Source organism: Nicotiana tomentosiformis, chromosome 8 (assembly GCF_000390325.3).
Source record: "Nicotiana tomentosiformis chromosome 8, ASM39032v3, whole genome shotgun sequence".
Lineage (NCBI taxonomy): Eukaryota > Viridiplantae > Streptophyta > Magnoliopsida > Solanales > Solanaceae > Nicotiana > Nicotiana tomentosiformis.
In genome coordinates, this window is record NC_090819.1 from 73,231,850 (window position 1) to 73,303,938 (window position 72,089).

At 38.0% G+C, this 72,089-nt stretch overlaps 1 long non-coding RNA gene across 1 annotated transcript; it reads left to right on the forward strand.

Annotated features, from left to right (window-relative positions):
* Positions 1-37,438: 37,438 nt before the first annotated feature.
* LOC108945187 (uncharacterized) lies at positions 37,439-40,152 on the forward strand. The gene is made up of 2 exons (XR_001969316.2): positions 37,439-37,527; positions 39,951-40,152. It is a non-coding gene; the product is annotated as an uncharacterized lncRNA (long non-coding RNA).
* The last annotated feature ends 31,937 nt before the right edge of the window (positions 40,153-72,089 follow it).

Here is a 72,089-nt window from a genome sequence, read left to right on the forward strand (position 1 = left end):
GGCTATTATATATTTAATGTCATATATACAAATAATAATAAATATCAATGTGTCCCAGAACCTATATGCTTTAAAGTATTGGTTGTCCTGAGGCACATCCCGTCCTGCATGGCTATGCAATCAGGATCATCCTCATCACGTTGCCTCTTTATCGGAGGATGCGCTGCAGCATGATCGTCTGTAAGGCTCGCAGACTCGGTAGAAGCGGCCGACGGGCCGACAGTAACTTACAGAATAATAAGATATTTTACTATATGAAATAATAATTACTAACGTACGTGTTAGGAAAATGTCTTTTAATGGTCATACCATGGCCTCAACGAGCTTCTGAATAAGATCATCCGTCTCCGGCATCTCAGTATCGCACAATGCGGCCTCCGCGACGGGCGATGCCGATGTCTTTAAAAAAAATAAAAACGCTTTAGATATTACTGACTAATCAATGAGATATGAACAAATAGAAATAATAGTAATACAAACAAACCTGTGCATGAGTAGCGCTGTAGGGCTCTGTCGGAACATCGAGGTGCACTAGAGAATGCTAAAGGGCACTACATTAATTTCAATAACTACAAAGATAGTATGCTAAAGGGCACTATATTTTACTACGCTAAAGGGCACTAGATTACAATTACGGGCACTACATTACAATTACGGACACAACATAATACTAAAGGGCACTAAACGACAATCAAGTCACATATTAATATATGTGCAACAATAAAATCTAAATAACATTAATTATTCATAAAATAACAATTTATCAATTTTACTAATCTTTTAGCACATAAATAATGTAATCCGGAAAAAAACAATAAATTAATTTAATCACAAAATAATCATGAAAATACATATACCACAGTAAAAAATAAGAAATAAACATTTTTTATAACAACTAATATCATTAATTATTCATAAGATAATAATTTATCTATTTTGCTAATTTTTTATTACAACAATAATCTAATCCGGATAAAAAATAACAAATTAATTAAATCACAAAATAATCACGAAAAAACATAGATCACAATAAAAAAACAACTAATACTCATTTTTTATACATGAGTTTTAACAAAAAGTAAATCGGAATATCTCGATTTATAATTTTTTGAAAGGTGAGGATTTGATGATTTGGGGGCTGAAACGAGCAATCCACTAAGCGATAACGCCTTAGATCTGGTATAAGCTTGCTACAATACCGAGAAGTTACACTTTTTGTGGGACGGGTGGGATCCATTGAGTCTATTTGGGGGGGGGGGGGGAGGGGCAGAGGTTTTTGGTTTGGGAAGGGTCTGCTGGTTCGCGTCTTGTGGGGTAAGGAGATGTCACGATTGTTTATATAGGTATAGTGCGCATATATAAGGCGCTATAGTATACCGGTTTATATATGCGCGCTATACCTCCCACACATTTTAAGTTCAAATATAGCACGGTTATTCACCGCGCTATACCTTAACGGACAAAACTGCCATTAAGGTATAACACGGTGAATAACCGCGCTATATATAAAATGGTGCCCAGTTTGTTTTTAACCTATTTGTATTGCTTGAGTCCAAAAGAACCACACTTTGGTTCCGCACTCCAAAATTGTTCGGGTGATGAGCTTCAATCACTGAAAAGTTAGTGGACCCCAGTATAAAGAGGACATATGATCAATGTCTAGAGGACATGTGTATTCAATCGTATGAGCTGCCAAAAGTTGGTTTTATTGTTTTGTAAGGATTGCTCTACAGTTTAAAGTTATCTAGGGGTATATATGGATCAGGTTGGTAATTTATTTTTTATCAAAACCAAACCAAACCTGCTATATCTGTTTGGTTTGGTTCGATTTTGTTGGGTTTTCCGGATTTTTTTGTTACATGAGTATTATTTTATTTTACTTTTTTAAAGTTAATAGATAAAATTTTGATAAGTGAATATATGTTTAGTAAAAATTTAAAAAATTGACAAACATATGATCTAAAAAATATTCTTATGGAAGAATATTTTTAGTAACACATGATAATTATTTTCTTAATTATCTAGCAATAAATTTTCGTTGATTTACACTTTTAAGATTAATCGAATTTATTAATTAAACATAAAAATTAATATGATACCTAAATAATGATATTTTCTATTTAATTTTAAATTATCGAAATACCATTTCAAATTCGAAAAAGATATAAGAAATCTTGACATATGAATATAGAAGAATAAAGAGATGATTGACGCATTTCAATAACACTCGATAAGAAATTGACATTGTTTATCCGTAAAACAATGCAGTTAAATTTATAGCGTGTTTTAAAGACAAACAAATTGATTTGATCCATAAATAATAAAGAAATGAGAAGAGAAATAAGATTAATTATTGAAATTGAAGAAAATAAAGAGCCTGATTATGAGCTCAACCCTTCCTAGAGCGAAAGTAGAAACAGTGATAAAGCAATGAAGAAATACTTTAAATTGAGCGAAAGACAATATGCTATAGCTTCATTGTGCAAAAAATTTCATGTCCCACAATTGCTGTTAATCTTGCTATTTATAGCTCTATCTAGGGATACAAGATCCGAGACTCAAGTTCCTCTTGAATGAGAATAGAAATGCCATTGATGAGCGTAAAAGGGCTGGATTTAAATGCAAATATTCTTTGTAATAGTTGCTCATTAAATGCTTAATCGATGTCAAGCCTTTGAATCTCTATTTTTGGTCATTCTTCCTTCGATATCCACCTGGTACAAGTTATGAACTTTGCACCTGATGCTAGTTATTTGTTGATTTATCATTTGTCTGTCCTCGGTTCCATGTGTCATTTTATCATTCGACCACATGTTATCAACCAATTTCACCCCATACCGATATTCCCCCTACTTTTCGGTGACGCAATCCAGCATTACCAGAAAGTAAATAAAGATTCCTTTCTTGGCGGGAAAGTTCCTGGACAGTCTCTGACACTTGAAAAGACGTACGTCTTCTCACATTTAATACCCTAAACGCGTGTTGTCCCGTGATTCAACAAATATTTTCTCCGATTTTTGAGGTAATAATGACCATGATTTTTTCCATCTATAACTTTTCTGCTACTCATCATTTTTACCTCTTCACCTTCACTACTTCTACAACTCTTTCGCTTTCTCTAATTTTCTTAAAGCTTCTACTACTACATTCAACTTTCTCAGTAAGAAAATCTTCACTAATCTTATACCATCATGTCTTCCTACACTACTACCCTCAGAAAAACTGGCCTCCTCTTCGTTGGAGGCCAAAAGAAAAACAAATCCAAGGAGGTTGACGTCGAGTCTGAGCCTCCAACTGTAAGTACCATCATACCTCTTCAACTCAACACCGCATCCGATCTCCAAGAATAAACCGCATATGAAAACTCCCAAAGTAGCAGGTTTTGGCCAGTTCGCAGGTACCCCTCTTCCATTTGTACTTCTAATATCCCTACTGTAAAGGAGGACAACAAATACACCAATGTCGAAATCTTCGCCCTAGATGGGGTAGAGTGAGTTACCTACTCCAGAGAAGGGCTTTTGTACATTTATACACATTCCTTTACTTTGTGTCCCTTCACTTTTGGGTCGAGTGAGGACTTGAACCAATAATTCTAGAATTCTGCCACGGATACCAGGTCTGCTCGGCAAAAGTAGACCCATCGATATGGCACACGATGGCCTGCCTTCGTCTGTTGTGCAGCGAGACCGGGGAAACCCTGACTCTCGCACATATGATGAACCTCTACTCCCATAAAATTTTCCGTTAGGGAGTGTTAAACTTCAGTAAGTGTGGCCACCATGCCATTCTCACCAGCGTAGATGATGACAACGACCATAGATGGATGGAGCGGTTCGTTGTTATTGCCACCAGGGACATCATAACTCTTTTCAATAAGTCTTTGAGTATTCATTCCTTTCCCTCATAGAAAGATTATTTTGTTCTATGTTGATTTCTCTTTTTTGACTTCCTTCGTTTCAGCTACTTGCCGGAAACCGCCACGGGTTAATGGTTTGGACCGATAGGTCCAAACAATTATGGATATTATAACTCCGGAATACCGTCGGTCGAAAGATATGGCTCCCAAATACGGGTGGAGAGGTAAGAGCCACGGTGAGAAAAAATCCTTTTTCCTTCAATCTTCATAGTTAAAGAACATTTTATTAACTATTTTTTGCTTATATAGAGCTTCCAATGGGTTCCGTCGTGTTCCCTGATGTCGACATCCTCGATGATCCGATAGAGGCCCAACAGGTACTGCAAGGTGCCCTTAACCAGAGGAGGGCTCGTGAAACCACTCATGCCTCCGGTGAAGGGGCTTCCTCCCAAAGTCCACAGTATAAGAAACCGAAAAGGAGAAATATTTCCTCAATTGGGACTCAGGGGAAAAAGTCTACCGAGCTGACCACAGTTACAGTGGTCCTTGATGAAGAAGGGGAAGCCAGTGATAAGGGGGCTTCCCTCCAAAGAATAATAAGATCTTCATCAGCTAAACATGATGCTTAGCCGGGAGAGCTTCAAAACCCATCGTCAGACGGTGTTTAGGCGCTTTGGAGCAAAATGGGCTTGGTTGAGAATGATGATTCTCGCTTACCGGCCCCAATTGCTGTCTCCGATCCAAGGAATTCAGATCCTAAGCTCCTTCTTCCCTCAATCATTGAGAAAGCAATAATCACTACCCCTTCTTCCACAACTTCTACTTCTCATTCTATACCGACAACTCCATACCCACTGACGCTAGCTACTCCTTCGCCATCGGCACCTACTGTATGTCCTCCACCGCCATCAGCTGAACAAGAAGTGGATACTTCTCCTCCTCGGTCTCTTGAACACGGGAACTTGAGGAACACTTATACCATTCTCAAGATCCCCAAGGAAGGTGAAGCTCCACTCTTTCGGTTTTGAAGGAGTGCCATATCCTCTCCAAGCCGGTGAAGCATGGCAATTATATGAAGCCGCTGTCTTCGGCAAGGGATTGAAAAAAGATGAGCTCCCTTTCTGGGGAGTGCTTGATAAATAATAGCATGCATTGTTCGGTGCAGGTTTTATACTAGCTTCCTTCTATCTTCTTTTCCGTTTACATGTTGCAATGATAACCATAACTCTAACCTTTTCTTTTTAGGCCAACCTCCATACTTCCAAGGGCCTGCAAAGGTTGATACTAGATAAATAAGGACTTGCTTCCGAGCGGGATCAACTTTTGGCTGAAATAGATCAGCTTGCCTCATGCCTCCCGGTGTTGTAGGCAAAAGTTGCACTGATGGACAAGCTTGAGGCTCGGTTTTAACAAACCGAGCAAGATAAAATGGCCCACAGCCAAGAGGCTGCCCAGTTGCACAAAGACCTTAGAGAGGCTAAGGAAAAATGGGTTGAGCTTCAGGATGCTGTAAACAATGTTGGCGAGCACGAGTTTTCCTTCAAGGAACAAATTAATAATTTCAAAGCCAAATTACACTCCAAAACCGAGGAGGCCAATGACGCATAGGAGAAGAGGGTCAAAATGGAAGAGAGGATAAAAGAAATCTCGAAGCAAAACTTCATACACTCAACCACCAATGTTTAGCTTGATTACCGACTCAACACAATGAATGCTGAAAGAGAAGAGCTCCAGGCCACCATAGACCAACTCCGAGCAAAACTCCAGGATCAAGAAGATTCCCTTGTCTTTGAAAAGACTTATTCTATGTATCATATAAAGAGGAAGACATTGGAAGAAGCCAAAGTGGGCATTGCAACCATTAATGAGTGCATTGCCAAGGCCCAGGAACTGGAATTAACTGCTCCGAGTATTTAGAAACCGAAGGGGCGACTAAAGAGGATGAGGGCCCCGAACCGGTATCGGATCTGCCTCCTTCTACTGGGGGGAAATATAGACCCTTCTCTCCCTTCGGGTTTTGGAAGCAAAGAATAATGTATAATATTTCCTTTTACAATAATTATGCTGATTACTTTTACTATGTTTGGCACTATTGATAAATAAAAGATTTTTTTTCTTAAGTGTTGTGCAAAAACATCATTTATGCATTTAGTTTATAAAGCTTCAGGTATATTGTTTCATCCGATAGCTTTTGATTTTAGGCATAAACACTTCCAAAATCTACAGTTTACTGTGAGGGTTTCATAAGAGATGGTCGTTATGTTTATGGTGCTCTTAAAGAGGACATCTCCTGTTCATTCCGGCACAAGCATTTGAAGTTTTTATTAAATTTTGAATGATAAAATTAACTCATCATTTGGACAAGAAACAAGATAAAAATAAAAGGACTCTGCTTTATTCCCTTTATCTTTAAAAGTACATAGGAATTCATTTGCTTAGGTAAATAAAGTTGTCAATACATATGGCTAACTTGTACAACTTATTTCTAGCGGGTTGGTCATGCAGTCCCTGGTCCTAATGAGACATTGATCCCGGTTCTGACAGTCCCTGGTTTCTGTGGCACTCTTGGTGTTGTATCATGTATTACTTCCCCTCAGTGTTCTAATGCTAAGTATGGGAATTTAAATATTGGAAGTTTTGCATTTAGTGAAGGTCTCCTTCTTTGTTTTATACTACTTCTTCATCGACGGAGACAACTTATGGACAATTAAATAATCTGTTTCGGGAGGCGAGACTTGCTATCAAACCAAAGATTATTTAACCATACACAAGCTGTTTGCATGCAAGTTTTAGTGCCTTGATATTGCAGGTCTTGGCTTTGCTAATGATCCTCCCTTCATTGTAAGCTTTACGTTGATGCCTCAGTAAAAATCTTGTCAGATCGACTGGGACAAAAGATGGTTGAAGGAAAAAAGAGTGCAACACATATTTTCAGTGCTAGTAAGGACCTTCAGCAGTAGTATCTTTTGAGGTGAGTCATATTTCAGTTGCTTGGTAGTTTGACTCCATCTTGAGTTTTTAATTCATATGATCCTTTATCGGTGATAGCTGAAATTTGGTACATACTGAAACTGTATGTTGCGCTCTTCATGGAGCTGAGAAGAAAAGTTTCAGTCAATATCAAAGAGACATATTCTAATTTTGGAAGGCAAAGAGAAGGGAATTCGAGACTGAGATGATATAATAATACATACTTTGGCATCCTAATTCTAGGAATGTAAGAGCTCATGCTCCATTTCTTCGGCAGAGAAGTAGTTGGGCTCTTTATCCAATGTCTTTGGTGTTTAATGGATTCGACTCCACAGTCTACTTGCACGGTAATATTTTAATAGCTGAAGAATAGAACATAATATGCTAAAATTGGATAGAACTCATTGCGTATTTTCAATCATTCAAGAAATGAAACGACAGGACGATATGTTCTATTTTGTTATTAAAGTTTATTGTGTTCTCATTATATTAGGGTGTTGAATGGTTGATTGTACCTTTGTTGTGTTCTTTATGGGCTATGGTATAAAGTGTTATTCGCTTCTCCATGATTATAGTCATGCACTTGTGTACTTCCACCTAACCAAGAGAGTTTCCAGTTGATCCATTCTCCTTTCAGATTGGTCAGTGTTTCCCTCTATTCTTCTTCCCCATGGGAGGAGATCCAGTGTGTCATTCTTTCATTGTGGTTACAGATCATACTGCTAACACCCACAAAGTAGTCGATGGTGGCCTCTCGCTGGAAGAAGTGTTCAGTAGACCAGATCTGAAGCAGCAAGTTACAACCCTTAAAGAAATCATACCCTCATACACACGCGGACAAAGCTCTCAACATCTCTGCTAACACCATCAGCACCGAAGTAGCTTGAAGATTGTCGCAGAAGGTTGCCAGGCCCACTAGTAGCAGGTTAATATTGATACGGCCCCGTCGCTGTGGGAAGACCAATAATCCCAATAGTGCTATTATAAAAGTGATAGACCTGAGACTCTCCCACATCGCCTGGTCATATTAAAACTCTCCTGAATACCATTCGTAGCTTTCACGATGCCCAACTTGTCGAACATCTGGTCGAGGCTCACCCATCTGTCCTCGATACTTCTAAGGATCCTGCTATTGGTAAGACCTAGAGCATCCAAGACTGGTAGCACGCTGAATTGGGCGTGCTTGCGTGTGGATATGGATCTATCCCCCTAGGGTCACACTCTCATGTTTCTCTCTTGATGGTGCACTCGTGGATATTGAGGAAAACAGAGCAGTGGTTTGGAATGGAATTTGAAAAAATTAGGAAATCTGGCTACTGTTTGTTTGGATTTTGCATTTCATTTTTACTTGCAATTTCTGTGATTAATTACCTGATTTAACGGCATATCATTATGTTGAACATTGACTGAGCAGAGTATTTGAGAAATTGTATATACACACACACAGATGCTTCTTCGTGTGCTTTATGACTTGATTTCTTTTTTGTTCTGTACTCGTTAAAAGGATAAAATTATACAGGTTATAACTCGCATCATTTATAATTCGTGATACTTTTACCTCATCAAGGTTAGTTATGATACTTATTATTGAGTACATTGAGTCGGTTGTACTCATACCACACTCTACATTTCATGTGCAAATCCCAGTACATCTGGTCGCGGTGATTGCTAGATTGGTGCTAGTACCTACTCGGAGACTTTGGGGTAGCTGCTTTGACGCCCGCAAACCTTGATTTTCTTTCCTTTTTTTTTCTTTAGTATTGTTCTACTATTCAGACAGTTTTATTAGAGTTTGTTTTATGTTGAGATGTTGTAGTGTTGTCACAACCCCAAATCCCTTTCGTAGGAAGTCGTGACGGAACCTAGTCTCTGAGATTAGGTAAGCCTAATAATATGCGGAAACATCAAATAAAAACTTAAAATTTCAAAACTTTAACAATTTTATTAATAGACTATAAGCTCAATATGTATAATTTCCCAAAACCTGGTGAGATATAAGCCACAAGCTCTAGATACAATGCTGAACAATCATATACATCACTGTCTATCAAAACGTAAAGAAATAAGGAAACCAGGGTAGAAGGGGACTCTGAGGCCTGCGGACGCGGGCATGTGTACTTTTAAGTCTCCAAAGCAGCAACACAATGCACTAATATCGAGGCTAATAGTAAGCATGATTTTCCAGAACACAAATAACCACAGTGTTGCACAGATAATCAAAATAAAAGATAACATGCTCACATAACGGAGCTGGGGCTCCCAACTAGCATATAAGGATGTCAAGTAACAATTAACAGTTAAACAAATATCTCTAAATGAGTCATTAGTAATGTTGCACTCTATTTTGCACTGGTCAACACAAGATTCAACTTGTGGTTTCTCTGTTGTTGATGAAAGAGAGTCGCCACCTGATATTTAAAGGTATACTAGGGTACCTATTTTATTACAAAAGTCATATTCTTTATTGGTATGCTAACTGGTGAGATTATGGGTAAGGGTTCTTATTCTTCTAAGGGGAAGGTGTTAGGCACCTCTTAAAATCTACCTGAGGTAGCTCCATAGGAAATAGACTAGATTCAAAAGATTAGTTGTTTGTATTGTGCTTAATTAGTGTTTAAAGAGGTACGATAACAACAACAACAACCCAGTATAATCTCACTAGTAGGGTCTGGGGAGGGTAGTGTGTACGCAGACCTTACCACTAACCTGAGGAAAAGAAGTTATTTCCGATAGACCCTTGGCTCCCTCCCTCCAAGAACTCTCCACCTTGCTCTTGGGATGACTCGAACTCACAACTTCTTGGTTGGAAGTGGAGGGTGCTTACCACTAGAGCAACCCACTCTTGTTTAAAAAGGTACGACATACATAATTTTTGGACAAAATATTATAAAGAGGGTGTGTAGTTTTAGTATGAATTTATAGAGGAGTCTTAGAAAATAACGTTAGTATATATATGCTTGAAAGACCTTTAAACATGTGTATGGTGTTTGTATTTATGAAAACATGTGACAAGAGAAGCTAAGTTATAAAACACTTTTGTTTTTAAAGAATGGATGTTCATGTTACTTTAGTAAGATGAAGATGTTACAAAAATGATCCTAAGATATACCTTGGCATCTTAAATCTTAGACTTGAGGAAATTGTTTGAAAATCTTTGTTTGAGTGGCATCACCTTGGTTTTTCGAAAAGAATTGATTTTCTTTTAGAACGCCAATCTTGCGATTCATTTATGATTTTTTCTTTTGAAAGAGGGATTGCCGTCTCTTGCTAAGATATTTTTGGGCTTCAAAATCTTCAAGAAAGGGTTAGCAAAACATAGCAGATTAATGATGTGAACAGGTTATGATTAGCGAATGGAGGATTAGCTATTAGCTATTTTTTTAATCCTATATTCTTTAAAGCTTGCCTGGGTTGTCTACATGATTTATGATATAAAGTAAAAGCATTCAATCTAATATGATAATTGTTGCATATAGGTCAGCGTTAAAACATCATGAATGCAGTAAAAAGCCACGAGGCAGTAAAGCTAAGGTATTGAGGCAGTAAATAGTAAAGGAGGAAAAGGGAGAGGATGGACTCTGATTTTTGGGCCTCAAAGAGGTAGGCCCAGCAACAACAAAGATGGACAATGACTGACTTCGAACTTCCCAGAATGCAGCGACGCTGGACTTGGGCCTGAGTTAAAGAACTCAACAGGCCTAACAATTGTACATGTAAAGAAAATGAGAAGGTCATTAGAAAGCAGTACTCTATACATGTCCATACATGAAACTTACGAACATAAATAAAAGAAGGCAATTAACAATATTTAAACACTATTCCGCCGCATGCGCGTCAATATCATATCACAATAACAATTCGCACCACAAGTACCCATATACCATAACTTGCCAAAAATCACAATATTAATGTTTCCACAATAATAGCCCACGGCTCCACCACAACGTATACAAGAATATCAACAACAACAACATTCAAAGTAAAATGCTCAAAAGGAAGATGTTTCAACAATAACATTTTTGCCTCAACGTGATAACAACTTTCACAACTTCAACACCAAATAATTCAACAATGAGAGAAATAATGTATAACCATAATATTGGATAAGACTAACTCACAATAAAAGGGATAATATTTAACAATGAGTCTCAAATAATTAAAATCAACAAGTAAGGGATAACATGAACAATTACTTTAAGTAATGAAAATCAAATAAGGAAAGAGACAACACGGACAATAATTATCGATGAAGAAATAACACGTAACACTTAAAAGAGATAACAAATTCAATTAAAGCATGGGAGCAATTTAGCAAGTAGGTTGTAGAACAAGTACTAAGCAAGTCAATTAAGGCATGTAAGGATAGCCTATTACAATTAAGGATAAATTGACTATGAGAATTTAGAACATGATATGGAATTCAATGAAAGCATGAAAATAGTCTAAGTAGCCTAAAACAGTCAATTACCACGTACAACCCGTGTACCCACTCGCCACCTTGCGTACACGGATTTCATTTAGCATAATTGAATCAAACAATATCAATCCTAAGGGGTAGTTCCCCCACACGAAGTTAGGCAAGACACTTACCTCGACTAGGCCAACTCAACCCTCGAAAATTACTTTTCCCTTAAAACTCGACGCCACGTGGCTCAAATCTACCCAAAATAAACTCAATATCATCAACAAATGCAAGAGAAAAGAATTACAAAAAATAAAGCTTTAATCTTTACACCTTTCTCAAAAGTCAACCTGGGCTCGCCCGATCAAAACATAGGTCCAATGGTAGATTCAGTCTACCCATGACACCACGAGTTCATATATATGGTTAGTTTCAAAATCTGAGTCCATATCGACTCTTAAACCTCAATTTCTTATTTTTCAAAAACTTGACAAAGTTTCACAATTTTCTACTTTGATTCACATGATTTTTATATTAAAATCTAAGATGTGTTGATGGAATATGATTAGAAATAGATTATAATCACTTACCCAAGGATTGTAGGTAAAAATCACCTCTCTAACTGGTCTCCGAACGAGTCTAGGGTTCAAAGATGAGAGGACGAGTGATAAATCCCGACTTCCAACCCTTTTGATCAGTTGCAGATGTCACAATTGCGACATGATTTCGCAATTACGAACCCTCGTAATTGCGAATAAAGCATCACAAAAGATTTATTGGAATCTGCGACCCCTGCTACCTTCGCAATTGCATCAAGATCATCGGAAATGCGAACCTAGCCCATCACAGAAGACCTCGCAAATGTGACCAAGGCATCGCATTTGCGATACTTTGATTCCTGCTATAGTCACAAACGCGACCCGGGTGTTCGCAATTGCGACACCAGACACCAGCTTCCATTTTTCAGTCCAAAACACTCTCGGAACGTGTCCAAAGCTCGTCTGAGCCCTCGGAGCTCCAAACCAAACTTTCACACAAGTCTAAAAATATCATACAAACTTTCTCGCGCGATCAAAACACAAAAATAATATCTAAAACCACGATTTGAACTCAGAAATGCATGAAATTCAAAGAAATTTAAAGAACTTCTAGAATTACAGCTAAGCTTCTGAATCCTATCAAATCAACTTCGAACGACGCCAAATTTTGCAAATAAGTTCTAAATACCATAACGAACCTATTCCAAGTACCAAAAGAAAATTTCAAGCTCGATATCTAAAGGTCAACCTACGGTCAAATGTTTTAATTCTAAATTGCCAAATTTGGGCAAATCAATCCACGGATTTCCAAAATCACGATACGAGGCTATCAGAGCCATAAAACATAGATCCGGGGTCATTTTCACAAAAGTCAATGTTTAGTCAATATTTTGAAATTTAAACTTCTAAGTCAACCCGAAAGCTTTCCGAAACGAAAATAATCAACCTCGCAAGTCATAAGAGTATAAATACACATGTTTGAAGATGAAAAGGGGAAACATGTTATAATTACACAAAACAACTGATCGGGTCGTTATAATTGGGATGTAATTGATTTAAGTGGTAGCCAACCCATGTTTACATAGAAATTTCAATTATAGACTTTTAGTCTTTTAACCCTTTTGAAATTAATCTTGGAGTATAGAGATATTTGTATTTTTGTGAGACTACGCAAGCAGCTCCCAATGGGACCCACTCAGGTGGCGGTCGACCTACTTTACTTTAAAAACGATTTGGACGACCTTTATTTCTTATTTTTCGACCCCAACCTCATCCCTACAATCCTTTTAACCCTCTTAAACAGATACCATAAGGGTTTTAGGTGATTACACCATATTTCAACATCAAAAGTTAGTTCTAGTGAAGAACAACACCTCTTTGTGGTTGTGTATCATTAAGGATAGTTGTGGGCTGTGTTTGGATGAAATTTCAAGTTTTTACTAATGGCTAAGGTGCGAATAACATCTTACTAATTTTGCTTAAGCTTTCTTGTATGTTAGTTAAGTTGTTAGGATGATAAACAACAAGATAATACTTGGATTATCTTAAGTCACTTCTATGGTGTTGTATTGCCATTCAGGGTTGTTGTAAGCTAAATATAAGTTAGATATCGACTTGAAGCTACTTTAAGAGGTATGTGTATTGTGTTCTTGCATGTGCGTAAGGTTATCTTGATGTTTATTAAGTTAAATGGATGGACTAGACAATAACTAGTGAATAAAGTTGCTAATTGAGGGTAAATAGAGTTGTGGATTGTTTTCTTTATTATAAATATATAGTATAAGGATGGAATCATTGATGAATGAATTCATTATCATGTTAATGATACTTTTAAGTTAATTTAAGAAGTCTATAAGGGGTGATATGGGTTATACGAATTCCAATCGGAGCGTGTCGCTCGTCGTGAAGTAGTTGTGACTTGTTGTTGTTATATGGTGTCTTGTTATTGATATTTACATGTTGCTGGATTTCTCTATTTGTTGTTGTTGTTGTTGTGGTAGGTATATGGAATTGGAAGAGGCCCAAATTTACATAAACGAGCTACTAGTTTAAGTTGCTGACTTAGCCTTTACTCAGCACTAATTTTGAATCTTCTTATGTTATGGTAGATTGAGTTGAGTTGTTTGAAAAATTTCTTGGAAGGTATTAAGGACTCAACAGAGTTAAGGCATGTTAAGTCTATCCTTTCTTTACATTTGGCATGATCCATATGATTTAATGAAACGAGTAAACAAGCAACTTTCACAAATTATTATATTCTTAGAATTACTAGGGTTGCCTATGTTCTTGATTATCCATATGTCCTATTATTATATCGTATGTTCATGGGTCTCAAAAAATACGTAAGTTGATAAAGTTTATTTCGTTATAGTAACCGAAGGCATATTGATATTATGACATCCCAAAAGATCTTATTGACTTACTTCATTATGCATTGCATTCATTTATATATGTACGTTGACCAATGATCAGATGGCATTATATACACATATATTATATGTATATGGGATACGGGGAAAAGGTATGGCATTATATACTATAATGACCCAGCCGGTCGTTTCGAGAGTTATAGCCCCGTTCTATCATTTACTACTAGTTTTATACCTTATAGCTATTATGTGACTTTTTAGGGTAGTCGGTTTGGGTCCAGAGTGATTTCAGAATGAAATAAGACACTTAGCCTCAAGGTTGAAAGTTTAAGTTGAGATGATTTACCAGATGTTGATATATGAGTAAACGACTCCGGAATGGAGTTCTGATGGTTCTGTTAGCTCCGTTGGGTGATTTTGGACTTAGGACGGTGTCCGGGTTATCATTTGGAGGTCCCTATTGGAATTAGGCTTATAATGGCGAAGGTTGAATTTTTTGGAAAGTTTGACTGGGAGTGGACTTTATGATATCGGGGTCGAATTCCTATTTCGGAAGTTGGAGTAGGCCCGTAATGTCATTTGTGACTTGTGTAAAAAATTTGGAGTCAATCAGACGTGATTTGATAGGTTTTGACGTCATTTGTTGAAGTTGAATTTCTTGGTTTCAATAGGCTTGAATTGGGGTGCGATTCATATTTTTGATGTAGTTTGAGGTGAGTTGAGGGCTCGACTAAGTGCATATGAGGTTTTAGGACTTGTTGGTATGTTTAGTTGAGGTCTTGGGGGCCTCGGGTTGATTCTGGAAGGTTAACAAATCAAAAGTTGAAGTTGAGTGATTGATGAAGTTTGACCTCTGCTGGTGTAACCGCACCTGCGGAGCTTTGATCGCAGGTGCGAGCTCGCAGGTGTGGGCTGTGATGCACAGATACAGTTTGGAGGGGAGTGTACAGGTGGTCACAGGTGCAAAGAGTTTTCCTTACCTGCATGACCGCAGATGTGGCGAGAGGTGCGTAGAAGCGGAAGGCGCGCATGTGTGATAGGGAGTTTTGCATCTGCTTGACCACAGATGCGACAGGCTGACCGCAAAAGCGGAAGTTGGAAGATGAGTTGGGACCACAGAAACGGCTTGGATGCTCACAAAAGCGAGTCCGCAAAAGCAGAGTGAGGGACCGTAGGAGCCGTATGGACTCAGATGTGTGGTTGATGTCACTTATGCAACGCCGAAGAAGGGGTTAAATGTATGCAGAAGCGGAAAGCCTGGGCAGATTATTAAAATAAGAGTTCACAATTTTGGCTTCATTTCAAGCACGGTTTAGGCGATTCTTGAGAGGGTTTTCTAGGAGACTCTTGAGGGAATCCCTTGTGCTCATTTTTGATCAATAATCTTATTTTCCCATTGATTTTCACACCTAGTTGGTGTGTATTTACCATGTAAATTGGGAATTTGAGGCTAGGGATTTGAAGAGTTTGATTTCGGGATTTGGGTGACGATTTGGTATCGGATTTTGATAAATTTGGTATGGTTAGACTCGTGGTTGAATGGGCTTTCGGGTTTTGTGACTTTTATCAAATTTCGAGATGTGGGCCTGGTTGGCGGTTTTTGAGCCGATTTTAGACTTTTGATTAATAACTTAGCATTTTTCTTATGGAGTTGATTCCTTTAGCCCGTATTGATTATGACGCATTATTTATGGCTAGATTCGAGGCATTTGGAGGCCGTTTTGCGAGGCAAGGGTGTGTTGGAGTAGATATTTGCTCATTTTGACGTATATAACAGTTCTAAATTTGGTTGTGTGCATACGAAACCCCGTATTACGTGTAATGTATTTTGTTTTGAGGTGACGCACAAACTTGGTGACGGGCGTGTGGGCGTGCACCGTAGGAATTGTGACTTGGTCAAATTTCGTGGAATCATGTAGTTGAATAATATGTTGTTATCTATAGATTCTCCATGTAGTAGAGAAATTGAACCACAAATCATATTAGAAATCATGTTTAGACTATTTGTTGGCACTGTAAGGACCCACATAGGTCGTGTACATGTTGTATTATCTGCTAAATTATTATTTTGTACTCAGTCACAATTTTAATTTTTTATTATATCTCAGTATCTATTGTTCCTTATTGATACATTATATCATTTATGCAGGGCTGATTTTCATGATTACTAAGAGCCCGAGAGACTGGAGAGATTGTTGACTGAGTGAGGCCGAGGGCGCGATTGTGAGATATTGATACTATAGCACATGAGTTGTTCGCGCACTAGGTGAGTTGTCCATGCGGAACTAGATATTATACTATAGCACGTGTGTTGTCTGTGCGGATTATAGCTCTTGGGCTGAAGGAACCCCTCCGGAGTCTGTACACACCCTCATTGAGCACAAATACCTACTCAATGCGATTGCCGAGTGAATGGGAGGGCTGAGTGACTGTGCCATTGATAGGATGCATTTGATTTCATTAATGTTGCACTTAGCTACCATGTATAACTGTCTTGAAATTTCTAAAAGATAGTACACTCTGTTTCTGTTTAACTTGACATGAAGTTATTGTTTTTGCCTTAATCGTCGAACTTGGAAGCATGCCTACCTTTATATGTTAAAATCACTGTAATTGGACTAAAACTATGAAGCTCATCACTACTTCCAGTTTTTATTTAGTTTTGTTACTTACTGAGTTGGTTGTACTCATGCCACACCCTGCACTTCGTGTGCAGATTAAGGTATTTCCGGACACGGTGGGTGTTGATTTCCGCGCACAATTGATCTTTCGGAGATTTTGAGGTAGTTAACGACGTTTAGCAGACCTTGCCTCTCCTTCCCTATCTTTCCGATTATTGTATTTAGTTTTATACTATATTACACAGGTGTTTCCAGACTTGTGGTGTATAGATGCTCATGTACTCACTGACATCCCGATGTTGGGGGTTTCCGTTATGTGTTTTGGATTATTCATCCTGTTTATAAGGAGTTTTATTATATCCATTTTCTATTAAAGTGTTGGAGTTATTTGGTAAGTGTCATCTTGCCTAGTACCACGATAGGCGCCATCATGACAGGTTAGGATTTTGGGTCGTGACATATACGCACCACCACCTGATCAGCTCGTATACGTTGATGATTTTGTCCACATAGCCCGAAATGATATGATGGGATGCCCTCAGAGGCTTGATGATGTTATGTACGCATATAACTATGCATGATGTGACATTTATATGCATATGTATGACATTATAAGTGTTTCATGATTCACAGAGCTATTCAGACTTACAGGTTTAGTTCTTTATTCCATGTTTCTTTCATGTCTTTTATATACTGCTTCATGCCTTACATATTCTGTAATTTATTTGTACCGACGTTCCTTTTCCCTGGGGACATTGCGTTTCATGTCTGTAGGTTCCGATAGATAGGTTGAGAGTCCTTCTAGTAGGCTATCAGCTCAGCGGAAGGTGTTGGTGCACTCTACTTGCTCCGAAGTTGCCTATTTGGTCAGTATGATTTGGACATATATTGTTTGGTATGACGGGGCCCTGTCCCAACCTTTATGCTGTTTATGTACTCTTAGAGGCATATAGACGGATGTCATGTATATGGATACGTGTATGGCCTTGCCAGCCTATGTTTCGAGTGTACAAATGATCATGTCGGCCTTATAGTTTCTTATGTTTCATGTATCGGTTTCTATATCATGTTGGGTTGTCCTATGTCTCGTATTCCATTATGTTTTATTCTAGTTATCTCATGATGGCCTATTTACCCATTATGGTGTGATAAGAAAGATACGTTACATTGATACTCGGTTGAGTAAGGCACCGGGTGCCCATCGCGGCCCTCCGATTTGGGCCGTCACAAAAGTGATATCAGAGAAGTTTCGTCCTAGGGAGTCTACAAGCCGTGTCTAGTAGAGTCCTATTTATGGGTGTGTTATGCACTACACTTATAAGCAGGAGGCTACATGGCATTTAGGACTGTCACTCTTTCTTCTTACTCTAGGTCATATGGTAGAGCTCAGTTTTAAGAATTCAAACTCCTAAATTCTATTGTATTTGTAATACAACGATACAGCTGGGGTTAGAGTAACCCAAAATGGTTGATGGATTGTTAATATTAGTTGACATTTTTGAAAGATATTGAAAATATGATAGTAGTTCTCCTTGTGAGACACCCAGGTAGTGCACTATAGAATAAGTACAGTTAGATATGAATACTAGAATGTTCAGAAATTTTAGAAAATAGGCAGTGGAATCCTAGAAGGGATAAATACTTACCTTAGTATGGCTCTCGTCCCTAGTCAAGAGAGAATGTTAGGCAACCCAAAGAGCCAGTAGATGGAACAAGGGGCGGTAAAAGTGAAAGAATGTTTTATTGAGGTTTTCAGAATAAAGTGATAGAAAGTAATATTAGCAGGAGAATAAAAAGAGAGTAAATAAAGCATTATGAGTAAGATGTGATAAATGAATGATAACGGTAAATCAAAATATGACAGGATTACATAGTCTATAGCCAAGTGAAGGAAAAGACAAGAGGTTACAAGCATTGAGACAATAAAAGAGTATAAGCCATAAAGTCATACCCTCATTTCGATAAATGTGTTGGTGACTCGAACATGATTACCAGAAGGCTAAGTTAGACCCCCAGAGTAATAAAAATCAGTATGGACTAATGAACAAGATAAACTGAACATGAACTAGGGATCGGAAGATTTGATAATAATCGACATCGTGTAAATTTTAGAGATATCATTCTGACAACAATATAATGGACAACAAAAGATTAACCTTTAAAGTTTATTTAGGAAGACGCTTCCCTAAAGCAAGCCATGTGAGAATAGTTAAGCTTAAGGGACAAATTGTGCCAGTTACAATAGGAGTCACCCTCGTGCGTAAGAAATTCAGTTATCCTTGGTACAAAAGGGTTACCCTAAGGCGAGTAAGAGTTTGTGAAGATGTGAAAAGACACCAATGATGAAGATGTAAAACATTTTTAGGTAAATCTTCATAGCCTTAAATGTTAGTACTCCTCTAAAGGGAGGAAGATGGTTTGATTTGGTATTAAGTCAGAGTTAAGTGGTTCAGGTAAATATAGAATGGTAAATGAAGAATGTGGTATAAAGTCAAAAGGAATGAGATTGAATTTACTCATGTTCTAAAGATATGTTATGGCTCCAAAACATTATGCAACAGGACGCCGGGGAGAGGCAGTAAGGGTTCCCGCACCAGATGTTATTGAAAAATAATAACAAATGAACACTTGATACATAATGAGCCAGTGCGAGAGGTAAGTTAAGACAAAGGACATATCCCAAGAGAGATTACGCGGAATATAGATGCGAGAATGGAATAACGAGTAGTTAGTAGTTGATTTAGGAAGATCCTAGTTATGGCTAGACAAGAGGATATAGATAAATCAACAGATCGTACAAGATAAATGTAGTGAACCCCAACATAGGGAATTCAGTCTCGCAGATATGACATTGTAATCCTTGAGAAATATTCAGATAGGAGTCGGGGTATTTAAAGGTACCGTATAAGTGTTACATAAATAAAATAGAGTCCCACTAGGGAGACAGTCAAAATTTTATTTTAGAAGCAACACTATGAGCACAAGGGCGTTAAGGTAAGTAACTAGGGATAATTATAGGCGAGTAAGTACATCAAAAATTCCGTCAGGTGTCACGTAATAAGCTCACAGCTCTACAAGAGTCAGAGGGTCTCCCCTAAGTATTACAACGAAAGACTAGCTGAAAAAATAAGGAAGAAGGCTTCAACCTAAGCATAATAACTTGAAGAATAAATGGTCTTGTAACAACAGTCTCACTACAATATTGTATGCACTCCATAAGAAAGTGGCACCTATCCGGGATAATGAACGGGAAGTAAAAAAGAAAAATCAAAGGTGATAATTGAGATAATATGAGTTACAGGAAATTCCAGTATTCCTGGGCAATAAGATAAGCCAAGTATTCATACAACAAGTGACAGAACGACCAGGAAAAGTAGTTGCTTACATTTAAAGACAACTGAGAAGGCACGAAAGGAAATCTATGGTGCTAGCAAGTTAAAGGAATGTTGCGAGTAGTATAAATAGATATATGTAGGTCGCAAGATAAAGTATCATATAGTGACAAGGTTTTAGGTAGATACGAGTAAGGATAAGAAAATGAGAGTTAAAAGGTGACAATAATAGGTAAGGCTTCAGATATAAGCCCATCAAAACAAGAGAGCTCATGGTTTCCATAAGTTATAGAAAGCTCGGTAGAGCCTGAATGTACCTAGAGGAGTCGAAGACTAAGAGAATTTAGAAGAGATGGAATGATGCCCTGGTATTAGAATAAGGGTGTAATTGTGATAGATAAAAGGATGACGTTTGGGCCTTTGATTGAGTAATGATTTAAAGAAAAAGGGATTTCATGGGTGGCACGGGATTAGAATGCCCCCATAAGATGAATCACGTTGGTATGTTATAAAATACAACTATTAAAGTATAGTATCGTCCCTAGGTGGATAAGCCAAGTCACTTTAAATGTTCCCCGATGCAATGCGAGCCCAAGTGAAATTGTATTACATAAGAGGTTTCAAGTTATTAGTGGTAGATTATAGATCAACAATAAGGTGAATCAACAATGGATGGATAAAAGATACAAAGTGTGAGATGAGATTAGGCCGCCATTATTAAGATGAACTATAATGAGAAAGTATTAAAGGACTTAGATTTATACATATAGATAAGCAGCGAGAGAGCAACCTAGAGTTGGGTAGCAGACCTCGATAATAATAAACCGTAGTTAGAGTTATGGTGTAGTATGACCTACCATGTTGTAGTAAAGCCATGAGAATATATAGTCGAGGCTATGAAACAAGATATATCTATTGTTGTAAGTTCGACAAAGTACCAAGCGAGGAACTGCAGTATACCTATAGATGCCCAGGGGGACAGCTTGTCATAATTTTATATATGTTCACAAGGTGAGGCTTAGATATCGGCTAAAATATTGAGCAAAAAGAAGAGAAGAGTCTCATAGGAATACACACAAGTACAGAGTCATATAGTCTGCACGACAGACGGTAGCAACATTTACGATATTGGAAGAATTCCGACCACAGGTCGCGGTGTGAGAAAGAGGCCTAAAGGGGGGAATGCCCTAGCCTTTGAATTTATTCACATAATAGTTGCCTAGATGGAAAAGACAATATTAATATATTCGTAAGAGCATTAAGCTATGAGATTGATAAGCGCATCAATCCGCATTCGAGGACGAATGTTCGAAAGGAGGAATGATGTTACACCCCATATTTTCGTACGTGAGAGTACGTCGTAAGTCAATTGATGTAAGCTCAGAGATGAAATCATCTTTGGAAGTACATAAAGTAAGTTAATCATGTTACCGTGGAGGTTACAAATATATAAGATCATGAACTGCAACTACCAAGAGGGTTGGAAGGCTTAGAAGCTAAACGACTTGAAGAAAATAAGTTCATCGAAAGTCGACAAGTTGAGAATTTTATAACAAGTACTTTTGGGGTGAGACGAGGGTGCCTAACATGATAATGAGGTTATGTTATGAGTTATTTTAGTCGTGTATTGCGTTTTTATGTCAAGCGAGTTATGGAACAAAAGTTGGCAAAGGTCATCACAAGTTACATTCATAAATGTGCACGGTATGATACACCTACCAAATTTAATATATATGGGTCTAGTTTTCAACGCATTAAACCATTCGTCGATACGACATTGGAGTAGAGTGATATTCGCGTTTTTGCGAGACTGCGCAAGCAACTCCCAATGGGACCCACTTAGGCGGTGGTCGACCTACTTCACTTTAAAAACGATTTGGACGACCTTTATTTCTTATTTTTCGACCCAACCACATCCCTACACTCCTCCTAACACTCTTAAACAGATACCATAAGGGTTGTAGGTGATTCCAAAGTGATTACACCATATTTCAACATCTAAAGTTAGTTCTAGTGAAGAACAACACCTCTTTGAGGTTGTGTTGTCATTAAGGATAGTTGTGGGCTGTGTTTGGATGAAATTTCAAGTTTTTACTAATGGCTAAGGGGATTATAACATCCTACTAATTGTGATTAAGCTTGCTTGTATTTTGGTTAAGTTGTTAGCATGATAAACTACAAGATAATACTTGGACTAGCTAAAGTCACTTCTATGGTGTTGTATTGCCATTGGGGGCTGTTGTAAGCTAAATATAAGTTGGATTTAGAATTGAAGCTACTTTAGGAAGTATTTGTATTGTGTTCTTTCTTTTGCTTAAGGTTATCTTGATGTTGATTAAGTTTAATGGATGGACTAGACATTAACTAGTGAATAAAATTGATAATTGAGGATAGTTGGAGTTGTGAATTATTTAATTGTTATAAATATATGGTATGAGGATGGAATAATTGATGAATGAATTCATTATCATGTTAATGATACTTTTAAGTTAATGTAAGAAGTCTATAAGGGGTGATATGGGTTATATGGATTCCAATCGGAGCTTGCCTCTCGTCGTGAAGTAGTTGTGATTTGTTGTTGTTATATGGTGTCTTGTTATTGATATTTATATGTTGCTGGATTTATCTGGTTGTTGTTGTTGGTTTATGGTATTGGGGGAATCCCTTGTTACAGGGTAGATGCTGCCCAAGTTTACATAAACGAGCTACTAGTTTAAGTTGCGGACTTAGCCTTTACTCATCACTAATTTTTAATCTCCTTAGGCTATGGTAGATTGAGTTGAGTTATTTGAAGAATTGCTTGTAAGGTGTTAAGGACTCAATGGAGTTAAGGTATGTTAAGCCTATCCCTTCTTTCCTTTTGGCATGATCCATATGATACAACGAAACGAGCAAACACGCAACTTTCACAAATGACTATATTCTTAGAAGTACTAGGGTTGCCTATGTTCTTGATTCCCCTTATGTCCTATTATTATATAATTTGTTCATGGGTCTCAGAAAATACGTAAGTTGATAAAGTTTATTTTGTGAAAGTAAGTGAAGGCATATTGATATTATGACATCCCAAGAGATCTTATTGACTTACTTCATTATGCATTGCATTCATTTATACATGTACATTGACCCATGACCAGATGGCATTATATACGAATATATTATATGGATATAGGGTACAGGGAAAGGTTAAGGTGTTATATACGCACCACCACTTGATCAGCTGGTATACGTTGATGATTTCACCCACAATTGCCAAAATGATACGAAGGGATGCCCTCAGAGGCTTGATAATGTTATATACACATATACCTATGCATGATGTGATATTTTTGTGCATATGCATGACATTATAAATTCTCCATGATTCACATAGCTATTCAGACTTATAGGCTGTGTTCGTTACTCCATGTTTCTTTCATGTCTTTTATATACTGCTTCATGCTTTACATACTAGGTACTTTATTTATACTGATGTCCCTTTTTCCTGGGGACGTTATGTTTCATGACCGTAGGCCCCGATAGATTGGTTGAGAGTCCTCCTAGTAGGCTATCAGCTCAGCGGAAGGTGTTGGTACAGTCTACTTGCTCCGGAGGTACCAATTTGGTCATTATGATTTGGACATGTATTGATTGGTATGGCAGGGCCCTGTCCCAGCCTTTATGATGTTTATGTACTTTTAGAGGCATGTAGACAGATGTCATGTATATAGATACTTGTATGGCCTTGTCGGCCTACGGTTTGAGTATACAAATGATCATGTCAGCCTTATAGGCACATGTATAAGTTTCTATATCATGTTGGGTCGTCCAATGTCTAGTATTCCCTTATGTTTTATTCATGTTATCTCATGAAGGCCATTCTGGCCCATTTACCCATGATGGTGTAATAAGAAAGATACATTACGTTGGTAGTCAGTTGAGTAAGGCATCAGGTGCCCATTGTGACCCTCCGATTTGGGTCGTGACACTGGCACAAAAGCCTTTTTTCCGGAGCCACCGGTACGAGTTTTCCCCATCGGAGGCTGATATTCTATGCGGGCCATTTCTTTCTGCCCATTTGTCTCAATTGGTTCTTCAATGAGCGGGATTGCGTGCTCCAAATAAGTTGATTTCCCTATTCACCATTGACCACGATCTCTTGACAACCCTACTCAAATTTCATGCACATGCGTAGGGTGGATGGGATGGCCCCTGCAATGTGTATCCAGGGTCTTCCTAGCAATATATTATGTGTAGAGGAAATATCCATCACTTGGAACAGTATAGTAAATTCAACTGGTCCTATCTGCAAAGCAAAATAAATTTCTCTAATGAGATCCTTATGCGAACCATCAAAAGACCTAACCCTCACATGGCTTGCCTTAACTTCCCTCAGGTGGATTCCCAACTCTCGCATAGTAGAGAGAGAGGAATATGTTAACTCCTGACCCTCCATCAACTAGTGCTCGGGACACCACCTTGTCCCCACATTTGATAGTGATATTTAGAGCTTTGTCGTGACTCATGCCTTTGACAGGAAACTCCTCTCTTCGGAAAGTGATCATATTTGCTTTGATCATTTTCCCAATGGTTGCATCAAGTGCCTAACTGGTGGTGTTGCTTGGCACACTTACCCCACTTAGTACTCTCATCAGGGCATCCTTATGACTGTCGGAGCTCATCAGTAAGTCCATGATTGATATTTGCGCCGAAGGTTTCTTCAGTTGTTCCTCCACGGAGTATTCTTTGGTCGACAATCTCTTCTAGAATTCTGCGGCCTCCGGGTTTGTTATATTTCTTCTTTGAATTTGCTCTCTTCCAAAATTCCCTAGATTTGCATCTTCAAGAGTGTAGCATCTCCCTCACCTGGTCATACTGTGGGCTGCCACGGAGTCTGTCATCTTGGCTTTCCCCTTTTGCTCATATGTCCATGGGACAGTTTTGTATTCTCGACCCTCTTCGTCCCCGATATCAATGACAAGTTGTCGCTGATAAGTCTGAATCGTCACCGTAGGCCTTAATTGTACTGTGATCATCTGCATTTCCTATCATAGCAATAGTTCCTTTCAAATCATATTCTTCATCCAAGTTTATCATGTTGACCCCCTGATTCCGTTGATTGAGCTGCGGATTGCGATTCACATTGGCCAGAGTCGGAGTGTACTGAATGGCTCCACTTTTGATCAATGTTTCAATTTCATTTTTAGCTTAAAACAATCTTCAGTATCATGCCTAGACCGTTTGAATATTACACGTACCTTTTAGTTGCATCAAAATAATTTGAGGGACACTCTGGAACCCTTCCTTCCACTGGATGTATCAACCCTGCTCTCCTCATTCTTTCAAACAATTGGGCCAGAGGCTCAGCAATCGAGGTATAGGTTTTGGACCTCTCTCTTCAAAATTTTGGCGAGGTCGGGTTGCATAAGTGGTTCGATTGTGATGAGTGGTGGTTTGGACAGGAGCATATGATCGTTGTGGATTCGGGTTGTTATGGAATCGAGGCGGGTTATAATGATGTTGTGGGTGATAATATGGGTGTGTGTTGTAAACTAGATCATAGGCGGGTGGTGGTGAATGGTTGTTCGGGGAATAAGAAGTGTTTCCATGATGTGGGTTGGGTTGATAGTAAGGGACAACTGCTAAGACATCTTCCTTTTTCTTATTTTCGCTACCAATTGACCCTGATTGGATTGCCTTGCTAGCTGCTTGCAGGGCAGGAATGGATTGTACTTTGCTAGATTTTATGCCTTCTTCTAAGAAACCTCCCATTTTAACCAGTTGGGGAATTTCTATCCCATCATACCCATCATTGTTTCGAAGTATATCCCTTCCTGGGCACTGATGAAATACTTGGTCAATTCACTGTCGTCCAAATAGAGGTTGTGCCCTAGTGGCTTCTAAACTCCATCAACGTGCATATTCTTGAAATGACTCAAACGGCTTCTTCTGCACCAGTGCAAACCTGCTGGGAGTGATATCCGTGTTGAATCGGAAGCGATTTATAAATTCATCCGCCATATCCAACCATGTCCTCCAGTTTCGCGGATCTTGTCGAGTATACCAGGTAAGTGCTTCTCCTGTCAGGATTCTTATGAACAACTTCATCCTCAACTTCTCGTTTCTTCCCACTCCAACTAACTTATCAAAATATGCCCTCAAATGTGCGTGGGGATCACCCATCCCATCAAAGATATCGAACTTTGGAGGCTTATACTCTACTGGCATATCCACATCCGGATGGATACACAGATCCTCATAGTACAAACTTTCACTTCCTCGAGCGATTTGGAGGTTTTTTATTTGTTTTCTCAAGATTTGTAAGTGCTCAGACACTAACTACTCTTCCTTATGCCTAGATTCCCTTTCCATCTCGGTTTATTGGTCAATCTCATAAGGCACCCTGACCGTGACACGCATTGTAAATATAGGTTCAGAAATATCATATTCAGGATGAACATATTGCCCATGCGCAATAGTATGTTCCACGGGTATGTGCTAATTTTGGTGAGTGGTAAATGTGATTCTGTCACGAGGAGGGGCATGAATTGAGTTTGTGGTAACGAGCAGGTTTTGTGGTGTTTTAATATAATACGGTGCGTACGGAGCGTGGATAGGAGGATTTAGTGGGTTTGCAAGGGTTTCTGGAGGTATGATTTGAGTGGTGGGTACTGAAGTTGGGTGTTGTTGGCCTGGCGTGATGTAGAAGGAAAGTAGTCGGGAATTAAATCTAGAGAGGGGAAATGAGGTGGATGCGGAAGCGTTGTCACGGCCATATGTACTAGTTCTTTGATATGTTGTACTTCCTCCCTTAAATACTCCATCTCCTATGCCATCCTGGCAACATGTTCATCATTCCTTGTATCGTCCTTCACTCCCGATCGCCTAGGGCGATCTGTAGCAGACATCTTCCCCTTTGATCTTAATTTGTACGGTGGTAATAATAAAGTAATAAATGAAAAAACCAAAAACAAAAGTTAGTTTTTTAATTTATACAAACAAAGGATCACATAGAGCAGTTAATTCATGTATTCAGGCAAGCTTGTTTTCCTAGAATTCGTGGGACCTCTCATTGCCAGAGGTAGGCCTAAATCGTGAATGTTTGACAAATAATTAAATTTGACACATTTAGATCCAAAGCATGTTTTGTTTTCATTGATAATGTTTGGATTGAGATATGCGGGAACAAAGGTTACATCATTGTTTCTAACATTCACACAACCGCATGGGCTTGAACAAATCGCCCTAAGGAAACATAAGGAAATTGGGAATAAAGATACAAAGTGGGAAAGAAGGGAAAATCAACCAACTCCTGGTAACCATCCCCAGAATCATTCCTTATCTCTTCTTCCTTTTCCGGCTCTTCCTCTGAATCTTCTTCAAATTCCTCTCTATCATCATTGAACTCAGATTCTTCTTCTGGATCTTCCTATGGGTCTATCTTAGATTCTATCTAGACACATTCCACTACTTGGTCGTCATCTTCAGTGGGTGGCAGCGGGTGATCAATGGATCCTGGGACCACTTGATGGTGCATCGAGGTCGTCACAAGGTAATGTGGTAGAATCTCATGGTAGATTTGTGAAGCAGCCATTGTGTCCCCCCGCCAGATATAATACTCTGGACTGCACCATTAATTTCGACTCATTGGCATTGTCACCAGATCATTCCACTCCTCTTCGAGCCTTCTTATCCTTGGTATTGCAATATGTCCGTTGTACTCATCCTCATATAGTGTTGTCCACGTCCGAACTGTCTAAGAACCCGTGGTGAGAGTATGGCTAGATGCCCTCAAGTTCTATCAGCTCAATGACGTATTTCTGAGGAGTCCTTAGGGTTGCCCTCTCACCTAACCATGACAGCTTCCAATTGACCCATTCTCCACTTAGATTAGTTAGCATTTCTTTCCACTCTTCTTGTCCATGTGGGGAGACCCAATGTCTCATCCTCTCTTTGTGGCTGCAGATCATGTTGCTGACTCCCACAAAGTAGTCGATTGTGGCCTCTCGCTGGAAAAAATGTTATGTGGCCTATATCTGAAGCAGCAAGTTACAGCCCTTAAAAAAATCATACCCTCATGCGTACGCAGACAAAGCCCTTAGAATCTCATCTAACACTATCAGTACCAGAGTAGCTTGGAGGTCACCACGGAATGTCGCCAGAACCACTGGTAACAAGTTGTTATTGATCTGACCACTTTTTTGTGGGAAAACCAATAGTCCCAATAACGCCAATGAGAAAGTGAAGGGCCCAAGACTCTCCCACGTTGCTTGATCACACAGAAATTTTCCCAAGTTCCATTCATAGCTTTCACGATGTTCGAACTTATTGAACTGTTGATCTAGGCTCGCCCTCCCGTCCATGATATTTCTCAAACACTGACTGTTTGCTAGTCCCAGAGAATATATAAACACGTAACTGGGCATGATGACTGGTAGTATTGGTTTCCTTCTTGCAATAGGGAGCTCCGTGAAACTGCTAACTTCTTCCAATGTTGGTACTAACTCACAATCAGCAAACTTGAACACCACCTTAGCCGGTTCCCAGAACTCTACCAGCAGGCGAGTAAGCACCATGTCTACTCGGATGCTTAGCAAAGAAATCGGAGGACCCAGGTGTGTCCGAATTTTATCTTTGTGCTCACGGCATATATTCTTCCACCACTGCTTCAGCTTGTGGAGTGCTACCATCACCATATTAATCCCAGGGATGTTTTGGTTGATTTTCATTTATGAATTGGGTAAAGAAAGGTTTTGGTATGTGTTTGCTTCGCATCTTTAGGTATCTCGTCAGGTTGGTTCGTCTTTCCAACGAAGTCATGTCGTTGGGTGCATGACCCATTGACATTAGGTTGACTTTCCTAATTTGTGCATCAATGCCAAGGACCGACTCACCTAAGGTTTATGCAGTACGACCTAATCTTTCTAAAGTAGAGTGTTTCCTACTTTTGAATTGGACTTAAGACTGCAAGAAGTTATGTCAGTTGACCTGGCAAAGCGATTCTCTGAAACTAAGGAATTTTGAAAAGAAGGTTCGGAGTGGTGTAAAAGACAACTCCCGCGTACCATTGTGTGTGATAGTGTACGACCAAGACTCGATAGGAAGAAGTGTGATGACAGTATATATAAAGCGGTAACAGATAAGGGTGTCATAATAACAGGAATAAAAATAAGAAAGTATAAGGAGTAAGTAAGACAGGTAAGCACGTAATTGCACATTAAATAGAATTAAAGCAATATACAAACAAATCTAAGTGCCGAACTCTGTCTAAGTCTGCTAAGGTCAGAACCTAAGTGTGAATTCCCCAGCAGAGTCGCCATATTGTTGCACCCTATTTTGCAATGGTCAAAATAAGATTCAACTTGTGGTTTCTTTCTTGTTGGTGAAATCTAGCCGCCACCTAATATTTAAAGGTATTCTTTGAATTGGACCTATTTAATTACTAAAGTCATATTATTTATTGGTCTGCTAACTTGTAAGATTATTGGTAAGGGTTCTTGTTCTTCTAAGGGGAAGGTCTTAGGCACCCCTTAAAATCTACTTGAGGTAGCTCCATAGGACTTAGGCGAGATTCGAAGGATTTGTTATTTTTATTGTGCTTAACTAGTATTTAAAGAGGTACGACTTACATAATATTTGGACATAATATTTACAAAAAGGGTGTGTAGTTTTAAAAAGAGTATGAATTTATAGAGGAGTCTTAGAAAATAAATTTTATATATATATATATATATATATATATATATATATATTATTGAAAGAGCTTTAACTTCACGCGACTCATTTCTGATTTTTTCTTTTGAAAGAGGGACTGCCGTCTCTTGCTAAGCTATTTTTGTGCTTCAAGACCTTCAAGAAAGGGTTAGCGAAGCATAGCAGATTAATGATGTGAACAACTTATGATTAGCAAATGGAGGATTAGCTATTAACTAAAAAAATTTTAATTATATGTTCTTTAAGGCTTGCCTAAGTTGTCTACATGATTTAAGATATAAAGTAAAACCATTCAATCCAATACGATAGTTGTTGTATACATGTGAGAGATAAAACATCAATAAAAAGTGACAAGGTAATAAAGCTAAGCTAGTGAGGGAGTAAACAATAAAGGAGTAAAAGGGAGAAGGTGGAGTCTGGTTTTTGGGTCTCAAAGAGGCTGGCCTAGCAATACAAAGACGGACAACAACTGACTTCGAACTTCCCAGAATGCAGCGACGCTGGACTTGGGCCTGAGTTCCATAAGAACTCAGCAGGCCCAACAATTGTACATGTAAAAAAAATGAGAAGGTCATTAGAAAGCAATACTCTATACATGTCCATACATGAAACTTGCGAACAAAAATAAAAGAAGGCAATTAACAGTATTTAAATATTAGGTAGGCCATACTAATATGATGTCTATGTATAGCAAGTGATCCACATTGAACACCTTTCATTGTCATTAAACACTAAATACAAAGAGAATAATGAATCTCAATAAATTAAAGGCTAAGGGTAGAGCTTCATTCAAGGTCAAAGCCCCGTTTTGGATCCCTCGATACTTTAAAGTTCTCAAGGGTTTCAAGGCCCGAGGTAATGCTTGTGCCGGGAAGAGTAGCCTAATGAAGAGTTAAGCTCTACTCCCAAATTTTTCTAACCACTAACGACTCATTCTTCCCTATAGGTTTATGTGTCAATGAGGCACTCTCAATGTGAATTAGTCACCATATCAACACCACACCACAGAAGTAAAACCCTTCCCATGATGGCTAAAACAGAGTGTACTACAAAAATACAAGATAACCTATTCATATTGTTATGACCATTTTTCGTAGCTGAAAGGATAATTCACTATCAGTAGTATGATAAGCAGGTGTAAAAGAAATCCGTTTTAAATACATAGAGGCATGATCACTATCCTATTACTATTAAGAATCAACACTTGAGATCATACATTCTAAGGAAAGAAGGCCATATAGTCCAAGCCTATAACAATTATGAACATAGCACAAATGCTTTAACAGCCTTTGGTTAGACTAATCAAAGATTGGTTTTAACTTAGACCTTGTTCTCTAGTACACACATAGGTTAACAGCTCCAATTGACACTTCTTAAAAATGTATTAACAAAGATATAGAACAACAGTTTCAATTAGCTTCCAGGGGGGGATTAGGAAAGAGAGAACAAATTAACAATTGCAGCTAAGACTCTTGAAGAGTGTTAACAACACTATAGGTTAATTACTACAACTGGTGCTTTCTAAAGAATGCCAATAAAGATATAGGTCAACATCATCAAATACAAATTAATAATCTTTTTTTTTTGGCATACAAATTAATAATCTTAATTAAGAGGCACATGTTTTTTTTTTAAAAAAAAAATAAAATAAAAATTAGAATCCAAAATATAAATACATGGAGAAGGGGGACATGAAGCCTAACCTCCTAAAATCATGTCTTAGAATTTGACACCCCCAATTCTGTACAATGATTGTTTTCCAACAATAGGGGTGTAATGCTATTAACTAATTCTTATTTTCTCCTAGTAACTAGTAGTCCAAAATATGAAAAAAGCACCATGACGATAGACCCGCCATATCATTTGTATTATGAAGCATAATGAATTAGTCATTGCTTTTTTTTTTTCTAATCTTGAATATGGGGAGCTGCATTATATCCATTCTAAATGGACCCCTCACTTCTCTTGGCAAGTCTTTCACGGTTCCGTATAGCATAGCATTTTCATGTTGAGATTCTGCTCAAATTTTAGATAATGCATCCACGAATGCATTTCCCTCTCTGTAGCAATGAACTACACGTGCTTGAAGTTGTTGTAACATGTCTTTCAACGTCTCCATCTTATCCATAAGTTTGTACTTTCCTTTAAGCATATTGACTACAATCAAAGAGTCCATTTCAAGGATAATTTTGCCAAAGTTTAGATCTTTACAGTGTTTTATTCCACACAAAGCGGCATGCACCTCAGCACTATTGTTAGTGCACAATTGGACATTTTGAGCATAGGCTACAATAAGTTGTCTGTTTCTATTTCTAACAATACCTCCAACACCAGCTCTTCTCTTGAGAATGTTACTATTTCCATCAGAGTTAATTTTAAGCCAGTTGTCAGGGGGTTTGTCCCAAATGACAGGCCTGCAACTTAGAACTGGCGTAATGGTCTCCATTTACTTCCAGAGGTTTTCCCAAGTCCAACTAATATCCACCCTCTCATCCAATCTTTTAAGATCATTCTTTAATAGGTACAAAACTTGTTGACATATTCTGCTTCTATTGGTTCTTCTATTACCATATACGTAGCTGCATCTAGCTTTCCAGAGCTCCCAACAAATAAGGTTAGGAAGGATAATAGTGATTCTTCTTTGTAATCTCTCTTTTCCTTTATAGCTCCACCAGTTGTTAAGCATTAACCTGATAGAAAAAACAGAAGTGTTAATACCAAAAGGAATAGCAAAAAATTTCCATACTTGAGTTGCAATTTCTCCACTGATGAAAACATGTTCTATGGATTCATCTTTTGGTTGGGCACAACAATGACATCTGGACACCACATTCTGTCCAAATCTTTGTACAACTTCATTTAGAGGTAATTTCCTCTTAATGATTCTCCATAGCAAAAAAAGAGGCACATGTTGAAGACTTTAATTAGGACATTAAGAGAGTATTAACAGGGGTTCAAAGTAGTATCCATGATTAGAGCTTGCACTGGTACTGTCAGAGGCACCAAAACTATAGTCTAAACCTCTAAAATGATACTAACAGGGTCAAAGGTTGCATTTAGGACCTCCAAAATATATTAGCAAAGTCACAGATTCACAACTTAATTTAAGACTTTCTGATAGTATTAACTTCACAATAATCTCATTGAGAATAAAGCATGTTGTTATGTTCAAGCAGTAGTAACAAGAGACTCTATTTAGAGCTCCAAACTAAGTTTAATCCATTTAAGAGATCTTAGTAAAGTATCAAAACAGTGTGGGCATGTGTGGGATCATGAAGGATAGACAGAGATACTGAAGAACAAAAATGAGTGCAGAATCAAAAGGACATACACAAAGGACAACTAGCAGAGATCATATTATGCAAATTTTACTGACAATATCACTATATGAGCTTCAGAAAAAATATGAGAGTATCATTACATTTGAAAACAATGTTAAACATATCTGGGATAGGGTTTCAGATAGAATGGAACTCAACAGCAGTATTTTACCTAAACCAATATGTCATCATAACTTTAATACATTTTGTTCTTACTTAATGGCTTAAACTAGGTGTAAAGTAATCTCAAAACATACACAAAAGTGATACCACGATCCACATAACTTAGGGCAGGTTTACATAGACAGTCATGAGTTTAATCAACCAATTACAGAAGCATATTATGGAGATAAAACAAGCTAGAAGATCATGAGTTAGTATTTCTGAACTAAGGTAGCAAGTTGGTTTTCAACACTAAGTGATTCATACTTTGCTTAAATATGGACTATTAAGGGAACAACAAAAGTAACATTCACAGCAAGTTAACATAACAGTCAGAGTAGTGCTAATAGAATCATTAAAGAGGTCAGAAACTAGGTATTAGGAATGTTAAGAAGTGTTTAGTCACTTTCAAAGTGAATATAAAACATGAGTCATCATATGCATATCAATATTAATATGTAATTCTGATTTCAATAAATTAAGAAAAGTTCATGATCGCAGAAAACTATTTAACAGTCATTAATACACACTTGAAACAGTTAAAGAAATATAAATACACAGTTAATAACATCATTTAGCAAAATGAGTAAAGCAGTTCAAATTAAGGAATTTAGACTAGTAGAAGAAGAATAAGGTCAAGGTTTTACTGACCTCCTATGGTGCAACAAACCAAACGAGTGTTCAAGTTAGCCGTTTAGGAAACCAAAAGCTCAGATTTTAACCAATGACAAACTCAGAGCCAAAAAAAAGAGAGAAGCATAGGTTGAGAGCAAACTCGAAACTTCAAACGAAAAGGCTTAAGTAGATACTCTATTGTATCTTAAATTCTTCAGAAATGTTAGGTGTAGTTGGTGTATTTTTATGTGTGTGTTCTTAGTGAGAGCATTTAAGACCACTATTTATAGTAAACATTGGGCCTTAGGGTTCACATATTCAAACTGTTGTAGATGAGGATGACAGAAGATGAATGATGATAGCAAATGAGGTAAAATCAAAAAGAGCAGAGGGAGAATCATAGGCAATGGCATGAGAAATTATCCTTCGCCTTACTAGTTTATCATACCACCATGAAGATATCCACTAAGGAAACGCCATACATGTTGGTATATGACTCTGAAGTTGTGATACCCACAGAGATCGAGATACCATCTTTAAGGGTCATTCAAGAGGCCAAGTTAGACAACACAGAATGGTTACGGGTCAAGCAGGAAAAACTCATGCTCATTGACGAAAATAGAATGGAAGTAGTATGCCATGGTCCGCTGTATCAAAATAGGATGGCCAATGAATTCAACGAAAGGGTGAAACCTTGCCAGTTTATACCGAGGCAGTTGGTTTTAAAAAGAATATTCCCCAACAAGAAGAAGCGAAAGGAAAATTTGCACCGAATTAGCAAGGTCCTTACGTGGTCCACCGAGTGTTGTCGGAGAGCTCTAATCTTGGCATAGATGGACGGAAGAGTTATCATGAATCCTATCAACTCAGACGCAATCAAGAGATACTACATTTGAAGACAATATACTTAGGTTTTGGTTGTAGCAGAATTACTCTCGACCTGACTTCCCATGGAGGGATACGTAGGCAACCCACGTAGGGTCCGGATTCTCTCTCTCCCTTTCTATTATAATAGAAAATCCAAATACCATTTTGTATGTACTTGGAACTATGCCACGACTTGATTTCCTTTGGAAGGAATACGTAGGTAATCCTCATCGGATTCTATCATCTTTTTTAATTGAACTATGTTCTTGCCTGATTCCATTTGGATACAAAGGCAGTCTGAGTCAGACTCGGCTACTTCATTTTCAATCTCATCATTTTGCATATGTTGTAATCGAACTACATCTGTTGTAATATTACCCACGAACTAGATTCAAACCTGATTCCGTTTCAGATACGTAGGCAACCTGAAAAGGTTTGGTCATAACCCTAGAAAAACCTTTGTAACACATTAGTTTAGGTTAGGATATAATCACAACGGCGAGAAGCCAAATCGTCAGAAGCATCTTGGAGGATCGACATCAACGAGACAAAGTCTTATAGAAACAACTTTCACATTTGAGGAACTTCATATACATGCCGTAATTCGGAATGACAGCATTTGCCATAAGATAAAAGATTTTCACAATATTTTCTAAAAATGTCATAATTCGTTCCACCTATTGAACTTCATGGTGTGACCTCATCAGGACCAGGGAAAAGCCAGGACTATAGTCAACACAAACCAACACCCCTTCCCCACTGAGAAAATGCTGGAGCACACTGGATGAAATGACGGATCCTCCACACTCTCACAACTATCATCCCTCTTTCCTTATTCAAATTTTTCCTTACACATAACTAAAATTTACTCTTAGATCCTTTGCAGGTATTTAGGAACTAGACCGCTGATGCAAGCAGAGCATATTGTATATACAAACCATCTGTTCAACTGAACGGAGCATGTTGTATATAACGAGCCATGTATATAGCAACAAATCAGCTCAATCAATCGGTGAGACCTGTACTAATCGAGTTGCCGGCTTCGCCAATCGAATCCCTAAATATAACAAAATTGTTCGCTTCGCCAATGGGAGCGTTCCGCACCGCCACCCCTCCACATCGAAGATTAGAGTATATAACTGCAAACCTCGTCACCAACATTCTGCCAATCGACGATCGTAATTTAGTTTCGCATTCAACAATACCTCTTAGGCATGTTCCTTATTTATTTATCATTATCTCAAATGTTTTGACGTTTTGCTCATGCAACTTACATGCATGATTACATTTTGCAAGTCGGAAACTCCCATCATGCAAAGACACTTTAAATTTCAATGCAACCACTCTCATCACGCGGAGATACTTTAAATTTCAATGCAACTTCTCCCATCAATCAGAGATGCAACTTCTCAAATACGATCAGTGGAACTCTAATTCTTCAAACCATTCAAATCAAGCCTCAAAAAGAATCTTCACTACAGAACTACATGAGGCTTGATCCTCGTTAAGCGCGAGGTATGTAAGTAATTCAAAGCGAGAATTCGTCCCCAACTCCCCACAAATTCTCCCAAAATCTTCCTGAACTCCTAATTCTACAACTCATAATCTTCCTTAATCCATATGTCATTCCTATAATGTGTGCCTAAGATCGGAACAAAATTAGCCTTGGTTCAATTTCTTTGCCCAAAAATTCTTTTATCATCTCCAGTCAAAGAGGGGTAGTTGTTGAAGGCCAATTTTAATCAATAATACCTATTTTACAAAATAATTAAGTATTAATAGTAATGAAATTAATGATTTAGTATTATGTAATTACAAATATATCATATTTACAATTTTGAGGATTATTAAAATAATCGTTATATACATTACATAGGCTTCATAATTAATTTAATGAATTATTCCTTAATTTCTAGTTAATTAGATAACTATGTTAATAATTCAAAATTAGTGTCACAATTTAGAAGATAAGGTATTTTACAAATAATCTACCCCAAACTCAAACCCCAAACACTCAATCTGTCGCCCTATCCGCAAATCCCGCTGCCCTTTTATTACTGGAATAGAAAGACCAGTTTTGAAACACTAAGCTCAAAATGCAATTGATCCGATTTTTCTTTGTTCTTTCAAATCAAGCACGCACAGCCACTCATCTTGTACCTAGGTTGTGAAGCCTGCTGTTTTCTTACCATTTCACCAATGAAATTTTCAAAAGGCCCAATTATGAAATCATACACCAAAACGTCAAACTCGAATTCATCTGATTTTCTCTTATGACGTTTCATATTAGAGCATGCATGGAGCTTTGTAGAAGCTTCATCATGAGAATTCATTACCCAAAGGACAAACGCACTGACCTCTAGGTTATAGAGTTTGCCCGATGAGTCTTCATTTTCACCAGCCGACCTCTCTTCACTCAGGTAAAATCCATCTTTGTTTTCACCTTTGTTTTTTTTTTATTTTCAATTAATTTGCTCGCATCATCAACCTATCATCATCTTCCACTACCCAATTTTGAATCCACCAGAACCCTAGACCTTGAGGCACTATAAATATGGACCTTAATGGCTCTCACCTAAAAACTCCTAACAATTTGAAGAAATTTAATACATAATACAGTAGTGTTTAGAATTTTTTCAATTAAGGCTAAGTTCTCACTCGATTTCTGATCTCTCTCTCTCTCTCAATTCTTGTTCTGAGTTACTCACTAATTGAAGTCTGAGTCTTGGGCTCCTAAACTGCTAAAATGAAGCTTTTGTTTGGTTTGATACTCGAAGAAAGGTCAGTGCACATCGAACTTTCCTCTTCTTAACTGTTTCAAGATTAAAGTTCTGTTCTTCTTGTTGATTATTCTGTTTATAATGTATTACGTTTGATCATTATGTTTTGACATTATATATGCTATTCACTGACCTCTAAAGAATTCGAAATTAATTCAATCGATCATTTTGTAAACTTAATGAATGCTCTTTTACGTTAAGCAGATATATGTGATGTTAGACTTTTGTAATTGTCTAAGAACCTCATATGATCTTCTGCACCATTCCTGATATTAGATTTCAAGATACCTTTGATAAAGATTCATGTCTGCTCTACTAATCTTGCCTTGATACTCCCTGTTGATCTATATCATGTAGTTGAATCACTTGTTTTGGTAAAAATAAGACTATGGTAATTATAGACACTTAAGGACAATTACAAGGCCATCATTGAGATTAGTGTATCAGTTCAATTTTCTTCGTTCTTCAAATATTTCTTTATGATCCTGAGACTTCCTGAAATACTGTTGAGAAGGTATTCTGTTGACCTCCATGACTATGTGATTATCTATAAGTATCACTATATGAAAGTGCTTTTAAAGATTATTGAACTAAGTGCTAATGACTTTCTACAATTGGTCTTATGTGTTCTGTCAGCCCAGCTTAAGCCATGCCCTTAGTTGTTCTTAGGAGTTTAGTATCTACTGATTTGAGAATTATATTTTTTTATCTCATGTTGTTGAAACTAGAACTTCACTATGTTAGGGCTAATATACTTAACCTTTTTAACTAGATTAGTTGTCCTGTTATTATAACCATGCCTGCCTAACATGAATGTTCATTGCTTTGAACCACCGCAATTAAACTGTTGAGTTGGTCTTCTGGTACTTGAAACTCTGCCATGTCTTAGAGTCTTGCAATATTGCAAGAATACCTCATGTAATTTGTTTGGACGCCCTTTTTTAGAAATTCTACACTCATTTTTGCTCAAACGGATCTCCTACTTACTTGTACTCTCGCGTCTGTTAGAACTGTATCTCTTCATAACGGCGAAAGCTACATCTTGTTATTCAAAAAGGATTAACCACATAGCAATAGGGATATTAGTCAAACTACAAGCACTAAAGAGTTTAAGGAAACTTCTGATGTTCATATCCCTTGTTTGAAATGCTACACTGTGTTTTGGTAAGTATCTTAGTTTCCAATAAGTCTAGCATAAACTTTCACTATCCAGAATAAATTATGATGCCCCTGTCTGTCTAACTCCATCCTTAGTACTTAGTCTTGTTGTAATGTCATAGTATTAGTTAAAATATAACTTGCACACATATGAATGCTATCCATTAGGAGTTCTGGACTCATCCTTTCCTTAAAGGAAACTGCTACTTGCATATCATATATGTGACTGTATTTCCGGGCCATTAAAACTTACTAAATTCACTGAAGTCTACCTACAGACTTGGAAAGAACCCTCTTTAGATGTTCATCTATCCTATTTGAATGTTGAATCTCATGTTCAACTCTTAATCAACCTAGATCTGAATGAGGATCTCTTTTTAGATTGTCTGCCAATTTATTTGCCTACCCATGCTTTCTTAAGAATATTGAAGTGGTTTGTTAGATTCCTACTTAGTAAGGAATGGAATGTTGGTCTGTATACCCCATTAAGTACGTATGATTAAGCACAAGATTATAAGTAATGATTTTCCATAAGCATGGGCTTTCTAATTGGATTATTAAAACGCAATGCATCTGACACCTCCTACACTCTTTTGAACGACTTGACTTATCAATTTTGAGACCTCAAATTCATGTGATGTTGTTCTCTCACTGTTTATTTTCACATATAAGTAATCATGTTTGAGTGTTATTAAGCTGGTAAGAGTATATGATAATACTATATGGTTGTGTGCAAACCATGGGATGTCTACTGATGCTTTGATGAGCCGGATGTTATTAGAACCTATCTCTCATTGCATACAATCACCACTGTAGTATTGGTTTACAGTGAACATCTCATTAGTATTTAAACCTATAGGTAAGAGTAAGTGTGAGTAGTTAAGGGTATTTGGGAGTACAATTTAGTTCTTGGTTGAGATACTCCCTCTGATACAAGCACTGCTTGGGGCCCTTAGGACCCTTGGGAACTTTGAAGTGCCAGGGATCCGAAGAGTACCTTGGCCATAAATAAAATTCTACACTTAGCCTCTAGTCTATTGATATTTATTATCTCTTTAGGTTTAGTGTTCAATGGAGAACAAAGGTTTTGTAAATTGTTTTACTATATGTGACCTTATACTAATTTTGCATCCTTAGTTACTGTTGATTTTATAATTTATCTTGGACCTATATTAAATGTTACTTACATGTAATTATGTGCATTAGGCCATATATCTAATGACTTTCTAATTCTTTTGCATATGTATTTAAAATTGGTCTCCCAAGTTCCGAAAGAACTCAGGCCCAAGTTCTGTACCTGCACATAATGGAGTTCAAAGTTGTTGATATCCGTCCTCGCCACCTGCTAGGCCTACTTTCCTTCAGGCCCAAACCAAAGTCCATTCCTCTTCTCTACTGCTTTATTAAGTTTATTGTTATTTTCACATGTATATAACACTTATAATATTTGATTGAATGCTTTACTTTATATCTTTGATTATTTTAAAAATCTAGGCAAGCCTTAAAATACATAGGATAAAAGAAGCATCGTAACTTAGTAATAATAATTCTAATTCATTAACCATTTATTTTATTCACCTCTTAACCTTTAGTAACGATTTTTCATGAAGTCTTTTGAAATTAAAATATCCTTTGCGAAGGTCGACAATCCTCCTTTTTTCAAAGTCAGAAAAACTGGAACCTGAAATTGGTCTTTTAATTGAGCTTTTCTACAAATGAAAATCGAACAAGTGTTGTTGCAAAGCCAAGGTTTTTCATACGGTTTCTTCAAAATAAATATAAGGTTTGAGAACTAATATTTAAGGTATACCTAAAGACTATCTCTTTAAATAAGCCTTATTTTACTAGAATTATATAAATGGCCACATCATTTTAAAAGACAAGTGTTTTAAAACTTAGCCATATCTCACAATTTGTTTTCCTGCAAATAAAAACGTTATATACATATATCTAAACTCTTTCAATCATATAGATACAAAAAATTTCTTAAAGGCTTTTATAAATCTATGCCCTCTTTTCAAAATTACTTCCAAATAATAGGCTATAACTAGATATACCGTAAGCTATATCTTTAAGTACTAATTAAGCAGAGTATAGACAACTAATCCTTTAAATCTAGTCTAAGTCCTACGGAGCTACCTCAGGTAGATTTTAAGGGCGGCCTAACACCTTCCCCTTACCGGTTAGCAGACTAATAGAGAATTAATCTTAGTAATTAAACGGGTACCCTAGTATACCTTTAAATATTAGGTGGCGGATCTTTTTTATCATCAACAGGAAAACCACTAGTTGAATCTTATTTTGATTCATGCAAAATAGGGTGCAACAAACAGAGACTGAGATATGATATGCAAATGAAGAATCATGACTAAGTATATAATTACAGTTAGAGCAGAAAACTTAAAATAGCAGAAATAGACTCATTAGCTCTCAACCAAATAAGCACATAACCTAAACATGATTTCTAACATGAATCACATCTTAATAACTCTAACAAGTAGGAATTATACAGATAGAACAACATATAAAACCAAAACAAGTACAGTCATAGTCTAATAGTCAACTTGAATCATGATTACCCCGATGCACGCCCACACGCTAGTCATCTAATATGTGTGTCACCCCAATGCATCTCTTATAACATAGGTCCTAGTGTTAAGTACTCTCAAATCCAAGTTTAGATATGATACTTACCTCGAACAAGTCAAATCCAATACCGAGCAAGCCAAATAATACTCTAGAAACACCATCCCGCGTGTATCTACCTCTAAACAGCTCGAAACTAGCCAAAATCAACTCAAAAATATCAAATAATTCCTAAGAAAATAATTTCAAATGATAATGGTTGAGTCTTTACATATTTACTAAAAGTCAAACCCGGGCCTGCACGCCATAACCCAAAAAACTTATAAAATCTGACAACCGATTCAATTACGAGTCCAACATACTAATTCAACTCAAATCATACTCTGAATCGATGTTCAACACTCAAAAATTCACTTTAGAAAAGTTTGGACAAAACCCCCCCAATTTTTCTTTAAAATTCATAATTCAAATGCCAAAATTGAAGATAGATTCATAAAGGTTAAGCAAAACCATGTACACAAACACGTACCCCAATCCATGTGACGAAAATCACCCAAATTCGAGCTCCATATCTCACAATATGATAAAATGAACTCAAAATCCTGAAATTTAATGTTTTAATGCACTGTCAGTGGTCCTTATTCGCGATCGTGGTCACAAACCTTGCGATCACGATGCCAAAATTGTCCAACACATTTTTTACCCTTCGCGATTGCGTCTATTTCCCAGCAATTGCGATGAACAAATTTCACTACCTTCCTAAACTCTTTCCTGACAGCCTTTAGTAGAATGGCCATAACCTTTTTTACAAAAATATAAATGACAAAATTTAAATCTTTTTAAAACTAGAAAAAAAGAGCTACAACTTCCATCTTTGGATCATCTCCAAATTTCTTATACATTGCAAGATATAAACTTCCAAAATCAGCTCAGTGGCAGCAGAATTTCTTCTTCGTGAACACGAAGATTCCTCCGCGAATACGATTCACAAGTCTAATTTTTCCATTTTATTCTTCGCGATAGCGATGTACACCCATGTAGCCAAAAACCAGCAGTTGAAAATGGCCTTAAATTGATATGAAACTAGCCGAAACTCACCAGAGCCCCTCGGAACCCCGTCTGAATATACTAACAAGTCCCATAACATAACACAGACCTATTCAAGGCCTCAAATATACATAACAACATCAAAACAACGAATCATCGATCAAGTTCAATCTCTTAAGTTCATAAAGTTCAAACTTCGAACCAAGTGTTCGATTCAAGCCTAACGAATCCGGAATGAACCCAAATTTTGCATACAAGTTCCAAATGATATAACAAACCTAATCCAACTCCCAGAACAATAATTCTAACCCGATATCATCAAAATCAATTCTCGATCAAACTTATGAATATTCCAAACCTTCAAATTTCCAACTTTCGCCAATTAGTGCCGAATCCTTCTAGAAACATCCAAATGCAAATCCAAGCATACCCCCAATTTCAAAATCACAATACGGACCTAATGAAATCATCAAAATTCTGATCTAAGATCATATACACAAAAGTAAAAGTTGGTCAACTCTTCCAACTAAAGGCTTCAAACATGAAAATTATTCTTCCAAACTAATTCTGAATCATCCAAAAACTGAAACAGATGATACACACAAGTCATAATACATCATATGAAGTTACTCAAGACTTCAAACAGCTGAACAGAATGAAAATACTCAAAATGATCGGTTGGGTCATTACAAGTAGCTACAATCAAACACTAATGTCCAATACGAGCAGACATACCTAGATCTGCACAAAAAGATATGCAGAACTGTAGTATGAGTATACCATAATGGTACCCAGTAAGTATCAAGCCTAACCTCGGTAGAGTAGTAACGAGGCCAGGTCAAAACACCTACTAGGACATAATAAACAAAATGAAAACATAATAATGAGAAGTAAGGGAAAGCGGAGAAATAAATGATACAAAACAAGTTAATAACATAGACTAATAACAAATTTGCAAGCATAGAGAAAACATAAAGGTAGCAAATAAAGAGAACCACAATAGTATACGGACAAAACTGATAAGACAAGGAAAAATAAAAGCAACCAGAAGTATTCCATCAATAACTCTTTTCAACATGAGATTCACAACAAGAATCACAATCGTGGTACCGCCTCGTATACAACAAGAATCACAACCGAGGTAGCGCCTCACATTCAAATTTCTCAATTTCAATCACAATCTTTTCTTATACTACCGCGTGAGCCTTACATTTAGATAGTTTTGGAAACATTTTTCCCGAAATAGCTATACGCACTTTAGCCCACATTATGATGTCGTGTGGCTTCAAGTAATTCCCTTACTAGCAACACGCACATAAATCCCACCTTATGCTATCGCATGCACATTAACCCCTATCCTTATATCGCCGTATGTACATCAATATCACAACACAATAACAACTCACACAACAAGTGTCCATATGTCACAAATTGCCAAAATCAACAATATCAATATTTCCACAACAATTAGCCCATGGCTCAACCACAATGTGTACAAGAATATCAACAATAACAATGAATTTGAATTGCTCAACAAGGAAGGTATCTCAATAATTAACAAATTCGCATCAATGTGATAACGACTTTCACAACTTCAATACCAATAACTTAACAAGAAAATAATTCATGAAATAACAACTTCGTGTAAAAGAAAATCAATAATTAAGTATGTAAGAAGGCAATAAGGAAAGCAGTAACTTCAACTGATACATAATGTAAAGTATCAAGTAAGATGTAGAACAAGTGTTAACAAAGTCAAATAAGGCGTGTAAGGATAGACTAACACAAGTAGATTGACGAGAATTAAAATACAATATGACAATTCAATTAAGGGCATGGAAAGAGTCTAAATAGCCTAAACCGATCAAATACCACATATAAACTATGTACCTACTCATCATCTTGCATACACGGCTTCCACATAATACAATAACACCATCAATCCCAAATCCTAAAGGGTAGTTCCCCCACACAAAGTTAGGCAAGATACATACCTCAACTGGCCAACTCAACCCTCGGAACTACCTTTTCCCCTAAAATACGCCTCCCACGGCTCAAATATAACCAAAATTGACCTAATATCATCAAACAATTCAAGGGAAAAAAATTACGACATATAAAGTTACGATCTTTACACTTTTACCAAAAAGTCAACATAAGTCAACCTGGGGCCGCCCAGTCAAAACCCGGGTCCAATGGTAGATTTCGACTACCCATAACCCCATTAGTTCATATATGTGATTAGTTTCAAAATCCGAGTCCAAATCCACTCTTAAAATACAAATTCTTATTTTTCAAAAACTTGAAATTTTTTCACAAATTTGCACTTTGATTAACATAATTTTGATGTTAAATCTAAGATATATTAATGAAATATAGTTGGAAATCAATTAAAATCAGTTCCTAATGTTTGTAGATGAAAATCCCCCCTCCAAATCGCCTCTTATTGAGTCTAGGTTTCTAAAATGAGAGAATGTGTTGAAAATTCCCGACTCCCAGCCCTTTTGTCCAGCTGCAGATGTCGCATTTATGACAGATGGTTCGCAAATACCCTCACAATTGCGGACCAGGGTTCGTATTGCGATCACTGACAGCCTCAACAAACATTGCAATTGCGACAAGGTCCTAGCAATTGCGAAGTTGGACATCTTCGCAAAAGCAAACAAATAGTCGCAGATGTGACCCAAGCCCCAGGCCTACTGACTTCGCAATTGCGAAGGGGTAAGTCACAATTGCGACTTCATAGCACCCCATGTCACCTTCGCAATTGCGAGGCTGGTGCTCATGATCAAAACATTATATGAACTTTCTCACGATCAAAACACAAAAATAATATCTAGAACTAGTAATCGACCACCAAAATGCATGAATTGCAAAGTAAATTTAAAGAACTTCTAGAATTATAACTAAGCGTCCTAATCCTATCAATTCAACTCCAAATGATACCAAATTTCGTAGACAAGTTCTAAATAGCATAACGGGCCTATTCTATCACGACCCAAAATCCTAACCTGCTGTTATGGTGCGTATCGTGGTACTAGGCAAGTCGACCTTTCAAAATATTTCCAACACTCTTAACAAAAAAAATGAATTAAAGCAGTTTAAACAATAAAAGTTCTCATAAACGGGATAAAAACCCAAAATACAACGCAGAAATATAGGGAAGGAGAGTCAAGGTCTGTGAAATGCCAAGCAGCTACCTCGATAGTCTCCGAGAATCCGAACTCCACAACTCAGCAACCGCCATGACTGGAAGCACCTGGATCTGCACACAAGGTGCAGGGTGTAGCATGAGTACAACCAACTCAATAAGTAACAAATCTAACCTTTGGATTGAAAGGTAGTGACAAACTCAGCAGGTACAATTCAACATAGAAATAACAGTACAGGAATGTAGGCAATAAGCCAATGTTAATAATGACATTTGTTAAACAATGGGAACTCAATAAGCAAATGTTAACAATGACATTTATGTATGCAAGATGCTCATCTCTAGAGAGATTGCAACTCTAGGATAATCTATATTATTTGGCAAGTGATATGGAGTTACCTTGGCTAGTATGAGGGGATTTCAATGTGGTCTTACATGAGGATGAGAAAATAGGGGGCTTACCAGTACACCCGCCAGAATATGATGATTTTGCCTTCTGTACAAACTCATGTGGATTATTTGAATAAGGATACAAGGGCAGTCCATTGACTTGGTGGAATGGCAGGCCTAATGCAACTTGTATATTCAAAAGATTGGATAAGATATTTGTAAATTTACCATTTCAAAATATGCTTCCTATAATAGAAGTTGAGCACTTAATTCGAACTGGATCGGATCATGCGCCAATACTGATGATTGGAGGAAAAAAAGCCGCAAAGTTTGCTAGACCATTCAGATTCTTGATTTTCTAGACAAAGCATGAAACCTTCATGGAAGTAGTAAAACGTAACTGGCATGCATATTTCATTGGAGACCCCTTTTTGATGTTCAAGCACAAGCTGAAGAAAGTAAAGACGACACTATCGCAATGGAGTAGGCAGATCTTTGGGGACATATCCAAATAATTGGCAATGCTAGAAGATATTGTGAAGGTTAAAGAAATGTTGTTTGAGGAGGAGCCAACAATAGAGAATAGAATCATCCTTCGGAGAACTCAATCAGAATTGAAGAAATACCTAAATTTGGAGGAGCAGTACTGGAAGTAGAAAGATGGAATGACTTGGTTTGCTGAAGGTGATAGAAATACGAGCTTATTCCACAATTATGTCAATGGAAAGAGAAAGAAGTTACAAATAAAAAGGATCCAGAATGGAACAGCTTATTGGCTAGAAAACCAAGATCAAATTGCTATTGGTGCAGTTGAATTCTATCAAAATCAGTTCTCAAAACAAGGAGACCCTACAAAATTTTCAATGCTTAACAATGTTCCTACTATGGTATCTACGGATCAGAATTTGGAATTATGTAGGTATCCAATGTTAGAAGAGGTTAAACAAGTTGTTTATGGGTTAAATGGAAACAGTTCAGTGGCCCCGATGGATTCACTGGCATGTTTTATCAAGAATGCTGGGAGATCATCTACAATGACATTCACAACATGGTATTACATTTCTTTGGATGGGCAACATTACCAAAATCCGTCACTCACACAAACTTGGTTATGCTACCAAAGAACACAAAGACCAAAATCATTTTCAGACCTAAGACCCATCAGTTTGAACAATTTCATCAATAAAGTACTATCCATATGTCTACATAACATATTAGAAAAGTTCTTACCTGAGTATATCTCTCCAAATCAATTGGAATTTGTGAAAGGAAGAAGCATATTTGAAAACATACTTCTTACACAGAAAATAGTCACAGACATAAGGAAGAGGGGTAAACCTTCTAATATGGTGATTAAACTTGACATGTCGAAGGCGTATGACAGAGTATCATGGTAGTATTTGATACATGTATTAAAAAAATGGGTTTTGTAGAACATTTCATCACCCTGGTCTGGAACCTATTATCCAACAATTGGTACTCAGTATTAGTTAATGGACAATCGTTAGGATTCTTCAAATCAACAAGGGGAGTGAAGCAAGGAGATCCACTCTCCCCAGCACTATTCATACTGTCTGCAGAGTACCCTCCTTGACGAAGATCATGACAGTATTAAGCAGCTATGAATAGATCTCTAGTCAGAAAATCAACTTAGCTAAGATCCCCTACCATATGCATGCAAATGCTGCTAATGGTCTAATACAGAAAGTGGAAGGCATCACAGGATTCACAAGAGGTCAGTTTCCATTCATGTATCTAGGGTGCCCCATCTTCTACACTAGAAGAAGGAAAGACTACTATCAAGATCTTATTAAAAGGTGAAGGCTCAGCTACATGCTTGGAAAGGGAAGCTATTATCATCTGGAGGAAAAGAAACATTAATCACTAGTGTTCTGCAAAGTATGCCAGTGTACCTACTCTCAGTACTGGATCCACCTCAAAATATTCTGAAATGCCTACCCAACTATTTGCCAGATTCTTTTGGAGCACCAATGAAGAAAGGAGGAGCGGGCACTGGGCAAGTTGGTAGAAGCTATGTACTCCTAAATAAGAAGAAGGCCTTGGCTTTAGATCATTTAATGATGAATCAAAGTCATTATTTTGGAAGCTGTGGTGGAGATTTAGGATTGCAAAATCTTTATCGTCGAACTACATGTGGAATATGTACTACGAAAAAGAGACACCTACTGAAGTACAATTCAAACAAGGATCCTATGAAAAGTGAAAAGTGGCACAACAAGTAAAGCATGGGATACTATGGGAGATGAAAAGTGGCACAACAAACATATGGCATGAAAATTGGACTGGGCTGGGAGCTCTGTATCATGTCCTACCTCCAGACTTTAGTGTTGAGGAGAACTTACAAGAGGTGGCAGAACTGAGGTAAGGAAGAGAATGGAATGGCACACTAATTGACCAGAATTTCCCAAAAGACATTGCTGAACATATAAAAAAGATCCATTATGACAGTAGAGAGGAGCAGTGGGATAAACCATATTAGTTGCCAACTTCATTAGGCAAATTTATTGTCAATAGTACTTGGCAAATCCTGAGGCATCGAGTAAATCCAAATCAGGAATTCAGAAAAATGTGGACAAAATGACTACTATTCAAAATCTCATTATTTTTATGGAGACTGTGGAGACACAAGCTATCAACTGATGACTTATGGAGGACACATGGATACATATGTGTTTCCAGATGTTGGTGCTGTCAACATCCTCAGGAAGAGACATATGAACATATTTTTCTGACAAGCAACACGACATCAAAGGTATGGAAATAGTTTATGGCAGCTGCAGGCATTACTGAACCAGTAATACAAGTGAAGCAAGTGGTAAGAGCATGGTGAAATGCAAAATGCTGTCCAAAATTGCAACCTTTGTTTCAAGCAACACCAGCTATCATTACGCGGGAACTGTGGAAAAGGAGAAACACGGGAAAGTATGGACGAAAAGTCTCAACAAATAGAGACATACATGATGTCAACAAGACACTTCATTACTTGGCAAAGACAAGGTATCCATGGTTAACAAACATACATACTTTGTGGCCAGATATGATCCAATTCTTTAAAGCATACAAGCCAATATTGATCACCAAGAGAGTTAACTAGCAACCTCCATATGCAGGCTGGTATAAGTGTAACATTAATGGACCCTCGAAAGGAAACCCAGGGCCTAGCTCAATTCGATTCTGTGTTAGAGATGAGGCTAGAGATCTAGTGTAGGCAAAGTCAGTCGATATAGCTGTGACCACAAATGTTGTAGCTGAAGCACAAGGAATACTCCAGGGACTGGAATACTGTGTTACACACGAGAAGCACCCACTGATATTGGAGACTGACTCATTGACTTTGAAGAAAGTCATAGAAGGGGAATGGGACTCATCCTGGTGTATAAGCGCAGATGTACAGAAAATTAAGGAGATGAAAAATCATTTCAATTTGATCCTTCAACATATATTCAGAGAAGGCAATACTCTCACAGATGTTATAGCTAACATAGTGTTTTCTGGTGCAAGTACAAATCCATTCCTCTCTTTCTCTGAACTGCTCAGTACAGGGAGGAGAATATTAAATCTTGACAAGCTACAAACTCCTAACCTAAGGGTTAGGATTGCAAAAATGAGAGCTCTAGATTAATGAATCGGTACATTTGTGTATTAATGTTAAATACAATGGCTTCTCCAAAATATCAAATACAAGATAGTCCTTGTAGTTACTCATCAGTTACTCGTCCTCAAGATTGCATTACTAGTGTAACAGAAATGGTCTTGGCAGCTTTATTACACTGATTAAGATGGAAAGCTTTGGACAGGTTATTTAACGTATGGTGCTGTATCACCTACCAGTGGTATTAGCATTGCATAATGCTCATTCTGGGAAATGTATAGCACCACACGGGAAGAAACTTTAGGATTTGTTCTGGTTTATGGATCAACTCTTTAATGCAACTGATTGTCTTCTGCATGAATTCTTATTTTCAATCAAAGATGGCCAAGTTATTGCGGGATAAGGGTTGTGGGTAATCTACCAGTCGACTGGTCACAACAATTGGAAAGACAAAGGTCTCAAAGTGTTTGCACGCCCCATCATCGGTTTGGACAACAACAACAATTGGAGTTGTATGTTAACGATTCAAGTCGGCCTAATCCTTTTGGTACGCAAAACATGGCGCCTGGTGAGAGCGTTTGAGGTGCTACACTGAGGTTTTGCACTTGGCTAGAGGATACAAACAAGTCAAACTTTTGTAATAGCTAGATTACATTGTTTTCTCCTACTCACATTTGTATTTTTACATACATTGTATTAACTGGATTCCTATTTTGGATTATTATTAATATATTAACCACAAGGCATCAAGCCGAGTTACATATTTTCTTAAAAATAAAAATGGGAGAACGGGGATACGACTCTCGAAATGACCGGCCGGGTCGTTACATATTCCAAGTCCCAAAATCACATTCTGAACCCGATATCCAACAATCAACCTATGATCAAACTTCTAAACTTCAAATTGCCAAATTTTGACAAAATAACACAAATCAACCTACGGACTTCCGAATTTTATTCCGGACATATGCCCAAGTCCAAAATCGCGATACGAAGCTATATGAGCCATCAAAACACCGTTTCGGAGTTGTTTTAACAAAATTAAACCATTGGTTAACATAAAACATTTAGGCTTCTAAGACAAGAATCAAAGAGCCCAAATCAACTCGAAATCATCCCGGAACGAAACAGACCAACCCCGAAAGTCATAAAACCATAAACACACATGTGTGAAGCATCAAAAGAGGAAACAGGGCACAATTACACAAAACGGAAGGTTGGATCGTTACATTCTTGGAAGGCCGTGGATACATGAGATGAAGGATGTACCCTCGACCTATCACCATTTGCTGAAATTTCTGACGCCGGAAGGGATCAAGCAGATAAGAGGAGACCAACTGATGGCAAGGGATATGAACGTGATGGCCATTTCCAGCACCAACAGAAAAGAATTCAACAAATAGGGATTACATGAACGGATACCTTCTCCTCTCCAAATCGAAGACGATAAAGATAGGAAGTCATCAGAATTATATCAAGTGCCGAGTTCCTTCCAGGTACCGGAAGAAACGGTCGCAACAAAGTCAACCGCGGAGGAGCTTGAGCAAGTGTCCTTGTCCGAGGAATTTCTGGGAAGAAAGTTTCATCTAGGAACGGGGTTCAAACCCGAGCTAAGGTTAAAATTTATAAATTTTGTTAAAGCTAACCCTGATTTCTTTGTGTGGTCTCACTCGGATATGACAGGTATCCCATTGGAGGTAGAGGTACACAAACTTAGCTTGGATCCTAACTTTTCACATGTAAGGCAAAAGAAACGCCCGATATCAGAAATAAGGAACATGTTTGTTAAAAAGGAGGTAACCCGACTACTCATTATCGGTTCAATCCAGGAGGTAAAGTATCTGAAATGGTTAGCTAGCATAGTTGTATTACCTAAAAAGAATAACAAATTTAGGATGTGTGTAGACTATAAGAATTTGAATAAGGTGTGCCCCAAAGACTCTTTCTCATTGCCAAACATTGATCAAATTAACGATGTGATAGCGGGGCAAGAGTTGATGAGTTTTCTTGACGCTTATTCCGGGTATAATCTTATTAGGATGAACCTGGAAGATCAAGAAAAAACTTCTTTCATCACAAACTTTGGCACATATTATTATAATGTGATGCCTTTTGGGCTTATGAATGTCGGAGCCAGTTCTTAGAGGAAGGTGAACAATAACTAATTTATTTGGCAGTCTCAAAAGTAGCGGTAAGTGTCGTTCTGGTTCAAGAAGATGAAGGTACGTAATTTCCTATTTATTACGCTAGTAAAATATTATCATGAGTGGGGACACGATATCCGAACCTAGAAAAGTTGGCCTTAGCTCTCTTAGTTGCTTCTCGAAAACTTAGGTCATACTTTCAACGCCACCCAATAGCCGTTGTGACAACCTTTCCCAGAAGGATGTCCTTCATAAGCTTGATTTATTATGGTGATTGGCTAAATGGGTAGTTGAAGTTAGAAAATTAAACATTAAGAACAAACCCACGAATGCAATCAAGTCATAAGGTTTGGCTGACTTTGTGGATGACTTCGCTCCGGGGTTAATACCTTTGGTTGCTAAGGATGCGGTGCTGGTGTCAAGAATGAAATTGAGAGTTTGGACCTTATTTATGGATGGAGCCTCCAACGTGAAAGGGTCCGGTCTCGGAGTAGTTCTAATCACGCCCTCGGGGGAGACTCCAAGGCATGCCATTAGAACTGTACCGCTAAATAACAATGAAGCCAGGTACAAGGCTTTGGTTGCAGGACTTGAACTCGCTCAGAGACTAGATTCCAAGGTCATCAAGATAAAGTGCGACTCCCAACTGGTGGTAAACCAAGTGTCTGGGATTTTTGACACAAAGGAGGAACGCATGCAACAGTACTTCAAAAAGGTTCAAACGTTACTTGCACAATTCAGAGAATGATCGATCGTTCACATTCCGAGGGAGGAAAATATGGAAGCATACGCAATGGCTAATTTGGGATCATCCACGGAGATGAAAGGGTCTAATTCACGTACGGTCGTGCAATTGTTGTATTCAATGTTAGATATGGATGGATACTGCGAGGTTAGTTCAACAAACTTAATTTGGGACATGAGGAATGAATTCATCGAATATCTCAAATATGGTAAATTACCCGAAGACCCAAAAGTGTCCGAGCATTGCAGACAACAGTCCGGTATTGCCTTGTTGATGGAAAATTATACAGAATCATTCCAAGGAGCACTGGCTTGGTGTATAGGGGCCTCGGAGGCAGATTATGTGATGAGAGAAGTTCATAAAGGAGTTTGCGAAAACCACTACGGTGCAGACTCGCTAGTTCTCAAGTAAGTAAAGGCTGGCTATTACCGGCCCCAGATGGAACAGGGTGCAAGAGCATTCATATAGAAGTGCGACAAATTTCAACTTCATGCGCAGTTAGTTCATCAACTCGCGGAACCTTTACATTCAGTGGTATCACCGTGGCCATTCATGAAATAGGGGATGGACATAGTTTGTCCTTTATCACCGGGAAGATAAGATTCCTTTTAGTTTTAACTGATTACTTCACTAAATGGGTTTAATCATGTCCTTACCAAAGTATTAGAGAACGCGAAGTCGTTGAATTCATATGGGATCATATAATCTACCGATTGGGAATACCAAAGTAGATTTCTTGTGATAATAGCCCACAAATCATGGTTTTGAAATTTGCAAAATTCTTGGAATGATTAAAAATAAAACGAATCACTTCTTCACAGTACCACCCGAGTGTTAACGGGCAGGAGGAGTCAACCAGTAAGGTAATCATTCAAAACCTTAAAAAAAGGTTAGAAGATACTAAGGGCTAGTGGCCAGATGGCTACAGGGGTGTTGTGGTCATATCAGACCACTGCAAAATCGAGAACGGGTGAAACATATTTTTCTCTTGTATATGGCTCGGAGACCCTGGTACCGGTAGAAGTGGGAGAGCCGACTTTGAGATTTTCTCGAGAACGAAGAGACAAGCAATGAAATATTGCTCGTGAAGCTAGACGTTCTTGAAGAACGCCGGACCTGGCAAACTGGAGGATGATGGCCCAAAAGCAAAGGATGGAAATGTATTATAATCGCAGGGCGAATATCCGTTAATTCACTCTTAAGTAATTCGATTTTTCAGTACAACTTCAGATTCAAAATTTGAAATTTTAAGTAGTTCAATTTTTCAATACAACTTCAGACAACTTCAGTTCTCAAACATGCTTATATTTCGAATTTCAATAATCCAATACTCAATTCAATATCCAAATCTACTCTAAATGAGCTCAATTTGAAATATAACTTTCAAATATCATAAAGAACAAATCCCAAATATCAAATTGTTAAAATAACAACAAATTTAATAAACCTATTTTGCAACTAAGAAGAAGAATAAACCTTAAACACAAAGAAGAAGAAAACAGGAGTGAAGAAGAGAAAAATGTATGTATCTAAAGTTGCTAAATAATTGAATATCAGTTAAGCATGTAAAAAAAATGGGTACAGATACAATCGGTGACCTTTCAATCAGTGGAATTTCTATAAAATATGGTCTTTTTCAACATCAATGAAAAAATTTCCAATTTCGTATTGTGAAGATGTCTTAATTATTATTTAAACAAGAATGCTCTTTCAGCTATAGTATGGCTGACGCTTCTTCTAGCTGGTTGGTTCTCATTAGGGGTAGGCATATATCGGTCAGAACTACAGAGGATTAAGAGACAAAGACCATGAAAGAAAAGCTGTTCGAGTTGATTGATTTGTATAAAGACGCTATAGACGCCCCGAAAAGTGGGAATATGGTTGGTTGCTTTGACTTGATCTCTGTTTGATATCTTTATTAACCATCCTTTACTTAATCACTATGCTCTTTACGTTACTGTTTTCTGTTCCTAAATCTTAATTTTTATCCACATTCTACATCCCGAAAAGTTTGAAAGTTGATAAGTTTCCACATTTCTTAGAAAAGAAATAAGGGTATATCTCTACTTCAGTTCTAGGAGATATTTATGACAGGGTTAAGTCACTTATACAACTTCTAAAGTCTTATATTTACTCCTTTTAACATGTAAACCATGCCTTAGTGATAATTAAGTATAGTATAAATAATCGAGCCTTTAAGTTAGTCTAATAGGCTGTTTGGCAAAGCTGATTTTGGGGCTAAATTATTTTTTTGGCCAAAAGTGCTTTTGGCAAAAACTTGAGGTGTTTGGCCAAGTTTTAAGAAGGAAAAAAGTGCTTTTGAGGAGAAGTAGAAGCAGATTTTAAGAAGCAGAAAAATATAGCTTCTTTTCAAAAGCACTTTTCTCAGAAACACTTTTGAGAAAAATACACTTAGAAGTAGTTTTCAAAAGCTTGGCCAAACACTAATTACTGCTCAAAAGTGATTTTCAAATTAATTAGCCAAACACAAACTGATTCTCACCAAAAGTAATTTTTGAAAAGCTCGTTTGAAAAAAGCACTTCTCAAAATAAGCAGATTTTAAAAGTTTGGCCAAACAGGCTATAAGTCCTATGGAGCTACCTTAGGTAGATTTTAAGGGGTGCCTAATACCTTCCCCTTAGAAGGACAAAAACTCTTACCCATAATCTTACCGGTTTGCAGACATGTAATGAACATAACTTAGTAATTAAATAGGTACCCTAGTATACCTTTAAATACTAGGTGGTGACTCTCTTTCATCTACAACAAGGAAACTACAAGTTGAATCCTTTCTTGGCTAGTACAAAATAGGGTGCAACAACATATCGACTCTACTGGGGAAACCCCACTTAGGTTTTGACCTTAACAGACTTAGACTAATTTGGCTTCTAGATTTATTTATACCTTTTGTTGATTATAGTCGAGATTACAATTACATGCTTACATGCTTTATTTGAGCTTTATATCTATTTGCTCTTTATGATCACCATGCTAATTATTGTTACACCCTTGTTTGTTACTGCTTTATATACACTGTCATCACATTTCTTCCAATCGAGTCTTGGTCGTACACTATCACACACACTGGCATGCGAGGGTTATCTTTTACACCCATCTGAACCTTCTTTTCAAAACTCTATAGTTTCAGAGAATGTCTTTGTCAGGTCAACAAACATAACTTCTCTTTCTTTTACCCACCTCAGAGAAATGGAAATCAACCAAAACATCCCTGAAATCAGCATGGTAATGGGAGCACCACATAAGCTAAAACAGTGATGGAAGAATATTCGCCGGGAACATGGAGATGAGGTTCGGACGCACCTAGGGGCATTAACTACATTAATGAACATTCGAGCTGACAGGGTACTCTAACGCATGTTGATAGATTTTTGGGATCTGGCTAAGGTGGTGTTCAAATTTGCCGACTGTGAGCTAGTACCGACATTGGAAGAAGACACAAGTTTTAAGTAGTTGTCGTTCAATGGAATAAATCCGGTATTGCCAAAAACAAACTCTAGTACAACTGTCTGAATACTAGAACATTACTGAAGAAACAAAAGGAATGAGAATCCAGGTTTGTAGGCGTCATAGCAGCTACCTCAAAGTCTTCAAGTAGGTCTATCACCAATCTAACAATCACCACGTGTCGCGCCCTGTTTTCTCGTGAAAGTAGGCTTTGACATCTGACAACTCTTTTAAGGTGATTTAGGGAACCTATTTGCAAATAACTCTGTTTTAACTAGTCCACGTCACCAAAGATTGAGTAAGGGCTCAAATTAACTCAAATAGAAGGTGTTAGGCACTCCTCGAGATCCCCAACTCTTGGTCCTAGCCGAATTTTAAACTATATGGATTATGTTATTAGGCTAGGTGATCAAATAAACAAAGAGAAGTATAGAAGTCGAGGAATCTTATCATAACACTTGACAATTAGCACAAATCCTTAATGATTTTAAGAATACAACTACATTGGTCTATGTTAGATGACTAAGTGTAAATAAAAAAATATATAAAGAAAAGTGGGGGTCCTAAGTTTTTTAGCTTAAAGGATCACCCCGTGAAACATAAATAATACTTTGCAACTCCCTTAAGGTAGGGAGTTGCTCATATTATTCAGCGGACCGAACTATCATCTCATGCTACCTAATTACTATGTTAAAGTCGTTACCTAAAGGCGCTCTAATTCAATTCTTAATTGTACCCTATGCGCGTACTACCCGACCTATACCTATGGTCCAGGAAACTTTGGACCTCTATTTGGGCGGTTCTAGACTTTACCTTGGTTGCTTAAAATGATAAAAATAATCGCGCATTCAAAACAAGTAGGATTGTACATAATAGCAAAGAGTGGCTCATGTTTGCCTCTAAATCACACAAACAAGTCTCAGGCTACACAGTAGACAATTTCAGGATTAAGACGTATTTGAGTCGTTAAGTCCTATGGGCATGATTTCTATATAATTCTGATTTCAAGTCATACAGATAGTGTTGATGTTCCAAATCAACTAAATTGCAGGTTCCGGGTGTTATAAAACCTATAGACATGATTTCTGAGTTGTTTGCACAACGTGTAGTGAGAGCTATTAGAAAATTTGGCAATACCAATGTTTGATTCAAAGTCATTCTCTCTAGGCAAGTAACAATATCATATAGGCAAGATTTCTAATGGTTCGTATCTGAACTCGATTTTGTCACACTTATCCTATAGGCATTCTATCTAGGTGGCAGTATAATACAACAATAGAAGCAGCCGATTAGTTAATTAGTTAAGATCCTATAGTCATGGTATCTAGATGAGCACTAATAAAGGTATGTATTATTACAACTCTATAAGCATGTTATCTAACAATCATATAGAAGTAGGCATGAGAGCAGGTAAATATTTAGTCAAACAATCATGCTTTTGAATAATGTACATGCATTAGGCAAGTTAAGTGAAGTGTGTGATTTCCTATAGGCATGCTTTCTACTAGCGTGCAAAAGCAGAGCAATTAAATAAGATAGTAAGTAAAGCACATGGACCATATAGACATGTTCTCTACCCTTTATGCAAGAATAAAACACGCCCATTCCCAATTTCACTAATGCCCCAATTATTCGTTATTACAAGTTACAGGACCAAAATTTAATAATACAAACTCAAAGATGACAAAATACATACTGAAACAACTACATACCCCATCGAACACTACATGCCCACTATAAAATAACCTAGTGAATTTCTGGGCCTTCAGCAGCCTCACTAACCAACAGACCCAAATCTTAGGCTTACAAGGATAGTAGAATCTTCCTGAATCCAATGCCCATGTCCAACAACACATATGTCCTAACTCCAGGCCCAACGAATAACTTACTTAGCCAAATGGATGCCAAACTTAACCATACAGGTGATAAACTGCTCATGGAATTTATTAAACAACATTTCACACTTAACTCCTAAAGCTGTAACTAACAACAGTTCTAGCCAAAGCACATAGACAAGATCATATGAAACTGACAAGTTCACAAGGCAGGTTCATGCTTGTGTTCTCAGAAACAAAGCTAAAGTGATAGGATTGGCCATCATAGGATAGTGAACTATTCCAAAAGAGTTTCAAAAGTAAAATGATTCAGAATTAGCCTAAAAGAACTTTAGACATAAGATTTAAACACGAAAATATAATAGAGTCACAGACAAGAACGGATAGAGCATAGCCTCCACATGAAAGTTTTAACATGAAGGCCTAGTGAAAACAACATAACAAAATAGGTTCATGATCGAGCAATCACTTAGTTGAGAATGAGAAAAACTTAAACATGCCGAACATATGTCATAATACCAAAGTTCAGAAACAATATCAGAACTCATGATAGGTGAAAATATATCATCTCCAGATTAACAGGACGTGCAGACCCAAGGTCTTGATAACGTGTGGGAGAAGGGGCTAGATATTGCATCTCATTCTATAGGCCTTTGGGAAATATTAAAGAGCAATGGATTGAACAAATCAGGGACCACACGTTAAATAGAAAGAAAGCTAGTTTGGCTAATCAACGTGATCAAGAAATAACTCTAGGAAAGCATTAAGTTATACATAGATAATTTAACATGAATTAGAACATATTCTAGGCATAAATTGATTTATCACAAGAATTCAGAATAGGGTAGAAGATAAACTCAGGACAAATAGTAGATATAAGCATTCGGACACACACAAATACACCAGGCTAGACATGATTAAGAGAGCTAGAATCAGAGTTAGAATTTAGGCTAGTTCAGATGCTAGAAAAATATAGAACCATGAGAATAACTTTAGAGCAAATAGGCTACAAACAGAGATGACATAGTAGCATATTGATTCACAAAAGTCTCAATGACATAGATATACAGAGCAATAACACACACGAACAGAGAATGAAACTGCAAAGGTAAAAGGCATTTACTAGTTACCAATTAACGAACAAGCAAATGAGAAGAGCAATTTCCAGAAGTAATTCAATTAACAGTAGCAAAGAGCACCAAAATCCCCAAAATCCCAGTGTGTCAGAGTTCCCAAGGGTCTCGAATGAACCCCAGACAATGCTCGCATTGGGAAAGAACAAAATCGAATTTGAATGGCCTTGCTTTTTAGCCGGCCAAGGTCTCAAATTTCAGAGTATAATGAGTGAGAATGAGAGAATAATGCAGTGATTCCAGTCTATCCTAAGGGGAAATTGGGGAGGGGTTATATAGTGGTAGAAATCAAACAAGAAAACATGGAAAATAAGTAATCAAAAACAAATAAGGAAATAAAATATCATGCAATCAATAATAGAACCAGGGAAGGAAAAAATTGACATTTCAAATCCTAGTTCGACGGGAATCAAAGATTGGACGAGGATCTTGATAAATTGGACCTACTTAACCTAGTACTGAGTGTACATAGACGAAATATCGTCTGAGTCTCAAAGGTGAAGCCGATTTCCCTTGATTAGGAGACTGGTACTTGCCAAAAGTGAGGCAAATACTGAGTAACACCATAATCTTGTAAGTAGCAATGAGGTAACGTGTAAAAGGTAAAGGAAACCATGATTTGATCTGATTCGGAGAAGATTTGGGGAGCCATCTAGGGTTTGTGAACTGAGGGGAGGGTTTGAGATCGTATAGAGGCGGCTATTGAGGGGAAACGGGTTAGGGTTTTAGGGTCTGGTTAATTAAAAGATCTTGGGTTAACGAGGGTCGTTCATCTTGAGAGATCAACGACCAGAATTTAGAGGATGAACGGGGTGGGTCGTTTAAACGGGTATCAACGGGGTCAAATTAGAGGGTCATTTCGTTTGGTCTCTGTGAGGCTTAATGGAGATGGGCCAGATGTTTTGGTCTGTGATTTGTTCCGAGATTAGCTTAAAATTGGGCTACAATTTAAATATACGAAATTCATTAAAATATAAATTATAGAATTGACTAATAAATAATAAAAATATTATTCATGTAGTAAAATAACAACTTAATATTATAAAAATATATGAAAATCTATTTTGATATAAATAATATAATAAATACAATTATGTATAGAATATAGGCTATTATTGTAAAATTATATAAAATAGCTTTAAAATATAAATATAATTAAATAAAAATAAAGTAAAATATTATAAGACATATATGTGGATGAAAATAATAAATTTGGATGATTAAGTCACCACAAAATAATTTAGAGGGTAATCAATACATATTCAAGTAATTTAAATGCAAGAAAATTAATTTTAAAGCTTATAGAAATTATGAAATATTATAGAAAATACTTGTATGGCTCTTGCAAATTGGTGATGATGTAGGAATGATATTTTTAAATATATATGATGTCTATAAAAATATGAGGGCAAAATTGGTTATCAACAGCTGCCCATCTTTATCTGGGAATGATGAAGGAGTTGTCGGGTAAAGAAACTGGTGACCAATTTTGTCCAAAGAGAGTGAGGAATGATGTGTTTTGAAAACAAAATGGGGAACGAACCCTAGTTTCTGAGTTGCCTACATATCCCTGGTATTACGGGAATCAGGCCATGTGTAGTTATGGATCCAAAAGTGAACGAAACCGATGGAATTGTAATAAGAGTGGTCGTATGTTTTGAAAAGGGTCTTTTGGATGCGATATTATCGTGATCAATGGATGATTTTAGGTGGATCTATGAATGTGAATTTGAACGTTACAGATGTACAAGGCATATATTTGAACGGTTATAGAACAAAGGGTAATCAATTGATGATTATCGGTTATGAAGGATGTGGACGTTGTGAATGGAAACCGCAGTGGAAATTGCTCCTGTTTGTAGAACAATTACATCATGGGTTACCTTCAAAACTTAAAACACAATGCATGCAAATATATCTGGGTTATTGCAAAAATTGAAACATGATGCAAATTCTCTTCGGACCATGAGAATTGACTTTAGACGAGGAGGATGGTGTCCTAAGACTATGACGTCCTGGGTCGTTAGGCGTATGATAAGGGATTCGCAGGCCATGAAATGTTGTCCTTGGGCCATGCGTATGGTGCCTCTGGACTATGACGCCTTTGAATAATGATATGTAGTTTCGAGAGATCCTCTGGCCATGGCATGATGTCTTTGGGCTATGAGGATGATGCCCTCAGACTATGGTTCCTTCGAACAACGTGGCGATATTTCAGCCCATAAAATGCAATGATGCGGTGATATCGATCATTTGATAAAGGAAACAGGTAATGCTTAGTCATATGCGATAACGAGACGAGACAAGGCTTAGTCTTGTATGCGATGAGGGCAATGCTTAGCCCGATGCAAAGAAAGACAGCGTTTAGCCTTATGCAATGATGGAGGCAATGCTTAGCTTCGTACAATAATGGAGACAATGTTTAGTCTCATGCAATAAAACGAGGGCAGTGCTTATCCCTATGCAAAGAAAGGCAGCATTTAGCCTTATGCAATAATAGAGGCAGTGCTTAACCTCATGCAATAATATAGATAGTGCTTGGTCTCATGCAATAAATTGAGGGCAGTTCTTAGCCCTATGAAAATTATGAGGGTAGTGTTTAGCCCTATTCATAGGTAGGCAATGCTTATACTTATGCAAAAATGGAGGCAACGCTTAGCCTCATGTAAGGAATGGAGATGGTGCTTAGTCTCATGCAAGAAAAGACAGTGCTTAGGCTTATGTAGTATGGAGGATAGTGTTTAGTCTCATGCAATAATGGAGACGGTTCTTAGTCTCATGTAAGGAAAAGAAATGCTTAGCCTCATGCGATAATGGAGGCAGTGCTTAGTCTTATGCGAAGAAAGGCAACGTTTAGCCTTATGCGAAGATGAGGGCAGTGTTTATGTCTATGCAAGAAAAGCAATGACTAAATGTGAGAGGGCAAAGTATTTATTAGCTTGACGCATTTGTGTTCGACGACTTTTGTCGGTGTGAAGTTAGTGATCTTGTTATGTGTTTATATTTGCGGACGTTCCTATTATATCCATTGTGTCTGTATCCAAAGGAAAATTGTGAGTTTGGAGGGGGTAAGGTTGGTTCGTGCTCCCGATTCCTTGATATTCCTTTCCTCTTGTCTCGAGGTCCTGTTTGAGTCACCCCGGGTAACGTCTGGCTACTATAAGAAAATGAATTTTTTGAAAAACATGCATTTGTGATAAATTGTTTATATAAAAATGTGGTTGTTTAAAAGATGGGATGATGAATGAGAGCAAATAATTTTGTTGAATTGATGATTGTGACACGCTTTTGAGACATTGCAACCTCCTTAATCCAGAATTTTTCGGATCCTCCTCAAAATTCTGCCCTAGTTCAAATGCATTCCTTGACTATTCTTAATACGACGATATCGGGCAAACTCGAGATCTTGACCCAGTTTCTAACCATAGGGTGAATGAAAAATTTATTATGATGTGACCGAACCTACATGGTTGCCTATGTATTCCCTCTTAAACGGGAATCAGGTCAAGCGTAGTTCAGGTTACATCAAATAGAAAGTGCAATCATAGTCTTAAACATAGTATCTCTTGACTGCGTCTGAATTCTTAGGGTTTGGCCAAATCTCTCCATCCATCTCTGTGAGTATAAGTGCTCCTCCTGTTAGTACTCGGTGAACCATGTAGGGGCCTTTCCAATTGGGTGAGAATTTCCCTTTTGCTTCTTCCTGATGTGGGAAGATTCTTTTCAGCACCAATTGCCCTGGTGTGAATTGCCTTGTCCTAACCTTTTTATTGAAAGTTTTTGCCATTCTGTTCTGGTAGAGTTGACCGTGACACAGTGCGTTCATTGTTTTACTATCAATGCGAGCTAGTTGTTCATACCGGTTTCGTATCCATTCCGCGTCGCTCAGCTCGGCTTCTTTTATGATTCTTCAGGAAGGAATCTCGACTTCGGCAGGGAAAACAGCTCTGGTACCATAGACTAGTAAGTAGGGAGTTTCCCTAGTTTACGTGCGAATGGTGGTGCGGTATCCGAGCATAGCAAATGGTAGCTTTTTCGTTCCATTGCTTGTAGGCTTCCACCATTTTCCTCAATATCTTCTTGATGTTCTTGTTGGCGGCTTCTACGGCTCCATTTATTTATGGCTTGTATACTGTAGAGTTTTGATGCTTGATCTTGAATGTAGCACAAATAGCTTTCATCAAGTCACCGTTGAGATTGGCGGCATTGTCAGTAATGATTGACTCAGGTACTCCAAATCAACAAACAATGCAATCCCAAACAAAATCCGCTACGACCTTCTTAGTCACAACCTTATAGGATGTGACTTCAACCCATTTTGTGAAGTAGTATATGGCCACCAAAATGAACTTATGTCCATTTGAAGCAGCGGGTTCGATTGGTCCGATGACATCCATGCCTCAAGCAGAGAAACACCAGGGTGAGCTCGTTGCATTGAGTTCGTTGGGTGGTACTCATATCATATTAGCATGTATCTAGTATTGGTGATATTTTTGAACATATTTGATGCAGTCTATCTCTATAGTCATCCAAAAATATCATGTTTTTAATATCTTCTTGGCCCAAACGATACCATTCATGCGGGGTTTGCAGGTTTCGGCATGTATTTCTTCAAGCAATCTAGATGCTTCCTTGGCATCGTCATATCGTAGTAATCCTAAATCAGGAGTCCTTCTATACAAAATTCCTCCGCTTTGAAAGAAATAATTGGCCAATCTTTGGAGCATGCGCTTCTGAGTGTGTGTAGCATTCTCTGGATATTCTCCCTTTTCCAAGTATTCCTTGATATCATGGAACCACGAATTTCCATCAAACTCTTCTTCAACATGAGCACAATAAGATGGCTGCTTATGAATTCCTATTGGGATAAATTGAATGAAATTCTTGTTTGGATGTTGTATCATGGAAGACAAGGTGGCTAATGCATCTGCAAATTCATTTTGAATCCTTGAAACATGTTTGAACTCTATCCTTGTGAACCTCTTGATCAAATCTTGTACACAGTGCAAGTATGGTAATAATTTGGTATTCGTAGTAGCCCATTTTCCTAAAACCTAGTGCACCGATAGATATGAATCTCTGATTACCAGCAACTCTTAAATGTTCATGTCGATGGCCAATCTGAGTCCCAGGATGCATGCCTCGTATTTTTCCATATTGTTGGTGCACGGGAACTTGTGTTTTGCTGATACCCGGTAATGTTTATCGGTTTCTGATACTATGATAACTCTGATGACCACTCCCTTTAAGTTTGATGCTCCATCGAAGAACATTCTCTAACCGTCGTATGCTTCGGTAATATCTTCTCCTACAAATGATACCTCTTCGTCAGGAAAATACGTCTTCAGTGGTTCGTATTCTCCGTCTATGGGATTTTCTGCCAAGTGATCAGCCAATGCTTGCCCTTTGACTGCCTTCTAAGTTACATAGATGATGTCAAACTCACTCAGTAATAACTGCCACTTTGCTAACTTACCCATAGGCATGGGTTTCTGAAAGATGTATTTTAGCGGATCCATCCTTGATATGAGATATGTAGTGTATGCACAGAAATAATGTCTCAACTTCTAGGCTATCCATGTCAAAGCATAGCCGGTGCGTTCTAACAAAGAATATCAGGTTTTGTAAGGCATGAACTTCTTTCTCAGATAATATATCGCCTGCTCCTTCCCTCCAGTTTCATCATGTTGTCCTAGAACGTAGCCAAAGGCCCTATCCAACATATATAGATAAAGCAACATAGGTCTTCCTAGTTCTGATGGGACCAACACCGGTGGTTTAGATAAATACTCCTTGATTTTGTCAAATGCTTTCTGGCATTCTTCAGTCTAGCTTGTTGCAGCATCTTTCCTTGGCATTTTGAAGATTGGCTCACATATCACTGTTGAGTGTGCTATAAAAAGGCTAATATAATTGAGGCGCCCTAGAAAACTCATCACATCTTTCTTATTCTTTGGCGGTGGTAAGTCCTGGTTAGCTTTGATTTTTGACGGGTCCCGCTCAATACCTCGGCGGTTAACGATGAAACCCAATAGTTTTCCAGCAGGGAATCCGAAGGCACATTTTGCAGGATTCAACTTCAAGTTGTATTTTCGAAGCCGATCGAAAAACTTCGTTAGGTCTGCTGTGTGATCTAAACTCCTTCTAGATTTGATGATAACATCATCCATATATACCTCTATTTCCTTGTGTTCATGTCGTGGAAGATAGTCGTCATGTCCCTCATGTAGGTGGCCCTATCATTCTTCAAACCAAACAGCATCATTTTGTAATCCATCCAAATCAGATGGTATCATGCGAAGCAATCCACAAAGGATTGAAGTTCATTCTTGGCACAATTGTCAATAAGTATGTGCATGTTAGGCAGCAGGAAATCATCCTTAGGACTTGCTCTATTTAGATCTCAGTAATAGATGTGTACTTTAACTTTCCCATATTTCTTTAGAACCGGCACAATGTTGGCTAACAAGGTCGGGTATTCGACCACTCGGAGAACTTTGGCTTTGATTTTCATGGTGACCTCCTCTTTTATCTTAAAACTCATATCTGGCTTGAAATTTCTGAGCTTCTGCTTTACCGGCGGACACATGGGAATAGTGGGTAGCTTGTGAGCTACTATGGATGTGCGTAACCCAGGCATATCATCGTAGGACCATGCGAAAATATCCTCATATTCTTTTAGAAACCTGATATATTCTTCCTTCTCTATCAGTGATAGATGGATGCTTATGCGAGTTTCCTTGACTATTTCGGAATCCCCTAAGTTAACGGCCTCAGTTTCCTCCAAATTAGACTTCGATTTGTTTTCAAAATTCTCTACTTTTTTGAAAATTTCCTCAGGTATTACATCATCTTCCGAATCACTGTCCTTATGTCGCGTTGTCTCATTACATGTCACAGTCGTAGTTTCATCATGATATGTAATAATTATGCCGAAAAGAATGTAGAAAGATAGTAATAAATATGAAAAGCAATAATGCATTAATAAAACTTTAAAATGTCAACAAGTACGACTCAATGGCTCGAGTAATTATTTCAATAACAATTCTAAAAATGTATTAAATGCTCAAAACAATATGAAAATAAGTCATGCTAATTTGCCAGGCTACCTAGGAACTCGAAAAGCCCGGGATGGTGCAGCGGTCCACTTCTTGAGAATAGCTCCCTCTTCCATTATTTGAATGGAAAGGTCTTTCTCCTCCTCCTCCTCTTCACCTCCTCCTTTGCAACAATTGCAGTGCAGTCTATGTCTTCTTCATCCAGAAACAGCTTCCTCATACTAGCCAAAATCTCATCTTCCTCAGATCCCCACATTGTGTTAGCCTGACGGAATGTCTGGTACAGAGGTGGTACGGGCTGTTCTAATGGAAAATAATGGGCGCTCCATGGCGGTGTCCAATTCTGATACTCTTGCACGATATATTCATATCCGAGTCCAAAGGTTGTTCCATGATATTATGGTTGTGCGGTTTTAGTGATCCCCTGAAGCATTTTGCCGAGACCCTTGCCTGGTTCATATCATGTCCAAAACAATATGCTTTCTATCTTCTCGCTCCACCATGCGGTGATATATTTTTCCATCCAACTTTCTCCTATTTTCAATGACTGGAATGGTCTGGTTTGTGTAGATAGGGTTGCTTCCGTCTCTATGAATGAACACCTCCTGATGATTCCATTCGAACTTCACATCTTGGTGTAGAATAGAAGGCACTGCCCTAGATGCATGTATCCATGGTCGTCCCAAAAATTGGTTGTAAGTAGCAGATATATCTAGCCCTTGGAACTCAACATCAAACCAAGTCGGACCCATCTGTAGATTAAGGTTGATTTCCCCGATAATGGCTTTCTAAGATCTGTCAAATGCCTTCACATTCATACTTCCCATTCATATCTCGTGCAGGCCCATGCTTAATCTTTTTAGGGTGGTCAGTGGACGTATGTTCAGACTCGAACCACCATCTATCATGACCCTGGAAATGAACTTGTCCTCAAATTGCACTATGATGTGCAATGCCTTGTTGTGACTCAACCCTTCTGGTGGTAACTCATTTTCGTGGAAAGTAATTTTATGACTCTCCTGTACCTGTCTGACCATGTTAGCCATCTCTCCACTAGTAATGTCGGCGGGTACATAATCTTTACTCAACACTTTCATCAAATCATTCTTGTGTGCGTCTAAGTTTTGCAACAATGATAAAATGGATATCTGAGCAGGAGTCTTGTTCAGGTGGTCAACAACAGAGTATTCCCTTGGTTGTATCATCCTCCAAAGGTCGTCAGTGACAGTCTCAACAGCAGGTGTCTTAGGTGCAGCTTCTTTTCTTGTTCCTCCTAGATTCTCAAGTGTGTAAACTCTGCCAGTTCTAGTCATACCTTGTGCAACACTTGTTTCTTCCATTTTGGCTTTTCCCTTTCTTCTTGCTTCCGCAACATAATCCCACGGGATAGCATGAAACTTGTAAGATGGTGTGGGAGCTACCATTATAGTAAAGGGTGTAGCTACCTCAACTTCAAATGGCACCTGGGGTTGCACCACAACTGGTGTGAGGGTGACCGGAGATGTTTTAGGAGTTTCTCCCTCTCGAATGAGTCCGATGGATCCTTTCTGATCCCACTCCTCATCAGTTTCTATCACGTTCACTCCCTTACCTCTGTGATCCGGGAGAGGATTGTTGCAGACATTTGATGCATCTTCCTTTGCTTGTATAACTTAGTGTCGATCAGTGTCTGAATCTTGTCTTTCAACGTGCGGCATTCCGCAATGGTATGACCCTTCATGCCTAAATGATAAGCACATATTTTGTTAGGGTTGATCCATTGGGAAGGATTTTCCACAACAACATTAGAAATAGGGGTGTCTCTTATACAGTTGGGCTATGGGTTCAGCAATTGGGGTGTATTGTCTAGGAGGTATGTGATCGAAATTTGGATGTGGCTTTGGGTAGTTTTCGCTAGCGAGTGGAGGTGAATGATAATATGTTGGTTGAGTGCTGTAGGTATGGTAGGCGGTCGCAGGGTATTGGTATTTTGGGTGCGAGGGTTGATATGTGGGTAGATGTGTTTGGTATGTGAGGGGAGACTTAAGGCCCTGGGTTACCATCACGGCACCTTCTTGAGATTTGGAATATAGAAAATGTCTGACACGTTTTTTGTGTTAAACCTAAATTTGTCCATGAAGTCTGATGCCATACTTACCCAATTTGCCCACTTCTTTGGGTTTTGACTGATATACCAAGACAGGGCGTCTCCTGTAAATCTTTGCATGAATAGTTTTATGCGGATTTGTTCATTCTTACCCACTCCTACAAGTTTGTTGCAGTATGTTCTTACATTCACCTTTGGATCGCCAGTACCATCGAACATTTCAAACTTTGGAGGTTTGTAACCCTCTGGAAGTTCCATGTCAGGTTGAATACACAGATCTTCGTAATTTAGGCCTTCAAGGCCTTTCCCACCTTCAACGCTTTGGACTCTCCCTGTGCGTTTCTTGAGTTCCTCCGCCATGTTTCTAATGAGCAGGTCCTTCTTAGTCAGTTCAGTTATGTTTAGGGTTTGCTGCGTGGTATAGGGTAAGGTTTCCACATATATCAGATTGCTTTGATGAGTTCCTAGAACTTGGGAATATGGGTGTTCTTTGGTCGCATTTTGGGTATCGGGAGTTGGTTGTGGTGCATTTTGGGGAGTGTGATAAGTAGTGGTTTGCGGGTATTGAGTTGGATGATGGTGTTGTTGTTGAGGGGTTTGCACCGTTGGTGGGTTAAGCTTTTGAGGAGGTGCAGGATTATGATACTAGTGTTGTGCGGGAGGATTCGAAGCTATGGGTGGTGGATTCTGATTTTGTGTGTTATGTGGCGCTGTTTGGTTCTGGGTGGTCGGGTTTTGCTGGTTGATGTCGGGAACATTGAGAGTAAGGGAAAGGTTTGCTAGATTTTGGACCTGCTCAAGCTCACCCCGTAGTTCAAGGATTTTTTGCTCCAAACGTAAGACCAGCTCATTCTGCCCCGGAATGCTTCTACCATCTAAAGTTTCAACATTTTCTGCCACATCAGCATTATCTTTCCGGATACCACTTAAATCATCCATTTTTTCCTTTGCCCTTGCTTTGCATTTCGCGTCCCTAGATGGAGGACCTCTGGATCTAGTGCGGTATGCTGATGATGCTAGTATGCACGAACCAACCTTTGGGAATGGAAATAATCAGAAAGAAAGAAAAAAGGAAAAGGTAACCAATTCAGTAAGGTGAAATAAAAGAGTGTTCGTAATATTTAAACATGTTTCACAAAGTCATACAATAATTTGCTGGGGACCTCATTGTGCCTGAGGTAGGCCTAAGCGACACATATGTTTGGAGAAAATTAGTGCCAACGTTTGCTTCATTACATTAAAGCTAAAATGAGCTAAAACAATTTTTCACTAAATTGACAATAATAATAATAATAATAATAATAATAATAATAATAATAATAATAATAATAATAATAAAGTTACTAGTGGCATTTAGCCTTATTACATCGAAATCTAATCTAAGCTTAGAAAGCAGTAAAGAACATCATCTCCTAATCTACTTGGTCCTTGAAGGACTTTCTCCATGGTTGTCTCTCTTGACCTCATCAATCATGTTCCCCCAGATCACGAATGTCTAGCAATAAGTAAGCTTTTGCCAGCTTTCCTCCTTCATCGTCATCCATGCATTGACAATCGTAAAGTATCTTTCTCATCTTCCCTTCTAGCTTCATCAATCCTTTCTCCAAGTGTTCTAATCTTTCTGTTGACTTAGTGGCAATCTCCTTCCATTCCCTAATCGCCTCCACGTTTACTTTGTGATGTTCCAGATGCTTAGCTTCGGATTCGAACACCCTTTTTTGTAGCCTCTCGTACTTCACCTGTGCCTCAGCCACTTCATCTATGATCCTATCTTTTAGATTGACTCTTGGTTTAACATCCTCATCTAGATCGTCTTCTAACCATGATAGATAGTAGTACATATGGCTGGCGTGATACCTATCTGACTCAATGGTTTCACCTTCCTCGATGATCTTTTGGTTCCACATGTGTTGTGCTTCGAACTTGAATGGGATGACATCTCCCTTGAAATTTGCCTTGTATTGGACCATGTTGGAAACTCGAGGTATGACCTGTTTTCTTCCAGCTTGTCTTATTACCCTTATAGGAGCATAAGTGTAGATATCTCACAGCCCGCTCAGCACCAAATGAGTAGTCCCCTTCGACATGATGATGAACTCACTACTAGGAAACTATTCAAGCATCCAATGCACCTGCTCATCTGTCAGATTGCTGAAGAAGCGCACCCAGCTACAGCCTTTCCAGGCTTTGCAAACTTGTATGGAATAAACATCATATTCTTTGGGTGATGGTTGGCTATGTAGTCATTCAGTGGCCTTCGCAGAAGATCTTGACGGTACTCTACCCTCTGAATTCCAGTAGCCAAACTTGTAGCAATAGATAACAATGGAGACATCTTAATTGTCTATATCCCTGGTTGCATCGATCTATAGAGTGGTATATCTCATCTAAGATCATGGGGATCATGGTGTAAGTTTGGCCTTCGATGCCATTCATTAAGGTCCTGGCAACCATGGCTAAGCGAGTATGAATCCTTCCTCCTTGCATTGGAAATATCAACCACCCCAAGAAGTAGACAATGAACACATAAACCCGGCGATGCACCCATCCTAAAGAGGTAATGGCTAGTTCTTCGTGATGAAGGCGATATGATTTGCTATTTCCATACCGCTTGTAGAGAAACTCAAAAGGGATGTATGACTTCTTTAGATAGGTCAATTCATCATTCTTCTTAAAATCGATTATTTTTAGAAAACCGCGGGGGTTGCGATTTTCTATCAACAGTAGTCCCTGACTATCCCATGGTAACTTGGCGAAAACTCCTATTTCTTCCAGGAGATGATTTATTTCTATATTGCCAAATCGAAAAATAGCTCTTTTCTCATCCAAGAACATGGTAGCGGTCTCGATTAGTTCCCTATTTGGATGAATATTCAGCAGAGATGGCAGGTCACCAATTACTCTCCTCACATGATTTTAGTCACAAAGTGCAAGGTCTTTTCACCAGTCAAGTAGTAAAGGCGGGATATTCTGGACCATACCGAATCTGGGGATTTCGTGATTCATTTTCTGCAAACAAATAAGAGTTAGCCCTTTCCCCCATCCAAATTCGACTACTTACGCAATAATGATCAACATGTTGGCATATTTTCTCCAAGTAATACACATAATATGATAGTGTCCTTTGGGATTATGGAAATCCCGTTAGACTTTGGACAAGGTTTATCTAAGCGGGTTGTTACGTAAATAACGCTTCGACCCGTACTAGTTTTAGCATGATGCATGAACATTTCAAATTGGAGTGGAGTTTCTAGAAGGGTCTAGACTAGTACTCCCAAGTGGACAGCTTGAGAGGGAAAGGCATGGGACCGTCAACTGCACCGCTGATCGACTAGTCTGTTGCAAATAAGCCTTTCCGATTTAAAAAGGCTGATTTCAGGAAAGTGCGGACGCTTATCAAGCGTCGCTATGTTGATAATTGGCACGAGTAGAATATGATGTGGAGCATGCTTTATGCAAAAATAATAACACATTGTGAAGTATTTTCATGATAAAAGTACGTAAAAGCAGTAAATAACATAGCAAAGGTGAACATGAAAAGAAGATAAAAGAAAAGAGAGACAAAAGAGAGAAGTCAATTTGGCTCATGAAAATGTGCGAGAACGTAATGAAGCAGGTAGGGAAACAGAGATGGGAGAGACATAATATAACAGTCTTAGACAAGGTGAAGGAGATGGAGAGAGGTCATACATGTCATAGCAAATAAAGAAGAATAGGGGAAGGGATGTGCATTTCATAGCAATTAAAAACAAATAAAAGAGAATACGGGAAAGGATGTGCATGTCATAGCAATTTAAAACAAATAAAGGTGAATAAGGAAAGTGATGTGCATGTCATAGCAGTTTAAAACAAATGAAGAAAAATAAGGAAAGTAATCCACATAAATCAAGTTCATTGTGGTAAGAGCCTAAGTATATCCCCAGCAGAGTCGCCATGCTGTCGCGCCCCATTTTCTCGTGAAAGCGGGCTTTGACGCGTGACAACTCTTTCAAAGGAAGGTAATTAAAAGAGAAGAGTCGCCACCTAATGGTTTTTAATGTGCGTTAGGGCACCTATTTGCAAATAACTCTATTTTAACTAGTCTGTGTCACCAAAGATCGGATAAGGGCTCAAATTACCTCAAAGAGAAGGTGTTAGGCACTCCTCGAGGT